Source organism: Triticum urartu, chromosome 3A, assembly GCF_056163025.1.
Source record: "Triticum urartu cultivar PI428250 chromosome 3A, HENAU_Tu73, whole genome shotgun sequence".
Lineage (NCBI taxonomy): Eukaryota > Viridiplantae > Streptophyta > Magnoliopsida > Poales > Poaceae > Triticum > Triticum urartu.
The window spans coordinates 75184664-75255877 of NC_141875.1; the positions used below are offsets into that span (position 1 = coordinate 75184664).

Consider the following 71214-nt stretch of genomic DNA (forward strand, 5'->3'; position numbering starts at 1 on the left):
GGTGCTGTCCGCCTCAAAGCAGAACTACCCGCACTACCAGAAGATGTGTTACGGCGTGTACTTCACCGCCAAGAAGCTGAAGCCCTACTTTCAAGAGCATCCCGTCACGGTCGTATGCACCGCCCCGCTGGCCGAGATCATAGGCAGCCGGGACGCATCCGGCCAGGTGGCGAAATGGGCCATCGAGCTGGCCCCTTACACAATCTTCTACCAGCCCCGCACCGCCATCAATTCCCAAGCACTGGCCGACTTCCTCGTCGACTGGGCCGAGACCCAGTACCTGCCGCCGGCTCCCGAGTCCAGCCATTGGCGCATGCACTTCGACGGGTCCAAGATGCGCACCGGCTTGGGAACCGGCGTCGTCCTTACCTCTCCTAAAGGCGACAAGCTCAGATACACGCTACAGATCCACTTTGCCGCCTCCAACAACGTGGCCGAGTACGAGGCGCTCATACACGGGCTCCGGCTTGCCAAAGAACTCGGCATTCGCCGGATCCTATGCTATGGCGACTCGGACTTGGTGGTCCAGCAATCATCCGACGACTGGGATGCCAAGGACGCAAACATGGCGAGCTACCGCTTCCTGGTTCAACAACTCAGCGGATACTTTGAAGGATGCGAGTTCCTCCACGTACCGCGAGCCGACAACGAGCCAGCCGATGCCCTGGCTCGAATAGGCTCCACTCGGCAAGCAATTCCAACCGGCGTCGCTCTACAACGCCTCCTCAAGCCGTCCATCAAGCCGTCTCCAGAGTCCGACTCCATCTTCATGCCGCCTGACCCCGATGCGGCCGAGTCCGGCTCGAAGAACCTAGCAGGCGACCCCGAGACTCCCGCAGCCGGCCCGGGGACTTCGGCAACCGGCTCGGGAACTGCCACACCCGGCTCGGGGACTGCGGTAGCCAGCCCGGGGACTGCACCAGCACAACAGCCGGCGACCGACTCCAGCATCTCACCACCCAGCCCGCCCACCCTGGTGGCGGTAGCCACTTTGGCAGTAGAAGAAGTCGCGGCTCCATCATGGGCTCAGTCTATCCTCAACTTCCTAGTAAACCAAGATCTGCCGGCTGGCGAAACAAAAGCAAGACAAGTCCAACGTCGAGCCGGAGCATACACAATCGTCAACAGAGAACTAGTCAAGCGCAGTGTCACCGGAATCCTCCAACGGTGCATCGAGCAAGAGAAGGGCATTGCAATCCTCAGAGACATTCACCAAGGAGAATGCGGCCACCATGCGGCCTCAAGATCACTTGTCGCCAAAGCCTTCCGCCATGGTTTCTTCTGGCCAACTGCTTTGGATGACGCCAAAGAATTAGTTAAACATTGCAAGGGGTGCCAACTCTTCAGCTCCAAGCAATACATGCCGGCTTCGGCACTCAAGACCATTCCCCTCACTTGGCCCTTAGCCGTTTGGGGACTGGACATGGTGGGCCCATTCAAGATGGCGCGTGGCGGCATGACGCATCTGCTCGTCGCCGTGGACAAATTCACCAAGTGGATTGAAGCAAAGCCGATCAAGAAGCTGAATGGGCCGACTGCCGTGACGTTCATTGCAGACATAACAACTCGGTATGGCGTGCCACACAGCATCATCACCGACAATGGCACGAATTTTGCCAAAGGAGCCTTGGCACGTTTCTGCGCAGCCCAAGGTATCCGGCTGGACTTAGCATCCGTCGCCCACCCGCAGTCAAACGGCCAGGTCGAGCGAGCCAACGGCCTCATCCTCTCCGGCATCAAGCCCCGACTGGTCATACCTCTGGAGCATTCAGCCGGCTGTTGGCTCGACGAGCTGCCGGCTGTCCTCTGGAGTCTGCGCACTACCCCAAACAAGTCAATCGGCTTCACCCCTTTCTTCCTTGTGTATGGTGCCGAGGCGGTCATCCCAACTGACATCGAGTTCGACTCGCCTCGAGTAACCATGTACACGGAAGCGGAGGCCAAGGAAGCACGAGAAGACGGCGTCGACCTGCTGGAAGAAAGCCGGCTGTTAGCCGTCAGCCGGTCTGCCATCTACCAGCAGGGTTTGCGCCGCTACCACAGCCGGAAGGTCAGGCCAAGATCTTTCCAAGAGGGCGATCTTGTGCTCCGGCTGATCCAGCGAACAGCTGGCCAGCACAAACTCTCGGCCCCTTGGGAAGGCCCCTTCGTCATCAGCAGAGCTCTAGGCAACGACTCCTACTACCTGATCGACGCACACAAGCCGAAGGCACGCAAGAGAGACGACTCCGGCAAGGAGTCGGAACGACCATGGAACGCCAACCTCCTTCGAAGATTTTACAGTTGAAACGCAGTATGTATCACACTAACTTTTGTATTAAGTACGAGACAATAGGCCCCCCGAGGAGGGCTCGGGGACTGCCATCCCTTATTTATGAATGAAAAGTATCATGCTTATGACCTTGTCATTTCATTTACTTGTTCCGTCCTGCACCGGGTTCGACTAGTCGGCTCGGGGACTGGCCGACTGGAGTTATATTAGAAGTCCTACCCGCAGTCAGACAAGTAGTGTGCCAGCTCCCAAGCCTTCTCTTGCCAAAAGTCGCAGTTCGAAGAACCGGCTGTCCGGCTGGCAAGAGTTAAAGGCAAGAACGGGCGCCCACACGAAAAACGGCTAGGGACTAACGGACTAATATAACAAAAGCCGGTTTTTTCTCCCACCGCCGACTGGCTACCAGAGTAGCCGGCCGGCCGGTTTCCATTCACTTCACTTCAATCCAAGAAAGCTCAAGTACTTGCCTCCCCAAAGAGGGAAGGCGGCAAAGGAAAAGGCCTAAGGATAAAAAGCATACGCGAACGGAAACCAAACATGCACATAACAATATTTACATAAAAGACCTCCGAGAGGCCAGCATTCAACATAGTTTGGATACACCCCCAGTGGGTGGAACTGCGAAAACTTAATGAAGATTGTTCAAAAGACAACAAGCAGGAAAGATAAAGACGGCAGGTCTAGCTGGCGGAGCGACCGACGAGCCGGACTGGTTGGCGGAGATGGTCGTGCCGGCTGAAGGAGCGGCCGGCTGGCGAACTTCGGCTTGGTCACCGCCTCCCGTAGAGGGCGCGCTTCCACGCGCCTCGTTGCTGGAGGCACGGTCAGCCTGAGGTCGGCCGGTTGTTCCACCAGCCGGCTTGACGTCTTCGCCGTCCTCCTCTTCGTCATCCTCGCCCTCGTCGCTGGAGGCAATCTCCTCCGCCGAGTCCTCGCCCACCGCCGGGTTCAGCCCGAACCACTCCTCCAGCTGAGCAACACCGTCATCATCGATTTCGGGTGCGAAAACGCTGATGTCGGTGCACTCGGCGATCGTCGAAGCTCGCTGGGCGATAGCCGGCCTCACCTCCTCCAGCTCCGCGTCGGCCTCCATCCGCCAAGTGTGCAGCTGGTCCAGGCTCAGCCCTGGGTACCAAGCCCGAACGAACTCCAACGCCCGCCTGGCTCCGAGGCGGGCCGCCGATGCCTTCCAAGCCTCAAAGCGACCGACTGCGACCTCTAGCCAGTCGGCAGTTCGGCTTGGGGTGCGGGGGATCGTCTCGCCGGGCCAGAGGGCGGCCAACACTTGCGCCCCGGCATGTTGGAGCCAGCGAAGCATCCGATCAGCCGGCTGCAACCGCGCCTGGACAGCCAAGAGCTGCTCCTCAAGCGTCCGGTTCGCATCCGGCGCGATGTTGGCCCCCGCCTGACGGCGTGCCTCGCGATGGGCCTCAATGCTTTGGGCGGCGAAGGCGGAATAGCCGGGGAAGTAGTCTGCACCAAAAAACAAGCAGCAACTCAAGTTAAGCCAAAACCCAGGCGGCAAGGGGCAGGAGAGGGGCGAGGAAGGCGGCTTACCGTCGATCAAATCCTCGATCCGGCCGAAGCCTTCATCCAGGGCTCGCCGGGTCTCAGCCCAGCTCGCCGCCTCGGTCTCATACTCTGCCTTCAGGGCGGCTTCGCTATCCTGCGCCACCTGCGGGGCCGCCTTGTGGCTCTTCTCCTGGTCGGCCAGCTTCTTGGCCAGGCGATCACGCTCCTGGACCAAGGCAGCGTACTCGGCATCCTTGGTATGAAGGGCGGCCTTCGCCTCGCCGAGCTCCTTCCTCAAGTCGGCGTTGGCCCCTGGAGACAAAGAAAAAGAAAAACCAATAAGGAAAGAGTCGTCAAGAAAGATCCGACCCGACTGCTCAGCAGTCGGCCCGAATCTCGGGGACTACACCCAGTGGGTGCGCTGACGCGCCCCCACAGGAGACAGACAAGATCGAGTGCTTACTTCGGCTGTCGGCCAGGTCGTCGGTCCTCCGGCTCAACTCCCGAGCCTGGGAGTTGAAGGCGGCAGCACGGAGGTTGTGATATTCCTGGAAATTCAGACAAGAGGCAAAAATAAGGTAGCCATCAAGAAAGATCCGACCCGACTGCGCAGCAGTCGGCCCGAATCTCGGGGACTACACCCAGTGGGTGCGCTGACGCGCCCCCACGGAAGAAATTAAGAGAGCAAAGCAGCCAAGAACGAAGGACTCACCCGGATGGTGGCTCGCGTCGACAAGAACTCCTGGGTGAACTGTTGCAGCAGGGCGGCCTGAGCTTGCAGCCGGCTCCGGACCCCTTGAGCTGCCACATTCAGCTCACCAGTCCCCCCGCTGGGAGTCCACTCGGACGTGGTAGTGCTGGCCGCCTCCAGATCTTCCGCCGACTGGCCTGCGCCCGCGACTCGGCGCAACTCCGGCGGAGCGGCGCCTCCCCCTGCGCGCTGGCCCGTCGCCGGCTGCACCTCGAGGCCGGCTCTGTTCTCCGGGTCACCCCCGGTCGGCTCCTCTGGTGCCGCTGACGATTGGCCGCCTTGGCCCGCTCCGGTTGGCGCTGCTGGCGGCACTTTCCTCGCAAAGGCCACGGGGTCCTCCCCCCTTTCCATCAGCGGCGGGTCTTGGACGATCTCCTCCGCCAAGGGCAATGGGGTGTCGGGGGCCATGGCTCGGAGGGGAATGGCGAGCAGCGGAGGCTGGTTGCGCGAACCCTCCACCTCCGGCTCCGCGGTCGCCGCCTCCGTCTGGGCCTTGGCTGCCGCGTCGGCCTGCTCCCTCGCCGCCTGGGCGGCCGCTTTCTCCGCCGCCTCGCGCTTCACGGGCGTTCCACTCTGTGGCCTCCCTGAGGTCGGCGCGGGGGTCCACGCGGTGGGAGCTTGAAGAACCTCCAGTCGGCCCAACTACGGAGCCGCCCGGACCACGCTCAAGGGAAAGCGGCGCCCTGCCCAGCAAGCGGAAGAAATTAAGAAGAATGCTCGAACAAGAAGAGAATGATGAAGAGCATGCGACAAGGCAATTGACGACTTACGCTGAGACCGCCTGAGGCTGCTTCACCGCCTTGTGGAAGCGGGCCGCTTTCGCGGCCGCCTCGTCTCGCTTGGTTGCCGCGGTGGAGGCTTTGGACTTCTTCGGCCGACTGCCGAAGAGGCCTGAAGCTGCCCGGCGCTTCTGTGCGCCACCACCGGCAGCCCGCGCGATGGACGAGCCCGCGCCCTGATGGTCGGCCGCCGGCTGACGACGCGGGGCGACTTCGGCTTCAACATCGTCCGGCCAGTCCTCGAAGCTCGCGGTGAGCCTTGAGCCCCCGGGCTCGGCGTCGTCCCCCACGACGGCGTCTTCCATGGCGGCTGCCCCCAAGTCCGGATCGTCGACGTCGTCCGCCGTGCGGTCGGGGGCATACTGGCGTTCTATCCCCGCTAACCCGGTCGTCGGCGGGAGAAGGGGGTTCTGCTAAGAACCGACTGATCAGAAGCCGGCCGTCATAAAGCCGGCTACCAACGAAAAGAAGGAAGAAAAGAAAACTTACCACGGGCGGAGGATTGGCGCGAGAATACGACGCCTTGCCGTATCGCCAGTCTTCGGCGAGCTTGCAATTTGAGATGTAATTTACCATATACGATACCTCCGCATGAGGCATCTCCCTGGTGCTCAGCCGGCTTGGGTCGAAGCGGCCGCTCATCTGGCACATCATGTGGGGCCGGCTTTGGAGAGGAGATATCCGGCGCTCCACGAAGGCGGCCTCCAAGTCGGCCCCGTTCAGGTTTTCCGACTGGATCATCACCCGAAGCCGGGAAACGGCGGCGTTCCCGGCCTGAGACAGTGACCGGGACCGAAAACTCCATGAGGGCTGCCTCCCAGCCGGCGGGCCGGCTACGTAAGCCGGCAGGTTGACGTGATCCCCTTGCTCGGCGACGTTCTTCACGTAGAAATATGATTTCTGCCAGATCTTCACGGACTGGATCAGGGGGATGGGCGGGAATGGGTTGTTCTCGCTCGCCCTCCTCATGGCGATGAAGGCCCCGCAGGGGGCGGGCACGCCTGCGACGACGGTGCCGAGCTTGCTCTGGAAGAACTCCCCCCAGAGCTCCAGCGTGGGGAGCAGCCCCAAGAAACCTTCGCAGAGGGAGACGAAGGCCGACAGCAGCATCACCGCATTGGGCGTGAGGTGATGCGGCTGAAGATTGTAGAACTCGAGGAAGGAGCGCAGAAATCCGCTCGCCGGAAGGCCGAAGCCGCGCAGGAAGTGCGAGCGGAAGACGACCCGCTCGCCCTCCTCCGGCGCCGGCGAAATCTCCGTCTTCGGCGCCAGGCGGACCCACACGAGGTTGGCGTCGGGCAGGCGCCAAGTCTGGCGGAGGAATTCAACGTGGTCCTCATGGACGTTGGAGCCGTCCCACGAGCTCGACAGCGCCATAGGAGCAAGACGATGTGGCGGCGCTGAGACGAGAGGCTGCGGCGGCGACGAGGGGAAGAAAGGAGGACGAGAGGGGGCGGAGCGAGTGGGAGCGTGCGAACCTCTGTCGCTCCCCCTCCTCCCCCTACTTATAGGCTCGCGTGGCGAAGCCGAGGAGGCGCGGCGTGGGGAAATGTGGGGATCGATCGTGCCCACTCCCCCACGTCCTGCGCTTGTTGCGCCCTAATGGCGAAATAAAATCGTCACGGGAAGGCAAGCGGTCCACCTGGGCCGCAGAAGATCAGCGTTCGGGTCGAGGCCTAGGAGTGGCGGGCTCGGGCCTGCAGCGGCGTCCCGTCGCGCGCGTGCGGCGGCAGGGTCTCGCTGCCACGTGGCCCGCGGTCAGCACGCGGGTCCACCAAGCTTTCCCGCCTGCAAGACGCAGGGCTCCCCGAAAACGGCATACATCAGCAAAGCCGGCTCTTCAGGATAGGAAGCTGACCAAGCTTCTCGTCCCTTTGTCCGCCTCGAAGCTCGATCAGCTTCGGGGACTACTGTCAGAGTAAATAGCCATGGGTAGCCTAGCCGGCTTCCCCTGGCCCTTCTAAAAAAAATCACGAGCCCGTCCGGCTCTCAAGAATCCAAGACATGGAGCCGCCTTCCCCCTTGCTGACTGCCACCCAGGCCGGCTTTCGGAAGGCAGTCCGACTTTAGCCCTCATGAAGGAAGCCACGGGAGGGCCGACTTCAGGAAGCCGGCCATGAGAAGGCCGACTCCAAGAAGCCGGCTCCCATAAAGCGGTCAAGACCGTACCCTCAAAGTTTGCACCCACCTAACGGCAGTGCGACGGGGCATGGCTACAGTGAAGCCTGCCACCCCCGTATCCCGGAGCACGCCTGGCACAGTGCGCCGTACGGAGTAGCCATGACCCGTCCGGCGCGGCACTTTTGCCATGTTGACCCTGATGTCACCCACGACGGGCCGCCAGTGCAGCCCACAAACGGTGGGCCCCTTCGGGCAGAGAGACGCCCGAAGGCGGCCACGCCTCCAACCAGTCGGCCCAAGACAGAGTCGGCTCCCCGCAGCCGGCTTGCCGCCTCCCTCGAAGGAGACGCCCCATTAAGGAGACAAGACGCGGTGAGGCTACAGCGATCGCTCGACGGGCGGCGGCACTGTAGCCGCGCCTACCATGACAAAGCCCACGTCATCAAGATGAAGCCACAGTAACCAGCCGCCGACCAGGCCTTGGACAGTGGGGCCTGCCTGTCGACCAAGGGGCCGGCAGCCGGCGGGACCCACCAGTCGGCGGGCCCCAGCAGCCGCCACGGAAGCCGGCGAGCGCGGTCACAGACGGCTGGGCCCCGCGCCCAGTCGGATTACCATTGTACCCCCGGGGGGTAGGCCTATATAAACCCCCCGAGGCACCCATGCAAAGGGTTGGACCCCCAGCTAGTCCTAGACACCACACAAGGAGAAGAAGCAGGCTAGCCGTGTCCTTCTTCCTCCTCCCACCAAACAGCTCAAGGAGCATTGTGTAGCTACTTGTTCATCTAGTGATCATGCGGAGACCCCGCAGAGCAGCAGTAGGGGTGTTATCTCCACGGAGAGCCCCGAAGCTGGGTAAGATCCGCCGGCGTGCATGTCTTCGCCTTATCCCGTTTCCAGGCACCGGCGATGTCTTACTGGCTCCCACAATGATAAGCCACCCGTTGGCATATGTCGCACCTACCACCCGACAAGGCTTAACGGCAGTCCAGCACTCGCCTAAGTTTGAAAGAATCCTACCGAGTGGAGAGCAATCCTCCCACTCGGGGGCTTAGCTGCAGTCGAGCACTCGCCTAAGTTCTCTCACTAAGAGGCTTAACGGCAGTCCAGCACTCGCCTAAGTTCGAAAAAATCCTACCGAGTGGAGAGCAATCCTCCCACTCGGGGGCTTAGCTGCATTCGAGCACTCGCCTAAGTTCTCTCACTAAGAGGCTTAACGGCAGTCCAGCACTCGCCTAAGTTTGAAAAAATCCTACCGAGTGGAGAGCAATCCTCCCACTCGGGGGCTTAGCTGCAGTCGAGCACGCGCCTAAGTTCTCTCACTAAGAGGCCTAACGGCGGTCCAGCACTTGCCTAAGTTTGAAAAAATCCTACCGAGTGGAGCAATCCTCCCACTCGGGGGCTTAGCTCCAGTCGAGCACTCGCCTAAGTTCTCTCACTAAGAAGCTTAACGGCAGTCCAGCACTCGCCTAAGTTTGAAAAAATCCTACCGAATGGAGAGCAATCCTCCCACTCGGGGGGCTTAGCTGCAGTCGAGCACTCGCCTAAGTTCTCTCACTAAGAAGCTTAACGGCAGTCCAGCACTCGCCTAAGTTTGAAAAAATCCTACCGAATGGAGAGCAATCCTCCCACTCGGGGGGCTTAACTGCAGTCGAGCACTCGCCTAAGTTCTCTCACTAAGAGGCTTAATGGCAGTCCAGCACTCGCCTAAGTTTGAAAAAATCCTATCGAGTGGAGAGCAGTCCTCCCACTCGGGGGCTTAGCTGCAGTCGAGCACTCGCCTAAGTTCTCTCACTAAGAGACTTAACGGCAGTCCAGCACTCGCCTAAGTTTGAAAAAACCCTACCGAGTGGAGAGCAGTCCTCCCACTCGGGGGCTTAGCTGCAGTCGAGCACTCGCCTAAGTTCTCTCACTAAGAGACTTAACGGCAGTCCAGCACTCGCCTAAGTTTGAAAAAACCCTACCGAGTGGAGAGCAGTCCTCCCACTCGGAAGCTTAGTTGCAGTCGAGCACTCGCCTAAGTTCTCTCACTAAGAGGCTTAACGGCAGTCCAGCACTCGCCTAAGTTTGGAAAAATCCTACCGAGTGGAGAGCAATCCTCCCACTTGGGGGCTTAGCTGCAGTCCAGTACTCGCCTAAGTTTGAGACCCATTCCTATCCGCAAGGACGACGAGGTGCAGGTCGACTGCAACCTTCTCCTTCGGAGCTGCGGCACAAATACAACGTCCTCTCCATCCCTATCCGCAAGGACGACGAGGTGCAGGTCGACTGCAACCTTCTCCTCGGAGCTGCGGCACAAATACAATGTCCGCTCCATCCCTATCCGCAAGGACGACGAGGTGCAGGTCGACTGCAACCTTCTCCTTCGGAGCTGCGGCACAAATACAATGTCCACTCCATCCTTATCCGCAAGGACGACGAGGTGCAGGTCGACTGCCACCTTCTCCTTCGGAGCTGCGGCACAAATACAACGTCCGCTCCATCCCTATCCGCAAGGACGAAGAGGTGCAGCAAGCAAAGTCCATCCGAAGGCAAACACAAGCACATTCGGAGATAAACCAAATTCAGATAAATACTAAAAGGTTCCAATCAGCGAATCAAAGGTACTCGGGCACCAAGCCCGAAGGAGTTTAACGGTTACAGAAACCACTCGGCATTTCGAGGCAAATTTAAAGCGTATCCAAGTTTCATAAGGTTGTTCACTCGGCCGGAGGAGGGCTGGCAGGCTCCATGAATGAGTCCAGATCGATCCCATCAGCGATCCGAGTGGCGGCAGCAATGAAAGTCTCCATGAAGGACTGGAAGTCGTGCTTTTTGGTGTTAGCGACTTTGATCGCAGCCAGCTTGTCTTCACGAGCCTCCTTGCAATGGACTTGCACCAGGGATAGCGCCACATCAGCACCACACCGGGCGGAGGATTTCTTCCATTCTTGCACTCGGTCAGGGATCTCGTTCAGTTGAGTCATCAGAGATTCCAGATCATTCTGAAGCATCGCCCCCGGCCAAAGCGTCGAGTCAATTCGAGAGACAACCTCCTTCAGGCGTGTGAGGTAGCTTGCGGCGCTGGCGATACGGGACTCCAGTCGGAGCACGTTCATCGCAGTTTCGTCGCAGACCGGGGAAGCGATAGGGTCCAGACCCGTCTCGACCCTTCCAGTTTCTTCGTCAAAGTCTTGACAGAGTTCTGCAGCCAAAAGTCAGTTCAATCAACCAAGCAAAATCCGATGGCAAGCATCAACACACTCGGATTAAAAGAAATACCTCCTAGCACGAGATAAAGCTTCTTGGCGAGGGTCCTCAGATAAGCTTTCGTGTCATTCCTCTTGCGGATCGCAGACTCCAACTTTTCGTTCAGGACGTTCTTCAGGCTGGTCACTTTGCGGTTAGCTTCATTAAGACAAGATGTCAGTCTAGTCACCTCTCCTTCAAGCGTTCCGACTGAAGCAAGCTTCTTGTCTGCGAGAACGGTTTTGTCTTGGGCTGCTTTTTGCGCGGCGGCGAGGTCCGAGTCCTTCTTGTCCAGAGCCAACTTCATTTTCTCTGCAAAAGAAATAATCGAATCAAAAAAGAGATCAAAGAGATATATTGAAGTTCAGTCAACAATCAGTTACCTTCCATACCAGCGGCCTCGTCTTGAGCTTTTTTCAGATTTTGCTGAGCCAATTCCAAGTCTAAGTTGAGTTGCCTTTGCTTCTCTTCGAGTTCGGCAAACTTGAAGATAAGAGTACAAGACTTCTGCAGGAGGCAAGAGACAGATCAATCGATAGGTTTGAAGGCAGTTCATTTCCGAGTGAATAAAACCTAAAGAAGTGGACAACAAGATGTTCAGACCCCAGTCGACTGCCGGCAGTCGACCGCGGTCTCGAGGACTACACCCAATGGGTGCACTTGGCGTGCCCCCACCGGTTCTGATCCCACTCGACCGGCCCGCCGGAGTCGAGTGCAAGGAGTAAAAAAGAGAGAGAAAGAACAATTGCGCCGTCAAGAAAGAAGAACTCACACCACAGTCGACTGCCAGCAGTCGACCGCGGTCTCGGGGACTACACCCAGTGGGTGCACTTGGCGTGCCCCCACCGGTTCTGATCCCACTCGCCCAGACCGAGTGGAAGAGCGAAACTACCAAAAACGACAGCAACACCCAGTGGGTGCTCTAATTCAACGCGAACAACAGGAGATTGTGCAGAAGAAGATTTTTCGAGAACAAAAACAGTCGGAAAGTCTACTCACCTGGACGTTGGCCCTAAGGGCGGTACTAGCGTCGTAGGCAGCCTGACTGCTCTCATGCACTATCTTCACCCGCTCCATCATCATATCAGCCTGTCGGATGGCTTCCGCAGCCGCTTCCGACTGGTTGTCTGGGACGAGGTAGCTGGTGAAAAAATGTGCAGACGACCCAGGTGCGGCTGCTTGAGGCTCCGTGGTGTGGAGTTGGATGGTTGAAGGAACCACAGGCGCGGTCGACCGCGTGGGATGCCCACTCAGCAAGGGTGCAGCGAACGTCACAGTAGCTCTGCCCGCGTCTTCAGCTTGACAGACGAGAGGCGTTGCAGTTGGTTCTTGCCGAGCCACCCTGCCAGCTGTTACCTTCTTGCTCTTCCTAGGCTTAGGAGCCACATCTTCGTCGTCGTCCTGAAGGTCAATGATGTTGGGTGGAGCTGCAAGACAGAACATTCGACCTCAAGTGAACCACTCGACCCTAAAAGGATCAAGAATCGAAATCGCAAGAGTTCATACCTGGGTTAGAGGTTACCGCATCCTCCATTTCCTCGTCCCGGTACTGGTATGAAGAGGTCCCTGACGTAGCAGCACCGCAAAGGCCCGCATTCAATCGGTTACACCCAGTTAATCGAATCCACATAAAGGACAAGTCGGATGGTTACCTGGAGATAGTAGGAACGGTCACTTTGATCCGAGGCAAAAGCTTTGGGCGATTTGGAAGAGATGGCTTTCGGCACTTTCGGCGCTGGAAGCGGCGCGACCTTGGATTGCTTTGGAGGCTTCTCAGTCGGTGTCGGGGAAGACGTCCTGGGGCGCTTCGAGGATTGCCCGATCGGCGCAGCCACCAAGTCCGGAGCACGTGCCGGGTCATGAGTGTGCTTGGACCTCCTCTCCCTGCGAGGAGGCGAGTCGACTTCTTCCTCATCGGTCGATTCATCGCTCTCCTCGTCCTCCTCGGCTTTTGAATGCTCCTCGCCGCTCTTGCCCCCGCTCCCTTCTTCTTCAGCGCCTGGGTCCTGCACTCCATTGGGCATCGAGTACATTTCAATGAGGGCCTGAAAGGGTAACAATCAAAAGACATTCAGTCGACCACAAATGGGACATCACGTGGTGAATCGGAAAGATACTTGATAAAACAGAAATATACCTGCTCCGGCTGGTGCGAGTTGTCGAATGGAATCACCCTCCTGGATCCCCGAGGGTTGTCTTTGTTGCCAGTGATTCCCCTCAACCAGTTCTCCAAGATATCCTCGCTAACCTCCTCCGAGTGGATCCGAGTGGTATCCTCAAGCCCAGAGTACATCCACATCGGATGATCGCGCGCCTGAAGAGGTTGGATGCGTCGACCGAGAAAGACCTCCAGCAGATCCATCCCGGTCACTCCGTCGCGGACAAGCTGGATGACCCGTTCAACCAGCTCCTTGACCTGCGCCATCTCTTCTGGAACTACCTTCAGGGGAGCAGGCTTCTCCACTCGAGCCAAGGAAAAAGGAGGAAGTCTAGTCGACTGGCCAGGGGTTGGCTGATCCTTGCAGTAAAACCAAGTCGACTGCCAGCCCCGGACCGAGTCAGGAAGGATCATCGCTGGGAAAGTACTCTTGCTCCTCATCTGGATCCCCAGACCACCGCACATCTGGATCACCCGCGCCCTCTCGTCACTCGACTTGGCCTTTTTGACCGACTGGGAACGACAAGTGAAGATGTGTTTGAAAAGCCCCTAGTGCGGTCGACAGCCCAAGAAGTTTTTGCACATGGACACGAAAGTGGCCAGATAGACTATGGTGTTCTGTGTGAAATGGTGGAGCTGGGCCCCAAAGAAGTTCAAAAAACCCCGGAAGAAAGGGTGGGGAGGCAGTGAGAATCCGCGATCTATGTGGGTTGCGAGGAGGACACACTCACCCTCTCTAGGCTGCGGCTCGGTTTCGTCCCCCGGGAGCCGAGCCGGCTTGTGAGGGATCAATCCCCCCTCCACCAGGTCGTCGAGGTCGTCCTGCGTGATTGCCGAGCGGATCCAGTCGCCCTGGATCCAGCCCACCGGCAGGCCGGACCTCGATGAGGATCTGCCCCGGCTGGTCCGCTTGCCCTTCGCCTTCGCGGTCGCCTTCTTCGCGCGTTCCAGCGCCGCTGTCTTATCCTTCCCCATGGTGGCGGATCGAGCTCGAGCAGAGGTCCGGCGACGAGGCGGAAGCGAGAGTTGCGGAGGGATCGGGAGAAAGAGAAGAGAGACTGGGAGCGTGTGGAGCAGAGGCCTGGCCCGAGACCTTTTATAAGGCCTTCCACCGAGTGGCTGACTGGTGGACCCAAGCGATCTAAACAAATTCCGCAACAGTCGCGCGCGCAGTACGTGGCGAAAAAGGTGGCGCAGGGATCGAGGAGACTTGCCTGATCCGTCCCGATAACCTCGGTTCCTCCCGTCTGGCGCACTTCCCAAAATTTGGATCCCGCGAGATCCGCAGAGAGCAGAACAACCTGTCAGACTGAAGACAAACACCCTCTACATCATCATTCGGAATTCTACCATGAAAGTTCACTCGACAACAACCAAGAATGGACCAAGGCGATTGAGAAAGGAGTCGACGTCGTCTCCTCAACTCATTGTTTCAGGACAAGGCATATTCATAGCGCAAAGAGTGGGTCGGAAGTGTTCTCAACCCCATCCTCACTCAAACCCTGATCCATTCGGGGGCTAATGACGAAGCTATGTACCTAGGGTAGGGTCATGGACCTGTCCAGCATACCCTCCCCAAGGACATCTTTACAAAGAATCAGAAGCAGTCGAAGAGAAATCATCATCCACTCGACCGTGGAGATGCGCTCACTCGACCACCTTGAAGACACTCGACCACCAGAAGATGAGGAACCCTCCACTCTGCAACGGTTAGGACTTAAACCATAGCATTATGAGCATTTATGACATTTTACTGTAGACGTTACCAGTAACGCCTTTCCTTTATGAGCATTGAACCCTGTGTAACGGAGGGGAGCTGGGGTCCTGGCGCACTCTATATAAGCCACCTCCCTCCTCTGGGATAAGGGTTAGCACTTTTGTAAACTCACACACACACACATATAATCCAGTCGACCGCCTCAGGGCACCGAGACGTAGGGCTGTTACTTCCTCCGAGAAGGGCCTGAACTCGTAAAACTCGTGTGTACAACTACTCCATAGCTAGGATCTTGCCTCCTCATACCTACCCTCCATTCTACTGTCAGTCTTGGATCCACGACACCGACATCTTCTCCTTTCTCCATGAGCATATCTTCGTGAGATCTCCCTCGCCTCGTGATGACTAACTAGTGAAGGCAGGCGTGATTGTTTCATCTCCCTTGGCCTAGCGACTAGGGCTTTCTTCTTCGTCCCAATCGAAGTGGCTGTGAACGTTCTCTTTGTCCCTCCGTCGGTTTCTATGATGGTCCGTTTTTCTCTCCCTCCCCGGCATGCCATCTGTGAGGTTTAGTTGGCAGAGATTACGGACGCATCGTCGTCAGCTATGAAACTATTATGCTGGAATTGTCGTGGTATGGCCAGCGCCAAGGCAGAGAGGGCACTCCTGGAGGTCCTGAAGCGGTGGGGGACAGACGTAGTCTTTCTGTCCGAGACTCACCTGAATAAAGCAAAGGCAAGAAAATTGAGAAAGAAGACCAAGGTAGATAGGGTGGAAGTGGTGGAGAGTGTTGGTGCTAGTGGGGGACTTCTACTCCTATGGCGCTACCCGATGTCAATTCAAGTACTGGACAAAAACAAAGAGTTTCATCGATGTGAAGGTGGGAGCAGCTAATGATGAACAATGGAGGTTTACGGGGTTCTATGGCGAGCCACCGTGGGAGGATAAGCATCTGTCGTGGGGATATTTATGTGGCTTAAGTCAGTAGCCAAGGCTCCTATGGATTGTAATGTGGGGTTTTAACGAGGTATTGTACTCCCATGAGAAGGAAGGAGTTCCGCACCCAATGAACATGATGCAACAGTTTCTAGGCGCACTAGTTGATTGCGAACTCAAAGACTTGGTTTCTCGGGAGACCAATTCAAATAGAGTAGGAGGCGTATGAGGGAAAGATTGGACAGAGACGTTTGCAGTGGGGATTTTCATGGGCTGTTTCCCAATGCAAAGATTATCAATGCCGCAGACACAAAATTGGACCATAGGCCAATAGTGTTGGACACAGAGGCGGACACTGATGATGATCGTCGGAGACGGCATGGTTTGAAACAGTTTGAGGCAAGACGGTTGAAGGAGGACAATGCTAGTGAGGTAGTTACAATTGCGTGGAGCAAACACCACCTTCGTCATCTCTCGCGGAGCGCACGACATCTGTGCAAAGTGATTGCATCTTTGTGACTGTAATACCTTGAGGGCGCCCTCATCGCTTGAAGGAACTGAAGGAGGAGTTGGAAAAAATGCGGTTGGGTCCACTCTCTAATGAGTCGGTAGATCGGCAACGTGAATTGCAAATACTGATCGAAGAGACTTTGGAAAAAGAGGAAATATATTGGGTGCAAAGAAGCAGGGCAAACTGGCTGAAATGCGGTGATCTGAACACAAGCTTTTCCAATAATTTCGTAAAGGCTATAAAGAAGAGAAATTACATCAAGAGGCTCATGAGTGAAAGTGGCTCGTGGGTGGAGGATAACGACGCCATGAAAAGCTTGATTAGTGAATTCTTTCAGAACTTGTTTGCTTCTGAAGTAGCGAACCCGAGTTGGGATAAAGTGAAATCTCGTGTTTCTTAGTAAATGAATGTGTTTTAACAGCATGCTAGCTGAATGGGTGCGTGAAAACCATGCCTCGGTTTGGTTTGAGTCACCTCCATACTTTATCATTAATTTCTTAATGAATGACGTAGCAGTGATTTGAGTATTAATAAAGCTAGCTATGATGACCTTCTTTTAAAAAACAGGTGTAAAGTGCTTCACGCCATCAAAGAAAAAACAATCAAAAGTGAAGATGAAATGCGAGCGATAAAATATGTATGAATATGTGTGTTCCAAATTTCAAGGGCCCAGCGAACCAACATGCGGTTGGATGGTTAGGAGGACAATGGTATCCCTAACAATTTAAATCCTGGTGCTCGCTTTATTCCTAGATTTAGTTTAGGATTTCCGACGATGCAGATTCAGTGGGAGGAGACGTTTCATCGACTACGAGACGACTCTGGTGACTTCGTCAATCTCAAGATGATATGCTGGCTCAGTCTCTCGAAGATGCCCATGGAGGTAGTGTCTGTGTGTGTGTTCATACGAATAAGTGTATGCGCGTATATATGAGCGCCTAAGTCTGTACTGTGTTTTTTTAGAAAAAAATTCAAGGGCCCACAACATTGATCAAAGTAACTGTACCCTTTGAAAATGGCAGCCATGGAACGAGATTCCTGGGTACCTTCAAGGCGCTCCAAACCTCTTTGCCCGGCAAATGCACGAGAGGTCACATGGAGTCTCCGTGCTCAGGGCCAATCGCGCCCATTGTGCAAGTAGATGAGCCACAGTTCTCCTGGATCATTCTTCTATTATTGGCTCCTAAACTGTAATTCCAACTGAAGTTAGATACAGTCCATTGCGAACAGAAATCTTGATAACATGTGTGATGTTGATGAATGACAGCTGCAATATTATCACTTTTTTATGTGGAGTATTCTACTGTAAGTAATACAGACCAACAAAAAGTTACAGGCACCACAAGTCCACAACACTAGACTTTTTTTGAAGAAAAGACAGCGTTTCATTGATGAAGGTAGAAGCGAATCAGAAGGAACAGAAACATTTGAAGCACAAATCTGTGCTAATAAGCAAAACTTACTTTTTCAAATATCTAAAGATGAAATGCACGACACTCACAGGTGTTTGACTTGTAGCAAAAGCAGACCGAATCCTACACACCACATTCCAGTTGGACCAAAAGACAGCTTCAGTAACACAAACAAATGCAAGAGTAAAATGGGTTGGGATCATCCAGGGCCTCCAGATTCCAGTAGAAGCAAGAAACCATACCCCACCATGTTTCCATTGGATTTCCCAAATTCAATTCTGGAGTCGGAGCATCAAATCCAGCTCGATGCATAGTTTAAGTACACCGAGTAGTTGGCAAGCGCCGATCACAATTAAATCTTCGGGACCGGAGAGTATTCCATTCCGTGCGGAAAGAAGCCTGTCCAAAACACAGTGAGGCTATCAATGCGACATCCTTACTCAAAGCTCCAGTGTTCCCAACCATCTACCAACAATATGAGGCAGCTAGCCAGAAATTCAGATGAAGAATTGGGTTAACACAGGCTCTACAATACTCACAGTGGGAGCTTGGTCGAGAGGGCGAGCAAATCACCGTCATGCCTGGCTAGCTGGACGAATCGAAGCCATTAATTGATAGCCAACTACTAACAGTGTGATGAGCATGCACAGGTCCATGCATGCAAATGCAATGGAATCAACGCAACTGTAGAGTGCCACTCGTGTATATATAGGCATCCAGAGACCTTTCAGTTCATCAACTAAAGCATCTCCACCACTTCAGTTCAGTTGCTTATTCTGTCTTGCCTGCACACACTGAGAGCAAGATGGGTGGCAAGGTTCTTCTGATCAGTGCCGTCTTGGTGGGGCTTGTTTCACTGAGCTCGTGCAGGAGCCTGGGAGAGTTGCATGAGCAGAAGACCCACTGTATGTTTTAACCCCATCCCTTCTGTGTAGCACTGTATTTATTAGTACTTCATAGAGTAGCACTGCACTGCACTGCATCTATTACAGCGATCCGTGGATAAGCAGATCACTGCATACTGCATCTACCTAGCTAATGCAAATATGAAATGAATTCGTGCTGAACATAAACAGCATCGTTTCTAGGCAATAAGGACTGAGAACAATGCAAAGCAACTTCATGCTATCTAGATTTCACGGTACTGATAGCTGCAATTCTGTATACCTTACCAGATGGGGGCTCACCAACTCCCACGCATGGGTCAGGAGGAGGCTACAATCCGACACCGACACCGACACCGACACCAACTTACGGCACTACACCGACGCCATCTTACGGCACTACACCGACGCCAACTTACGGCACTACACCGACGCCATCTTACGGCACTACACCGACGCCATCTTACGGCACTACACCGAGCACCCCAAGTACACCTTCCCATGATGTCCCTGCAAGTCCAAAGAAGCATGGGTTCATTGGATCCTGCGAGTAAGAGCTAGAATTAGTAGATATCAGAAGTATCAAACATCACAAAGCAACGGTTCTTAAATGGTTTTCTTTTGCTTGCAGCTACTGGAAGAATCACCCAGATGCTATAGTTGCAGCTATTGGGTCCCTTGGCAACATCGGCAAGACATTTGGTGCTGCATGCAGTATGATAGGTGGCAAGAAGCTAGGAAATATGCATGATGCACTCTCAAACACTAGAACTGATGGTATTGGCGCCCTGATACGTGAGGGGGCAGCTGCATACCTCAACTCCATTGTGAACAAGAAGTTCCCATTTACCACCCAGCAGGTGAAGGACTGCATCGTCGTGGCCGTGACCTCTGATGGTGCTGCTTCTGCCCAAGCTGGGGTCTTCAAGAAGGCAAATGAATTCCACTACTAATTTTAGTCATTGGTGTTTCTTGGCTAAATTTCTTCCTCCCACGCATTTTTCTTGATTGATGCTATCTTGTGGCTTGATATATTTCTTGTATTTTTGTTGTTTTATCATGTAATATCACTATCTATGACATTTTGAGTGCAATAAATCCATCCGTTTCCATTGTTTGATATCAATGTTATTATGCTGGATTAGCATAATGGAGCTGGATTAGTAACACATAGAAAAAACTATGTACTTCGAACACTACAAAAGAGCAATAATAAATCAAACACCAGACTAGTGCTACTCAGTTTACAACATAAGAAGTTTATAAATGTCAGCTGTTTAGAGCAGTTTGGTTGTATACTCTAAATATCACCACACCTACTTGTGGCCTTGTGGCAAAGTGTGGCAAGCAGACACTTCATGTTGCTAACAAACTGTTCGCCACACCATAGGCAAGTTTTGCAAAACATTGGGTCTACGACAGGTGTGCTACATAGCAAGAAACTATGGCATAACAAAACTGCAATGGAATGGCCAAACTTGCCTAGCAAAGGTTTGGCAAATTGACAAAGCAGTCTAGCAAATGCCACAAAGTTAGTTATTCTTCGATTGCATAGTTAAAGGACCTATGAACCTTGTTCTTGAATCCCAGAAAATCCTGTAACAAAACCATCTTTTCCCCTGATATCCTATATTTCATAGTTCAACCTTTTAATCTTACTGTTGAACCCCAAAAATCCTATGACGAAAGCACATGTTGCCAATGGTCAGAGAAACAAGTGTAATCATTCAGAAATTTGGATAACTCATCAAACAACTAGTCGGTACAACAAAACTTCACAATGTTCACATAAAACAAGGGATTGGTGTTTGATACCACATAAACCCAAAAACTTCCAAGATGAGTTGAAGCTTTCCCTTCAGTACTTCTCCAAAAGAGTCAATCTGGATGTGAAATGAAAGCTAAAGTGTTAATTTACTCTAGAAGAAAATTTATTCAAACCTCACTTGAAGTCAGCCAGCATTTTGGTGTTTTTTCATTAATTATGACTTATAAGCTCTAGTTCTGCATTGGATGTGCTATGTGCTATATGCATCATGTCTGATTCAGAATTGTTGAATGCCAAGCATAATCAAGTAAGAATATTGTCGAATCAGCAACATCATGTTAATCACAGTTGAGAACTACTATTTCTGATAAAATTACCTCCTGGAGGAAAAACTTCAGCCCTGCTTATTTTTCTTCACAGGATTTAACCTGTTGACGCTAGACATAGAACATGTACTATGTCAGTAACTCGACAGTATCATTGGCCGTTTTAATGGGAAAAGAAGTTAATCTGCATCTGTCGAAATTGCTAGCAAACACTAAAATGAATATGAATGCTAACAAAAAAACTCCATTGCATCACTAATCATCCTCACACTGGGATATTTTTCTAATTGACACATTTTCAGTGTTACAAAGCGGATTTCCCTGCAAAAGAGTAGCCCTCGTGTTAAAAAGATGGATGATCAGTTTCTCTTCTTTCACCGAAGCACCTTTCAATGCAAGCACTTATAACAACTGTAGGGGCAAAGACTACCTAAGAGGAATTGCTCTCGAATAGCTCAATCCACATCCTCTATCCCCATCCCAGTACACATGGAATCGTGCATAAGGAAAAATATCTTTTATTTTATTTTGCAAGATACATAAGGAAAAATATGTAACAATAAATATGATAAAAGGTGTGTAAAAATGAATTGGGAAGAAAATCAAGAGCTTCTGGAAGAAAAAAAGATCATTACTTGGGTCAAGGTAGGGTTGGATGAGAGGTAATTAATAATATCTGAATGTCCAGTTAAATGGACGAATTTAGTAATAGCTACTGATAAGTGATTTCAAACATTTTTTTGCAGATGTCGGTGCTCAACTGCTGACTGATTGTTTATCAATGAATTGATAATATCGACTTACATACAGGATAACACTGCAAGTAACAGAGTAATAACTATAGATATAAAAAAAGCTGCAATGATCATTTCTCCGGATGCACTACTTTGAACACCAAATAGTTGTAACAAAATTGACTATCAATTTTTCTAGTGACTGACTAATAGGTCCGTGTTAATCATTTCAGCATTAGCACAACTATTACAGCAACAGAGATTAGTACATACATCTTGGTCCAGCGCGGACAGACACCGAAACGGCAGGGACGTCCACCTGCGTCCCTACTGACTAAGCATGGCTTCTGTTTTAGTTATATTCTTACAAAAGAAAATGTTATCCTACTCAACACAAAAGAGATATACTGTCAGTTAGTCAGAACCTAACACTATGACAAGATATCCAAGTGGAGTCGGAAAAATGTGGCTGCACAAAAAAGGACTTGCTCAGAGAGGATAAATTTATCAAAAGTTGTACTATCGTTTTCTACAGCATTAACACATTTCTGTTGGACGAGTTACAACAGTAACAACAATGAGGGCAGTTCACCCATTTGCTTGTGACACCAATAAGGCAGTAACCACAATGGCAAAGGAAAACATGACGCTATGAGAAACCATATTCCATAAGTGTCTATGTTAAACTACAAGCTTTGAGGATAAACCTTACAGAATATTGTGCTTTCTTTCCACCTCCCATGAATCATAACGGTGCATCCTCTCAAAACCAGCAACACTCCATGAATCCGACATCAAGTTGGCCATCTACAAATGATGTGCCCTCAAATCTTGTGATCCATATGGGAATCGAACCATTTGAAGATCTCTTCATTCTCCAGGCTGGTAAATTCATGGTATGCATATGCAATATTCAACTCCTCCGTGACATGCCTCTCCAGCCGGAACCCCTCCGGCAGGATCTTGGCTTCCTCCGCCGCCTCCTTCCACGGTGTGCTCCTCCCATCGTTCTTCAGAAACCCCTTCTCATCCAAGAAGGACTTGTGGCGAAGCACGTCCACAAGGCCATCGGCGACGGTGGGAGTCAACCCCGGGATCCTCGCCGCCAAGAACTCGGCACTCACGGCAAAGGCGTCGCACTGGATCTCCCGCACATCAACGTGCTTTGACTTGAGCTTGTCTATGCTTGCCGCCACCATCTGCGCCCTGTCGGCGTCCCTGGGCATGTGCACGAACAGCGCCGGCGGGTAGCCGGGCGGGATTTCCTCCATGGCGGCAAACACGCCCTCGGCAATCACGATGGCGACGCTGTTGAACCTGACCCTCGCCGCCAGCGCGGAGACGAAGTACCCGCCCGACGACGCGCCGATGCCGACGAGCGGGAGGCCGCCGAGCTCGGGGTGCTGCTCCTTGACCCACCATTCGATGACGGAACCGACGGCGGCGAGCTCGCTGCCGTCGCCAGAGGCGGAGGCGGCGTCGAGGGACCAGCACTCGGCGCGGCTGGACACGGCGAGGACGGCGTAGCCTCGGCGGAGCGCCTCGCGCGTGAACCGGCGCTCCTCGGGGAGCCCCGCGCAGCGCGGGCAGCCGGGGGAGGCGTCGAAGAAGTCGGTGGCGCGGATGGTGCACCCGGGGGCGACGAACACGGCGGCGCGCGGCGGGCCCGGCGGCAGCTGCCACAGCACCTCGTTGCCGCTCCTGCGCGCGACCCGCGGGTCGAGGCGGACGGCCGGGGTCAGCGGCGGGACGGCGGGAGCGCGCGGGAGGAGGAGGGCGGTGGCGAGGAGGATCAGCGCGCAGGAGGCGATCAGGACGACGGGCCTGCGCCTGCGCGGCTGCGGGAGGGGGCTGTCCATCCTGCGCGCGGTTGACCTTCGCGCTAATGGAGATTTGAGACGGTTTGGGGCTTCGCGTTAGTGGAGAAAGTGACTGAGTTGACTTGCTCTCGAAAAAGGGGAACGAAACTCTGAACAACGCTGGGAGGAAGAAACGTCTGTTGGGTTGGGTGTAGAGGAGGCCCATTTGGGAAGTTGCCCGGAACGACGAGTTTTTTTTAAGAGTACGACCAATGACGTATCTTAGTTTTATACTAGTAAAACGCCCGTGCGTTGCTACAGGCTATACTGTATATAAATGAATCAGACAAATTATTGATATTGAAACTTATTTCTCTCTCGTACACCAACCTCAAAGTCGACGGCAGGTTCCCGCGATCTAGTGTAGCAACATAAAAACACCACCCCATGACACACCCTTATGTTTTCCTGTCGGGCCCTCCCCTTCCGCTCGGTTTTCGCCGTAGTGAGACATTTCTCGCTGGAGCCCTTTCCTTTAAAACGGGATGACGCCCACCTCACCTTCGCCATCGCGGCCTCTCTCCTTCACACCATACTTCCCCACGGAGGGATTGCATTTAGACGTCGAAAAAAAAATCGATGACGAGGGAGTCATGGAGGAGGGGTAGAGAACGAACCGGTGAAAGCCAAAAAAAACCGCGTACAATGTTTGCTTCACCTGGGTCATAGAGGAGTCCCCCTGGTAGAGGAGTTTGGGGAGAAGAGGACGGCGACGCGAGGACACGTCAGGAGGATCACAAGGAAGGCACGCTGGTAGAGGAGATCAGGGAGAAGAGGACGGCAGCGTGAGGACGTCAGGACTATCGCGAGGAGGCCAGGCGATGGGAGGATTGTGTTCACATACACGTTAATGGGCCAGCCCAATGCTGTGATGTGATGATGTCAAAGGTGGGCGAAAGATAGAAGTGGTGGGATGAGGTGGAGTGAGGCGAGACTACCAACTAAGACATTAGTAGTAGAGATTACTGAGAGTTGGTATAACATACATAATCATAATCCTTATGAAAAATGTTAGGCTGAATCTTTGAGTAAGTGAATCTATCTTGTAAACTCCATTGTAGACCATGCATACATATTATTCTTCAGAAGAACTGGTGCAGATTATTTGAAGGAGCTTGATATCCCATAGACCATAGTCCTCGTGTAGTCTTGCATTGAAAGATATAGGTATGTAAGACAGTTAGCTTGGAATGAAATAGATAATTAAATGGAAAAGAGAAGAACTGAAATGAGGTAGAACTTCCAGTAGGGTCACATTTCATTACTCAGACTAACCAAAAGTTTCAGAACCGAGTTCTTGGAGCTCTTTGTCTTTGAGGTCATCATTCTTTATAATCTAAAACGTGAACATTTGGTTGGTAAAGAACATTACGTGTTAAATATGACATGTTATAGCAAGCCTAATATCAGGACCATCTCTCATGGGCACAGTCAACTCCCTAAAGCCTCTTTTTTTATCAGATGCATAATGCACATCACTTATCGAGGAAGATTTTAGCCTCTTCAACATAACAATCGGCATCCTTTGTCAAAGCTCACACCAAAATAACTGCACATGTAATCATTCTACCCTTTGATTGATAGACTGAAAATAAGTACACAAAAGATAGGAGCTACTCACATTCAAACTTCTGCCGCAAGCTCGTTGATGGTCATGCCCCTTCAACATGTTCACACATAGTGCGTCAAAAAAATATTCCTCCAACCAGCCCATACAGAATGCCTCAAATTAGCATGATAAAACAAATCCAGATTGCATTATTCATTGAAATGATAAAAAATGAAAACATCTCAAACCAATATGTATGTAGAACCTGAAATTATATCTTATGTATCAAAACGACTATACAACCTTCCAAAAAGCGAAGGAGGACCATACATAATACAATACTCCTTTCCAGCGCTTTACGTCGCCCGCCTCCCAATGCATCCCTGGTCATCTCCATGGCCTACAGGAGGCGCTTCACCTACAGAAGAATTTCGAGATAGGAATCCCTTCTTCACCTACATCAAAATTTCGAGATCCCAACACTATCAGGCTAATACAAAGATCCATGAGAAGTGTGAACACACCAACGTCTCCGGGTATGCATGGACCGTACGGGTAACTGATTTGGGAAATGTAGGCGGCGATGCTGGCATGGCTGACGGCACATGATGCTTCTATAGTGAGACCGGCGGTGGCCAGCAGCACCGTGGCGGCCCAATTCGATAAGCCCGGCGGTCGAGTACCTGGAAGGCCAGTAGCCCACACCCACGACGTTGGCAAAGTAGCTCGGGATGGCAGCGGCAAATCTCTGGGTCACCCGTGTCAGTGACCTCGAGGGGCCGTTGGCGCGAAGGGGAGCATGTTTCCACTGTCGCAGATCTCCCATGCGACATCAATGGTCGACAACATCGGTCTCTCCCGATGGATCGGATCTTCCCTGTCGTGGTATTCGGGGGAGAGGGGGTAGGCAGTGCCAAACAGCGGAGGGAGAGGCTTGACCTGGCAGGTTCTTAAGCGGTTTGACAGTTCTTATTTTTCAAGGATATTTGAATGCCCTTGCGTTGCTATGGGACATCCAAGATATATATATTGATCAATAACCAGAAGGTTATTAATTCTACTTCACAAACTTCTGGCCACATGGCAATCTTTTCTTCTCTTCACAAACTTTCAGAAATCACACATTCACCTACATCCAAAATGAAGACTCCACCTGCCAAATGTCCCAAAGGCAGTATGTTAGGCAGCGGAATGGATGATCAAATCATAAAACACAATCTAGTATTTACCAGCGATTTAGTATTCTGCACGTCGGACTGGATCTCAGAGAGACTCTGCTTCATCTTGTCTGCTTAGATCTCATCATGTAAGACGAAACCAACAACAGCGAATAGAAATAGGCACGGGAAGAGAGGGTGGCGATCTTGGCGAAGACCTCGCAGACGCAGAGTCGCAGTACTGGCGCTCGAAGCCCTGGAACACCTCGCTGCTTATGATTGCTCCTCTTGATCGCCTTTCATGGCATGTATAAAAGATAAATGGTAGCTAACCAGACCTGGCCGCTGCCACCGCCGAGAGGAGGTTGAGTAGTCGGCCGTTTTCGTAGGTGAAAGCTGCTATGTACGTCCTTAATCCATTGCCCGCCGTCCAGGATCGACCCATGCACTTGAGACAAATACTGGGCGCGCATCGAAGCAGACTTCATGGCTATGTCCCGGATCCACCGCCCTCTGTCCTGCTTGACCCATCCACAGGAATCAACATCGGACGCACCGGCTCGTCGTCGATGCCGATGAGCTGTTTCATTGCGAGGTCAAGGGGGGCCGCGGAAGGGCCGCACTGGTGCCTGTGCTACGCGCTACTCGCTAGCGGCGTCAACTGGGAAGGGGCGGCTAGGGTTTGAACATGGAGGAGGAGACACGGCTTGCGTGGATTTTTCGTTGCTTGCGTGCGTGGGTATGATGGTTTTGCTGGTTCTTTCGCCGGATCGCATGGGAGTGGGACCACGTAATTAAGAAGAACAAATCACGTTTGGGGTGGAACGTACGCAGGGAAAACCAACAACGCACGGGAGGAAGGCTCGACGAAGGGTTCGACGACGTAAGACGGGAAACAGAACACTGCGTTTCTTTTAGGTATTATATTAATTATTAATTAATAATAATAATAATAATAATAATTAGAGAATTAGAGATTAGAGATAGAGATTAGAGATAGAAATTAGAGATTAGAGATTATTTCTTTCCTGAAAATCTATTATTTGTTTCCTAAAGCAATTGCATTAATGAGAGAGATCCGTTGATTTGGCTAAGGTAGGAAAGAATCTATTATTTGTTTCCTAAAGCAAATTGCATTAATGGAAGAGATCCATTGATTTGGCTAAGGTAGGAAAGAATCTATTATTTGTTTGCTAAAGCAAATTGCACTAATGGGAGAGATCCGTTGATTTGGCTAAGGTAGGAAATAATCTATTATTTGTTTCCTAAAGCAAATTGCATTAATGAGAGAGATTTGTTGATTTGGCTAAGATAGGAAATAACCTAATATTTGTTTGCTAAGGCAAATTCATTAATGGGAGAGACCCATTGATTTGGCTAAGGTAGGAAAGAATCTATTATTTGTTTCCTAAAGCAAATTGCATTAACGAGAAAGATTCGTTGATTTGGCTAAAGTAGGAAAGTTAGATTCGTGATCTTTTGTCATTAGGAAAGTGTTGAAAATAAACCGTACCGGACTACCAACTCTTCCATTAGGGTTTTTTTCGCTGGTTAATTTTCGTAGGTTTTTTTCGCCGGATTGTCTTGGGTGCGATCGGAGGTTAGGCCCTGGAATGCGTGAGGGCGGGTGGGGGCTTCGGTACGCGGTTTTTTCGGTTCGTGGCGGCTCAGTGTGAGGTGGGACGAGGTACCAAAAAAATCATAGGAGGTAGGACGAAAAAAACCTGGAAGCGAGACTACCAACTGCTCCAGTAGGAGTAAAGATTTAGAGATAGAAGGCAGCATAAAAATTTACAAGAAGAATCGACGAGTTTCAATGACAGTTTCTCTTTGCTTGTCAACGCTCATTCGGTGAGGCTTGTCGGATGTGAATTTTCCCCTTGAGACAAGATCTAAAAGTCATTGAAGCAGCATCGGCTGGAGCATCACTCTATACAAAACAGGTTTGCAATCCATCACCACAAGCACAAAGGGTTGAGAAACCGGATCAAGCCATAGAACAACACAAAAGAAGATGTCATGGTTGCTGTTGAAAATATGCCCTAGAGGCAATAATAAAATGGTTATTATTATATTCCTTATTCATGATAATTGTCTATTGTTCATGCTATAATTGTATTAACCAGAAACTGTAATATATGTGTGAATACATAGACCACAACATGTCCCTAGTAAGTCTCTGGTTGACTAACTCGTTGATCGATAGATGGTTATGGTTTCCTGACCATGAACATTGGATGTCGTTGATAACAGGATCACATCATTAGGAGAATGATGTGATGGACAAGACTCAATCCTAAACATAGCACAAGATCGTGTAGTTCGTTTGCTAGAGCTTTTCTAATATCAAATATCATTTACTTAGACCATGAGATTGTGCAACTTCCGGATACCGTAGAATGTTTTGAGTATATCGAACGTCACAACGTAACTGGGTGGCTATAAAGGTGCACTAGCACTACAGGTATCTCTGAAAGTGTTTGTTGGATTAGCACGAATCGAGATTGGGATTTGTCACTCCATATGACGGAGATGTATCTCTAGGCCCACTCGGTAATGCATCATCATAATGAGCTCGATGTGACTAAGGAGTTAGCCACGAGATCATACATTACGGAACGAGTAAAGAGACTTGCCGGTAACGAGATTGAACAAGGTACGGGGATACCGACGATCGAATCTCTGAATTCAAGATTAATAAAGTCATCACATGCGTCTTATAATCAACCAGAACATTTCCTCCCATAGAACAAACGTCGTCAAAAAAAATCTAAAATAAATTCAGAAAATACAAACATCAAGCAGTGTCAAATTTAGAGCTTGAATCCCAAAAACTGATTTCATCGCAAAGAACATAGCCTTAGCCATAACATAATCTCTGTCCTACCCTCACTTTCCTTGGTCAACACATTTCGGTCAGCTCACCTAGCTAGTCACGTATTGACAGCACAAAAGGCATGCCGTTAGAGCAACTTCAAAGGGGCAACCTATTTCGTCCGGCTGCGTCTGTTTGGATTGCCGCGGATAAAAACGATGGCCCAACACAGCGACCTATTTATATTTTGTGTCCGCTTTGTGTCCGCGCGGACCCATTTCCGTCTCAAATTTGAGTCCCATTTGGGTCGCGGACAGACACAAAGCGAGCGCTTTCTCTGTTCCTCTCGTCCGTCTGCATCCGGACCTGGCCCGCTTGTCACTCACCCATCCCTCTCTCTATGTATTTTTATTAGCTGGCCCACCCCACGCTCGACGCGCACTGCTCGATGCGCACTCCATCCCGCTCGCAGCCGAGCTTGACCGTCCCTGCTCCGCCCCGCTCGTCGCTCGCCTTCGCCGCGTCGCTCGCTCTCGCTCCGACGCGCCGCTCGCCGCTCGCCTTCGCCGCGTCGCTCGCTCTCGCTCCGACGCGTCGCTCGCTCTCGCTCCGCCGCGCCGCTCCCCGCTCGCCCTTGTCGTGTCGCTCGCTCTCGCTGCGCCGCGTCGCTCGCCCTCGCTAGGCCGCGCCGCGCGCCACTCTCTAGACGCTCGCCATGGCCGCGCCCTTGCTAGCTAGCTAGCTGCGCGTGTGCGTGCTTGCTAGCTAGCTAGCGCGCGTGCTAGCTGGCCGGTGGCCGCGTGGTAGCTGGCTAGCTCACGCGCCCGGCCGCCTCGCCGCTCGCGTGTTGGATCGGTGGAGCTCGCACGCCCGGCCACGCTATGATCGCTGCATCCACCTGCCATGCGTGTCGCCCCCGTCCTGCCGAGCCGCCATGGACACCACGCCGAACCGCCATGCTTGCCGTGCTCGCTGAGCCGCGCTCGCCTTGCCTCGTCTCGCGCCCCTGCCGCGCCGCCCTGCTTGTGCGTCTCCTCGCAGCTCGTCCTGACGTGCACAAAATGCTAGGACGGACATGCACAAAATGCATCCGTCTGCCGTTGGGCGCATTGGCTGACCCAATTAAAAAAGCGAATGCGGATACGCGGATAAGCAATCCATACAAACAAAAAAATGGACAAAATTGAGTCTGTCTGAATCGGCCGGTTGGAGTTGCTCTTATTCCTCACGCGGATCACGCGATGTCGACGAGCCCGGTCATCGGTAGGTGCGAAGCGCAAATCTTCGGGCACCATCGACGGCGACGCCTCCAAAGTCCAAACCCCACGCACTCGGCATTGCCGCCGGCACCACGATATCACCGCTCCGCCGGTGTCATGAGGCCTCTGCTCTCCCGCCTATTCGCCCCCAGTCACATCGCCATGGCCGCCCCCTCCGCATCGCCGTCCCGACGGCTCGCCCACCTCACACGCCACCTCCTCGCCTCTTCCTCGTCCTCCCCCTCCGGCGAGCTCTCCTCGTTGGGCGCCCCCGCCGCCGCCGCCTCCGGCCCAGCCCGCGCGGCCGCATCCAAGGCCTTCGCCGCCGTGCTGGTCTGCATCTTCGAGGACACACGCGGGGACCCCCGCGTCCTCCTCACCAAACGCGCCTCCACCCTCTCGTCCCATTCAGGTAGCCCAAGGCGGAACCTTCTTGGGATCCGTATCGCTCGATTCCGGCACTAGACTAAGTTAATTTCTTAACAAAAATATATTATAGGGGAGGTGTCGTTGCCGGGAGGCAAGGTGGATCAGGGGGATGTGGATGTTAAGGCCACGGCTCTGCGGGAGGCAGAGGAGGAGATTGGGCTGGACCCGGCGCTTGTATCTGTTGTGACAGTTCTTGAGCCCTTCTTGTCCAAGGTAAATAAATCTTGTGCTGGTATGATATGGAATTGTAATTCTAGGCACTTACTGTTGGCTTTTACCTATGAATTCTCTAGGTTTGCATATGCTTTGATCACACAATAGTCGAAGTCAGAGATGAAGCTATTTTCAATACTAGGAAGTCACTTAGTCGTTCTAGAGTAAATTAAGTTCAGATGAGCAATGCAGACTTATCTGAATCTTTTGTTCGTGTTATTCTTTTATGGTATATTTGGTTTGAGCCCAAAGCTTGCCGTACCAAATATTTGGCTAGTTAAAATGTTGGTTAAGGTTTAGCTTGCCGATGAATTAGTCAAAGGTAGGCAAGGAAAATGACTTGGTGTGAGCAAAGAGGCATTGACCTGCCAAAAATTTGGGACCCATCCAAACAAAGATCAATTTCTTGGTCATGGTCAAATAGCTGGGAGGAACTCTGCCTATGTTGTCTCAACATAGCCGGTCCCAAGCCCGGGTAAAGGAGGAGGGTTGTGATAGGCTTGGCGAGCCAACGTAAAAACTCAGCCACTCTTATGGAGATGAAACCCAAAAGATTTTCGTTGGGACGTAACCCTCTCAGCGACGCGCCACATCGGAACCCGGGTGTGGTGGAAAATGGGCAAGGGCCGGGCCGTCACCCCCCAAGTGGCGCGCCGTATCTTGATCCGGATACGGTGGCAAGTGAGCGAGGATCGGGTCGTCGCATCCTTAGTGGCGCGCTACATCGGCGCCCGGGTGTAGTGGAAAATGATCAAGGGTCTTCGCATTTGACTCGACGAGTGCGAAGGGTAAGGAAGCTAGCCGAGCCTAGGAGGATTCGCTTAGGTAGCTGGAACGTAGGGTCTCTGACAGGGAAGCTCCGGGAGCTAGTTGATGCAGCGGTGAGGAGAGGTGTTGATATCCTTTGCATCCAAGAAACCAAATGGAGAGGACAGAAGGCGAAGGAGGTGGAGGATACCGGCTTCAAGCTGTGGTACACGGGGACGGCTGCAAACAGAAATGGCGTAGGCGTCTTGATCAACAAGAGCCTCAAGTATGGAGTGGTAGACGTCAAGAGACGTGGGGACCGGATTATCCTAGTCAAGCTGGTAGTTGAGGACTTGGTTCTCAATGTTATCAGCGCGTATGCCCCGCAAGTAGGCCACAATGAGAACACCAAGAGGGAGTTCTGGGAAGGCCTGGAAGACATGGTTAGGAGTGTACCGATTGGTGAGAAGCTCTTCATAGGAGGAGACCTCAATGGCCACGTGGGTACATCTAACACAGGTTTTGAAGGGGCGCATGGGGGCTTTGGCTATGGCATCAGGAATCAAGAAGGAGAAGATGTCTTAAGCTTTGCTCTAGCCTACAACATGATTGTAGCTAACACCCTCTTTAGAAAGAGAGAATCACATCTGGTGACTTTTAGTAGTGGCCAACACTCTAGCCAGATTGATTTCATCCTCTCGAGAAGAGAAGATAGGCGTGCGTGCCTAGACTGTAAGGTGATACCTGGAGAGAGTGTTGTACCCAGCATAAGCTGGTGGTTGCTGACTTCCGCTTTCGGATTCGTGTCCAGCGGGATAAGCGTGCCAAAGTCGCTAGAACGAAGTGGTGGAAGCTCAAGGGGGAGGTAGCTCAGGTGTTCAAGGAGAGGGTCATTAAGGAGGGCCCTTGGGAGGAAGGAGGGGATGCGGACAATGTGTGGATGAAGATGGCAACTTGCATTCGTAAGGTGGCCTCGGAGGAGTTTGGAGTGTCCAGGGGAAGGAGAAGCGAAGATAAGGATACCTGGTGGTGGAATGATGACGTCCAGAAGGCGATTAAAGAGAAGAAAGATTGCTTCAGACGCCTATACCTGGATAGGAGTGCAGACAACATAGAGAAGTACAAGATGGCGAAGAAGGCCGCAAAGCGAGCTGTTGGTGAAGCAAGGGGTCGGGCATATGAGGACCTCTACCAACGGTTAGGCACGAAGGAAGGGAAAAGGGACATCTATAAGATGGCCAAGATCCGAGAGAGGAAGACGAGGGACATTGGCCAAGTCAAATGCATTAAGGACGGAGCAGGCCAACTCTTGGTGAAGGACGAGGAGATTAAGCATAGATGGCAGGAGTACTTCGACAAGCTGTTCAATGGGGAGAATGAGAGTTCTACCATTGAACTGGACGACTCCTTTGATGAGACCAGCATGCGTTTTGTGCGGCGAATCCAGGAGTCTGAGGTGAAGGAGGCTTTAAAAAGGATGAAAGGAGGCAAGGCGATGGGCCCTGATTGTATCCCCATTGAGGTGTGGAAAGGTCTCAGGGACATAGCGATAGTATGGCTAACCAAGCTTTTCAACCTCATTTTTCGGGCAAACAAGATGCCAGAAAAATGGAGACGGAGTATATTAATACCAATCTTCAAGAACAAGGGGGATGTTCAGAGTTGTACTAATTACCGTGGAATTAAGCCGATGAGCCATACAATGAAGCTATGGGAGAGAGTCATTGAGCACCGCTTAAGAAGAATGACAAGCGTGACCAAAAATCAGTTTGGTTTCATGCCTGGGAGGTCGACCATGGAAGCCATTTTCTTGGTACGACAACTTATGGAGAGATATAGGGAGCAAAAAAAGGACTTGCATATGGTGTTCATTGACTTGGAGAAGGCCTATGATAAGATACCGCGGAATGTCATGTGGTGGGCCTTGGAGAAACACAAAGTCCCAGCAAAGTACATTACCCTCATCAAGGACATGTACGATAATGTTGTGACAAGTGTTCGAACAAGTGATGTCGACACCGATGACTTCCCGATTAAGATAGGACTGCATCAGGGGTCAGCTTTGAGCCCTTATCTTTTTGCATTGGTGATGGATGAGGTCACAAGGGATATACAAGGAGATATCCCATGGTGTATGCTCTTTGCGGATGATGTGGTGCTAGTTGACGATAGTCGGACGAGGGTAAATAGGAAGTTAGAGTTATGGAGACAAACCTTGGAATCGAAAGGGTTTAGGCTTAGTAGAACTAAAACCGAGTACATGATGTGTGGTTTCAGTACTACTAGGTGTGAGGAGGAGGTTAGCCTTGATGGCCAGGTGGTACCTCGGAAGGACACCTTTCGGTATTTGGGGTCAATGTTGCAGGAGGATGGGGGTATTGATGAAGATGTGAACCATCGAATCAAAGCCGGATGGATGAAGTGGCGCCAAGCTTATGGCATTCTCTGTGACAAGAGAGTGCCACAAAAGCTAAAAGGCAAGTTCTACAGGACGGCGATTCAACCCGCAATGTTGTATGGCGCGGAGTGTTGACCGACTAAAAGGCGACATGTTCAACAGTTAGGTGTGGCGGAGATGCGTATGTTGAGATGGATGTGTGGCCACACGAGGAAGGATCGAGTCCGGAATGATGATATGCGAGATAGGTGTGACGCCCCCGATTTAATCGTACACTAATCATACACGCAAACGTGTACGATCAAGATCAGGGACTCACGGGAAGATATCACAGCACAACTCTACAAATAAAATAAGTCATACAAGCATCATATTACAAGCCAGGGGCCTCGAGGGCTCGAATACAAGAGCTCGATCATAGACGAGTCAGCGGAAGCAACAATATCTGAGTACAGACATAAGTTAAACAAGTTTGCCTTAAGAAGGCTAGCACAAACTGGGATACAGATCGAAAGAGGCGCAGGCCTCCTGCCTGGGATCCTCCTAACTACTCCTGGTCGTCGTCAGCGGGCATCACGTAGTAGTAGGCACCTCCGGTGTAGTAGGAGTCGTCGTCGACGGTGGCGTCTGGCTCCTGGACTCCAACATCTGGTTGCGACAACCAGGAAGAAGGGATAGGGGGAAAAAAGGGGAGAAAGCAACCGTGAGTACTCATCCAAAGTACTCGCAAGCAAGGAGCTACACTACATATGCATGGGTATCAAATGGAGTAAAGGTATCATATGTGGACTGAACTGCAGAGTGCCAGAATAAGAGGGGGATAACTAATCCTTTCGAAGACTACGCTTCTGGCAGCCTCCGTCTTGCAGCATGTAGAAGGAAGTAGACTGAAGTCCTCCAAGTATCATCGCATAGCAATAATCCTACCCGGCGATCCCCTCCTCGTATCGCTGAGAGAGAGCGACCACCGGTTGTATCTGGCACTTGGAAGGGTGTGTTTTATTAAGTATCCGGTTCTAATTGTCATAAGGTCAAGGTACAACTCCAAGTCGTCCTGTTACCGAAGATCACGGCTATTCGAATAGATTAACTTCCCTGCAGGGGTGCACCACATACCCCAACACGCTCGATCCCATTTGGCCGGACACACTTTCCTGGGTCATGCCCGGCCTCGGAAGATCAACACGTCGCAACCCCACCTAGGCCAACAGAGAGGTCAGCACGCCGGTCTAAACCTAAGCGCCCAGGGGTCTGGGCCCATCGCCCTTAGCACACCTGCACGTTGCGTGGGCGGCCGGAAGCAGACCTAGCCTAGTGGCGTTCCAGTCCAATCCAGCGCGCGCCGCTCCGTCGCTGACGTCAAGAAGGCTTCGGCTGATACCACGACGCCGGGATACCCATAACTACTCCCGCGTAGATGGTTAGTGCGTATAGACCAAATGGCCAAACTCAGATCAAATACCCAGATCTCGTTAAGCGTGTTAAGTATCCGCGAACGCCGACCAGGGCCAGGCCCACCTCTCTCCTAGGTGGTCGGAACCTGCCCTGTCGCTCCGCCTCAAAGATCCACACAGAGGGCCGTTGGGACAAAGGTCCTTTCAGCCCCCAATCCGTGAATCACTCGCGGGTGCTCCACAAGCCGACCCGTCTTTAGTCACCACATGTATCATGTATAAAGTAAATAGTATATACCCGTGATCACCTCCCGAGTGATCACGGCCCGATAGTATAGCACAGCAGACGGACAAGAATGTAGGGTCACAGATGGAAATACTAGCATCCTATACTAAGCATTAGGATTGCAGGTAAAGGTATCAACAGTAGTAGCAAGGACAGGCTATGCATCAGTATAGGATTAACGGGAAGCAGTAACATGCTACGCTACTCTAATGCAAGCAGTATAGAGAAGAGTAGGCAATATCTGGTGATCAAAGGGGGGGCTTGCCTGGTTGCTCTGGCAAGAGAGAGGGATCGTCAACTCCGTAGTCGTACTGGGTAGCAGCGGCGTCGGCCTCGGTGTCTATCGAGAGAAGAAGGGGGAGAAACAATAAATATATAAGCAAGCATATGCATAGTGATGCATGACATGACAAGTAACGACGTTAGAGGTGCCCTAACGCGGTAGTAGGTGATACCGGTGAAGGGGGATGACATCCGGGAAAGTATTCCCAGTGTTTTGCGTTTTCGGACAGACGAACCGGAGGGGGAAAGTTGCGTGTTCGCTATGCTAGGGACACGTGGCGGACGAACGGGCTGTGTATCCGAATTCGTCTCGTCGTTCTGAGCAACTTTCATGTATAAAACTTTTTCATCCGAGTTACGGATTAAAAGATATGATTTTCTAAAGACTTTATTAATTTCTGAGATTTAATTAATTATTTAATTAATTCAAAAATGATTTAATGACATCAGCATGATGTCATGCTGACATCAGCAGTCAACAGAGTTGACTTGGTCAACCTGACATGTGGGTCCAGGGGGGACCCACCTGTCATCCTCTAATTAGATTAATTAGGGTTTAGGTTAATCTAATTACAGTTTAATTAAACTTAACTAGTTAATTAAATTAATTAAACCGGATTAATTAACTTAATTAATTTCTCAATTAATTAATTAATAATTAATTTTATTAAATCATTTTTATTTTTATTAATTATATTTATTTTATTTTAATTTTTTTTAATTAATTTTAATTTTTTGGGGGGGGGCTGGTCCCGTTCGGTCAGTGGCCTAGGGCCATAGCGGGCGTGCGGTTACGGGCGCCCCGTGCGGGGTCGAGCCCGTCCGGGGGGGCGAGGCAACCAGGGCACGGCGGGGTGTCGCCGGCGAGCGGCGTGGCAGCGCGGTAGCAGGGGGCGGTCCGCGGGCGCGCGGCGCAGGGGAAGGCAGGGCGGCGAGGCCACGACGAGGCGGCGCCGGGGCCGGCCCAGCGCGAGCGCGGTCGGGCGAAGCCGGCGCGGCCAGGGCAGGAAGCGGGCGAGGGACGGCGAGCGGCTGTGGAGCAAGGCGAGGCGGAGCGATGGCGCGGCCGGTGGTGCCCGTGCACGTGGCCGAGGCGACCAGGGGGGGAAGGGCGCGGCGGCCGCGGCAGGGGAGCCGCATGGGAAGCGGGGAGGGGCCGGGGGCGGGACGGCCCGGCGCGGGCGACGGTGGCGCCGGAGCGCGTCGAGCGGCGACGGCCGAGGCGACCTAGGGGAAGAGGAGGGCGAGGGGGGGAGCTCACGGGGGGGAGTAGGGCAACGGGGCAGTGGGCTCGGGGGCGGTCGGGGAAGACCGCGGTGGAGGGGGACGGGGACGGCGTCGACGGGGAGGAGACGAGGCCGAGGCGGCGGCGTGCGTCGACGGCGTTGGCGACGAGGAGACGAGGACGACGGGGCGGCACCGTGGCGCTGGGGAGGCGGTTAGGCGACGGAGATCCGGGGCGGTGGCGTCGCGAGGTCGGGGGGGGGGGGAGCGGGCTCGTCCCCTCGATCCGATCTGGAACGGGGAGGAGGGGGGAGAGCGACTGGGGGAGGGGGCGAGTGGGGGCGGTCGTGGCGGTTAGGGTTTGGGTCGCGGGGGGATAAGGGGAAAGGGGGTGGCCGGCTGGGCCTTTGCCCAGTTGGGCCGGTTGGTGGCCTGGCCGGCTGGGCCGTCTGGCCCAGTGGGGGGGGGGTCCTTTTATTTTTTTTGTTTGTTTTCTGTTTTTGTATTTTCTTTTCTTTATTTATTTTCTTTTCTGTTTTAATTCATTTTAAGTATCTAGGTCTTTTATAAAGGCATGGATCCCACACCATAAATTTCTAGGCATTTATTTGCACACCCTGAACATTTTTGTTTTAAATTTTGAAAAGTTTTTATCCCCTGGTTGATTTTGAATTTGAATTTGAATCAGTTTCGAACTAGCACGAGACTAGGAACAGTAATCGAGGTGACGTGGCATCATTAGCAGAGGTTCACTGTAGCTTAATTACCCGGGCGTTACAAAACTCCTCCACTACAAGAAATCTCGTCCCGAGATTTTAGGAGATAGAAGGAAACAGTACGGGGTATTCGTCACGCAGGCGCCCGCGTTCCCAAGTGGCTTCGTCTTCAGAGTGATTCGACCACTGGACTTTAAGGAATTTGATCGCCTTCTGACGTGTGCGGCGTTCAGCTTGGTCAAGAATGCGGACCGGATGCTCTTTATAAGAGAGGTCCTGTTGCAATTCGAGCACTTCATGGTCCACTGCTCGGATTGGGTCCTTGAAGCAGCGTCGGAGTTGTGACACGTGGAACACATCGTGAACCTGAGAAAGGTTCGGCGGAAGCTCCAGTTGATATGCCACCTTTCCACGCCTTTCGAGAATAGTGAAGGGACCGATATAACGGGGAGCTAACTTTCCTTTGATCCCGAAGCGGTGTGCACCCTTCATTGGTGTAACTCGAAGATAAGCCTTTTCGCCAGGTTGATAGACCATGTCTTGGTGATGACGGTCATACTGACTTTTCTGACGTGACTGAGCAGTCTTGAGATTCTCGCGAATAATGCGAACTTGTTCTTCGGCCTGTTGGATAATATCCGGACCAAAGAGTGGATGCTCCCCAGTTTCTGACCAGTTCAGAGGGGTTCGACACTTTCGTCCATATAGCACTTCGAAGGGGGACATCTTCAGACTAGCTTGATAGCTATTATTATAAGAGAACTCGGCATATGGAAGAGATTCCTCCCATTTCTTGCCGAATGAGATTACACAAGCTCGAAGCATGTCTTCGAGAACTTGGTTGACACGTTCAACTTGCCATTGTGACTGCGGATGAAACGTAGTACTGAAAGATAAGTGAGTCCCCATAGCTTCTTGGAAACTTGCCCAGAATCTTGAAGTGAATAAGCTGCCACGGTCTGAACTGATAACCAGTGGAATTCCGTGAAGTGAAACAATTCTGGCCATGTAGAGAGTAGCAAGCTGACTAGCAGTGATTGTCTCTTTGACCGCCAGAAAATGGGCAACTTTGGAAAGTCGGTCAATGACGACAAGAATAGCATCATTACCTTTCTGTGATTTGGGAAATCCAGTGACGAAGTCCATTTCAACATGGTCCCATTTCCATTCAGGAATAGAGATAGGTTGCAGAGTTCCGGCAGGCCTTTGATGCTCTGCTTTGATTCGGCGACAAACGTCACACTCAGCAACATAACGAGCAATGTCCTGCTTCATATTAGACCACCAGAATCTTTGACGAATATCCTGGTACATCTTTGTACTACCAGGATGGATGGACAGAGGCGTATCATGGGCTTCTTGCATAACCCTTTTAGTCTTATCCAGGTTTTTCTTCGAACATGGTACCACTAAGCGGCCTTTGAAATACAAGGCGCCATCGTCGGCGATCGTGAAGAATGAGGGCTTTCCCCTTTTGAGGTCGCGCTTAATCTTGAGGACTTCATCGTCACACTTCTGTATCCATTTGATGGTGTCCACAAGATCTGGTTTCGCAACCAGGGTATTGAGAGAACCCTTGGAAACAACATGGAGGTTCTGTTTGGGGAAACCTTCGGGAGGGGGAGCGAGTGATCCCGGGGGAACAATATGGAGGTTCAGCCTTCTAAACTCTTCGGTAAGCGAGGGCTGAACTTTGTGGACCTGGAGGTGGTTGCAGTAAGACTTGCGGCTCAAGGCATCAGCCATTACATTAGCCTTGCCGGGGGTATAGGATATACCCACGTCAAAGTCTGCAACAGTCTCCATCCATCTTTGCTGGCGTAGGTTCAAATCTGGCTGAGTAAACAGATACTTCAGACTTTGATGGTCGGTGAAGATCTCGCAACGATTTCCGAGAAGGTAATGTCGCCACTGCTTCAGTGCATGAATGACAGCAGCAAGCTCGAGGTCGTGAACTGGGTAGTTTTCTTCATGAGGGCGCAATTGACGAGAGGCATAAGCAATCACTCTGCGCTCTTGCATTAGGACACAGCCTAATCCTTGACGGGAAGCGTCGCAGTAAATGACGAAGTCCTTCTTAGTATCAGGTGGAGCAAGTACGGGGGCAGAAGTCAACTTGTCTTTAAGCGCCTGGAAACTTTCCTGACACTTGTCTGTCCAGTCGAACTTGACACCCTTATGCAACAAATTAGTCAGAGGCCTGGCAATCTTGGAGAAGTTCTCGACGAATCGACGGCAATAGCTGGCGAGACCGAGAAAACTTCGGACTTGCTTCACATTCTTCGGGAGTCCAATCGAGTATAGCCTGAACTCGTTCAGGGTTGACGGCAATACCATCCTTGGAGATGACATGCCCAAGATAGGTTACTTCGGGAAGCCAGAATTCACACTTGGAATACTTAGCATACAGCTGATGCTCCCGAAGCTTTTCCAGCACAAGACGAAGATGTTCAGTATGTTCCTCCTTGTTCTTGGAAAATACAAGGATATCGTCCAAATAAACCACGACGAACTTGTCGAGGTAATCCATGAATATATAATTCATCAGACGAGAGAAGGTGGCTGGAGCATTCGTTAAGCCGAATGACATGACGGTGTACTCGTATGATCCATACCGAGTCACGAAGGCGGTTTTTGGGATGTCCTCTTCACGAACACGGATCTGGTGGTAACCCAACCTCAAGTCGAGTTTGGAGAACACTGATGAACCAGCCAGTTGATCATAAAGATCATTGATCCGAGGAAGAGGGTATTTATTCTGAATGGTAGCTTGGTTTATAGGACGGTAGTCTTGGACCAATCGGTTTGTCCCATCCTTCTTCCTAACAAAGAGAGAAGGTGCTCCCCAAGGAGAGCAACTTGGGCGAATGAAACCTTTGACAAGAGATTTGTCGATTTCCTCCTTAAGCTCAAGGAGTTCATGCGGCGGCATCTTGTAGGGTCGTTTAGCTATAGGGGTAGTGCCGGGTTTCAAGTCGATGATGAATTCGACAGCTCTAGCAGGGGGAATCCCTGGAAGTTCTTCTGGGAATACATCTTGGAATTCACGAACGACGGGAACGTTTTCAATGCCCTCGAGTGGTGCAGCGTTCAACGCATTCAAGGCATAAAGTCGTGCCTCGGCGTTCTGAACTAGATGAGCTTGGTAAGCTATTATTTCATCAGAAGGGTGTAGCAGATGGACGACCTTAGTGGCGCAAACTATAGAAGCAGTATGCGCTTTTAACCAATTCATTCCCAGAATGAGATCAATGCTACAGGACTTCAGTACGATGGGAGAGACAAGGAATTCCAGTCCTTCGATTTCTACAGGGACGTCGTTGCAAATCATGGAGGTTCGACATTGGCCCGCAGGGGTGTGTACTAATAGTGAAGCATCCATGTTCTCACATTTAATGTCGTGCAAGCATGCAAAACCTTCTGACATGAATGAATGCGATGCACCTGTATCAAATAAAACGGATGCTGGTACTGAATTTACGAGGAGGGTACCCATCACAGTAGCAGGCTGGTCTTGAGCTTCGCTTAGATCAACGTGGTTGGCATGAACACGACCATAAGACTTGGCACTGTTGTTGCGAGGCTGGTTGCTTCCACGGCCAATTGCTGGAAGGGCCAGTTGATTCTGTTTCTGGTTGCATTCCCTAGCACGGTGCCCTGGTTGTCCACACCTGAAGCACAAACCATTCTCGGGAGTAGGAACAGGAGCTTGGGGTGGTGGAGCTGGAAGCCTTGGCTGCCTAGTTGGAGCCGTAGGCGGACGAGGTGCAGCATAGGACTGCCTTGGGGCAGGTGCATTCGGCTGGTACATGCTGTTGGGAATCCATATCTTGCGCTTCTGTAAGGACGGGCCCGAAGATGAGCCTGTGTCACGGCTGCGCTTGTGAGAGCTCTGGTATTCCTGCAGACCAGTTTCGACATTGATGGCTTTGTTCACCAGAGTGGCGAAATCAGCAAAGTCATGCACTAGAAGTGCGAGCTTGATGTCAGCTTGAAGGCCATCCCGGAACTTCTCCTGTCTGCGATCAGTTGCAATGTCCTCTTCAGCATAGCGGGACAAGTCCAGAAACTCCCGCTGATAAGCTTCCACAGTTCTGTTGCCTTGGGTGAGGTTGCGGAACTCACGCTTCTTCCGGTCCATAACTCCCTGAGGAATGAAGCGAGCACGGAAGGCAGCTTGGAAGTCTGGCCAGGTGATGATTGTTCCAGCTGGCAGAGTACGCCTGTGGCTGTCCCACCATTGAGCCGCGGGTCCTTTCAGGAAGAAGGAAGCAAAGGTGACATAGCTGGCAGGGGCTACATCAGCAGACTCCATCTCATAGGTGATGTCACGGAGCCAGTCATCAGCATCTAGAGGCTGAGTTGAGCTGCGGTACACAGTTAGGTTCAGGCGCATGAAATCCTGCAGAGTCACTGGGGTTGGCTGCTGGTTCATATTGGGGCGAGGAAACTGAGCCATCATATTCTCCATGAACTGGCGATTCATCTCAAGCTGTTGGATCATACCAGCCATGTACTCAGGCGATGGTGGGGCGTTGCCACCACGACCACGACCACCTGGTCTAACCATCCTGCTAATATTTAACAGGGGTAGTTCAACATTGAGGAATTGCAAAAAAAACAAGAATCATTCATGATGAAACATGCACAATAAACGTAGCACGATAGATACTACATAGTAGTCGGCATATCTTACAAAAGAGATCAGCATAGAGTTCGTTACACAGAGTTCGGTACATAGGCTAAGACATCATAGGCGGCACACAGGCTCGCGGCGAATGCATCTAACACTAATAAGCAAGTCTACGTCAGTCCCATGCGGTACTGCGGAGGTAGGTGTAGCCCGACAGCTGGTAGTGACGCGAAGGGAAGACCTCCACGCGAGTAGCCTGGAGTCCGCGGATACTCTGGTGCGGAACCCGATGCGCAGGTGGCAGGAGAGGGCCCAATGCAGGAGAGTAGCCTCCCACATCTGGCCAGCCGACGCCCTGGGGCATCACGGTCCGGGCAGGGTAGATCGCAGAACGTGACAGATCACCAGAGCGGACAGAAGGGTGCAACAGTGTCAGAGCACGGTAGAGGTGCTGACGAGTGGTGTACAACTCGTGGCGAAGAGCTCGGTTAGCGCGATCCAGCCCATCAGCATGCAGAACCAGGTTCTGATGGTAGAAGGGCTCTCGGGTGACAGTGGAGTAGGCAGCAGTGTAGTATCCCTCCGCACCAACATCGGATGCGATAGCAATGTGCCTGAAGGGGGAGGTGTCCAACTCCTGATACTCGCCACGGAGACGTGTCAGAGCAGCATAAGCAGCATCGTGGACCGCCATATCGATAGTCACTCCAACACCATGAGCAGTGTGCAGCACGGTAGTGGAGTCATACTCTCGAGAGTAGAGGTGGACGATGGCACGGTACTGTTCCTGGTTGAAGTCCTGGTACTCCTCATAGACGGTTTACTCAGGGTGCCAGCGATAACCCAGATAGGTCATCATCTCAACCAACACAGCAGGTGATCCTGAGGCACCAATGGCCGTCGTGTGGCGCACGACCTGCCTCGTGGGTTCCATCTGAAAACACAGATGTTTTCACAGGAGTCAAATGACAATGTGGATAATGTTCAAATACAATTCTAAAGAATAACTAGGGCTTATCCAACTTTGGGGTGAATGTCGTAACGGGATCCTAGTGTCAGAGTTAGTAAATTCGTTTAACCCGAGTAGAAGAGAGTTCAGAGTCCCAGAGTAAAGGTCGAGGAGTAAAAGATCCTAGTACCACCCGATGGCGACGTGGGCCCGTAAGGCACACAGCCAAGTTAGTAAAAGTTTTTGCAATGTCTAGACTTGACTTCGGCCAAGGAGTGTGGAAGGGGAGTTCCTACAGGCAGTCGGCTCCGATACCAACTTGTGACGCCCCCGATTTAATCGTACACTAATCATACACGCAAACGTGTACGATCAAGATCAGGGACTCACGGGAAGATATCACAACACAACTCTACAAATAAAATAAGTCATACAAGCATCATATTACAAGCCAGGGGCCTCGAGGGCTCGAATACAAGAGCTCGATCATAGACGAGTCAGCGGAAGCAACAATATCTGAGTACAGACATAAGTTAAACAAGTTTGCCTTAAGAAGGCTAGCACAAACTGGGATACAGATCGAAAGAGGCGCAGGCCTCCTGCCTGGGATCCTCCTAACTACTCCTGGTCGTCGTCAGCGGGCATCACGTAGTAGTAGGCACCTCCGGTGTAGTAGGAGTCGTTGTCGACGGTGGCGTCTGGCTCCTGGGCTCCAACATCTGGTTGCGACAACCAGGAAGAAGGGATAGGGGAAAAAAAGGGGAGAAAGCATCCGTGAGTACTCATCCAAAGTACTCGCAAGCAAGGAGCTACACTACATATGCATGGGTATCAAATGGAGTAAAGGTATCATATGTGGACTGAACTGCAGAGTGCCAGAATAAGAGGGGGATAACTAATCCTTTCGAAGACTATGCTTCTGGCAGCCTCCGTCTTGCAGCATGTAGAAGGAAGTAGACTGAAGTCCTCCAAGTATCATCGCATAGCAATAATCCTACCCGGCGATCCCCTCCTCGTATCCCTGAGAGAGAGCGACCACCGGTTGTATCTGGCACTTGGAAGGGTGTGTTTTATTAAGTATCCGGTTCTAGTTGTCATAAGGTCAAGGTACAACTCCAAGTCGTCCTGTTACCGAAGATCACGGCTATTCGAATAGATTAACTTCCCTGCAGGGGTGCACCACATACCCCAACACGCTCGATCCCATTTGGCCGGACACACTTTCCTGGGTCATGCCCGGCCTCGAAAGATCAACACGTCGCAGCCCCACCTAGGCCAACAGAGAGGTCAGCACGCCGGTCTAAACCTAAGCGCCCAGGGGTCTGGGCCCATCGCCCTTAGCACACCTGCACGTTGCGTGGGCGGCCGGAAGCAGACCTAGCCTAGTGGCGTTCCAGTCCAATCCAGCGCGCGCCGCTCCGTCGCTGACGTCAAGAAGGCTTCGGCTGATACCACGACGCCAGGATACCCATAACTACTCCCGCGTAGATGGTTAGTGCGTATAGACCAAATGGCCAAACTCAGATCAAATACCCAGATCTCGTTAAGCGTGTTAAGTATCCGCGAACGCCGACCAGGGCCAGGCCCACCTCTCTCCTAGGTGGTCGGAACCTGCCCTGTCGCTCCGCCTCAAAGATCCACACAGAGGGCCGTTGGGACAAAGGTCCTTTCAGCCCCCAATCCGTGAATCACTCGCGGGTGCTCCACAAGCCGACCCGTCTTTAGTCACCACATGTATCATGTATAAAGTAAATAGTATATACCCGTGATCACCTCCCGAGTGATCACGGCCCGATAGTATAGCACAGCAGACGGACAAGAATGTAGGGTCACAGATGGAAATACTAGCATCCTATACTAAGCATTAGGATTGCACGTAAAGGTATCAACAGTAGTAGCAAGGACAGGCTATGCATCAGTATAGGATTAACGGGAAGCAGTAACATGCTACGCTACTCTAATGCAAGCAGTATAGAGAAGAGTAGGCGATATCTGGTGATCAAAGGGGGGGCTTGCCTGGTTGCTCTGGCAAGAGAGAGGGATCGTCAACTCCGTAGTCGTACTGGGTAGCAGCGGCGTCGGCCTCGGTGTCTATCGAGAGAAGAGGGGGGAGAAACAATAAATATATAAGCAAGCATATGCATAGTGATGCATGACATGACAAGTAACGACGTTAGAGGTGCCCTAACGTGGTAGTAGGTGATACCGGTGAAGGGGGATGACATCCGGGAAAGTATTCCCAGTGCTTTGCGTTTTCGGACAGACGAACCGGAGGGGGAAAGTTGCGTGTTCGCTATGCTAGGGACACGTGGCGGACGAACGGGCTGCGTATCCGAATTCGTCTCGTCGTTCTGAGCAACTTTCATGTATAAAACTTTTTCATCCGAGTTACGGATTAAAAGATATGATTTTTTAAAGACTTTATTAATTTCTGAGATTTAATTAATTATTTAATTAATTCAAAAATGATTTAATGACATCAGCATGATGTCATGCTGACATCAGCAGTCAACAGAGTTGACTTGGTCAACCTGACATGTGGGTCCAGGGGGGACCCACCTGTCATCCTCTAATTAGATTAATTAGGGTTTAGGTTAATCTAATTACAGTTTAATTAAACTTAACTAGTTAATTAAATTAATTAAACCGGATTAATTAACTTAATTAATTTTTCAATTAATTAATTAATTAATAATTAATTTTATTAAATCATTTTTATTTTTATTAATTATATTTATTTTAATTTAATTTTTTTTAATTAATTTTAATTTATTTTTGGGGGGGGGGGCTGGGCCCGTTCGGTCAGTGGCCTAGGGCCATAGCGGGCGTGCGGTTACGGGCGCCCCGTGCGGGGTCGAGCCCGTCCGGGGGGGGCGAGGCAACCAGGGCACGGCGGGGGGTCGCCGGCGAGCGGCGTGGCAGCGCGGTAGCAGGGGGCGGTCCGCGGGCGCGCGGCGCAGGGGAAGGCAGGGCGGCGAGGCCACGACGAGGCGGCGCCGGGGCCGGCCCAGCGCGAGCGCGGTCGGGCGAAGCCGGCGCGGCCAGGGCAGGAAGCGGGCGAGGGACGACGAGCGGCTCTGGCGCGAGGTGAGGCGGGGCGATGGCGCGGCCGGTGGTGCCCGTGCACGTGGCCGAGGCGACCAGGGGGGGAAGGGCGCGGCGACCGCGGCAGGGGAGCCGCATGGGAAGCGGGGAGGGGCCGGGGGCGGGACGGCCCGGCGCGGGCGACGGTGGTGCCGGAGCGCGTCGAGCGGCGACGGCCGAGGCGACCTAGGGGAAGAGGAGGGCGAGGGGGGGAGCTCACGGGGGGGGGGGGGAGTAGGGCAACGGGGCAGTGGGCTCGGGGGCGGTCGGGGAAGACCGCGGTGGAGGGGGACGGGGACGGCGTCGACGGGGAGGAGACGAGGCCGAGGCGGCGGCGTGCGTCGACGGCGTTGGCGACGAGGAGACGAGGACGACGGGGCGGCACCGTGGCGCTGGGGAGGCGGTTAGGCGACGGAGATCCGGGGCGGTGGCGTCGCGAGGTGGGGGGGGGGAGCCGGCTCGTCCCCTCGATCCGATCTGGATTGGGGAGGAGGGGGGGAGAGCGACTGGGGGAGGGGGCGAGTGGGGGCGGTCGTGGGGGTTAGGGTTTGGGTCGCAGGGGGATAAGGGGAAAGGGGGTGGCCGGCTGGGCCTTTGCCCAGTTGGGCCGGTTGGTGGCCTGGCCGGCTGGGCCGTCTGGCCCAGTGGGGGGGTCCTTTTATTTTATTTTTTGTTTTCTGTTTTTGTATTTTCTTTTCTTTATTTATTTTCTTTTCTGTTTTAATTCATTTTAAGTATCTAGGTCTTTTATAAAGGCATGGATCCCACACCATAAATTCCTAGGCATTTATTTGCACACCCCGAACATTTTTGTTTTAAATTTTGAAAAGTTTTTATCCCCTGGTTGATTTTGAATTTGAATTTGAATCAGTTTCGAACTAGCACGAGACTAGGAACAGTAATCGAGGTGACGTGGCATCATTAGCAGAGGTTCACTGTAGCTTAATTACCCGGGCGTTACAATAGGGTTGGGGTAGCACCAATTGAGGAGAAGCTTGTCCAACATCGTCTGAGATGGTTTGGGCATATTCAGTGTAGGCCTCCAGAAGCTCCAGCGCATAGCGGGCGGCTAAAGCGTGCGGAGAATGTCAAGAGAGGGCGGGGTAGACCGAATTTGACATGGGAGGAGTCCGTTAAGAGAGACCTGAAGGATTGGAGTATCACCAAAGAGCTAGCTATGGACAGGGGTGCGTGGAAGCTTGCTATCCATGTGCCAGAGCCATGAGTTGGTTGCGAGATCTTATGGGTTTCACCTTTAGCCTACCCCAACTTGTTTGGGACTAAAGGCTTTGTTGTTGTTGTTGTTGTTGTTGGTCAAATAGCTGGGAGGGTACATTTTGGCCACCATCTAAATATTATCCGTATTTATCATATTGAATGGTTAGTTGGATGGATTTAGTATATCACTTCTGACAGAGCTTTAAAGACAGGATTGCTTGTTGGATGTAATTAGTGGGATGGATATTCATCTTAGATAATACTCTATCTAAATTGGTGAATGAGTCACTGACAGACAGCATGCGGTGTTCTTATTTTGTCTATAGCAGCATCTGTCTTTTGTATGTTAGAAGGCAGTATGGCGTGCATGTGTGAATGCTCGATTTGGTGTATTAAGGGACATGACCTGAACAAAGAGTCAAAGAGATAAACAGTAATCTGCTTGTTAATAAATTGCTTTTCCCACCGTTTCAGTATCTTCCGGTGCATGTATTGCAAATCTGTTGTAGTGACATTGTTCATCCAAAGCGCATGCTGCATAATCATTTCATGAGAAGTTTAGAACTGCTTTAGCTGTTGGCCATCTCCAATTTTCTCATAACTATGCCCTTTCCTGTACTAATAATGCTGGTTTCTTAAAAATAGATACTCATATTGATCAGTTAAATGCACGAGTATGCATAGGTCCATCCAATTACTTTTAATCTAATGCATAATTTGAAGAAATGAGCACATGCTTTTGCACTCATTCAATAGAACCGCAGACCAGCCAGGGCTCATGCTGTAGTCTTCGTTTTGCAGAATGGCCTTGATGTTACTCCTGTAATTGGCATTCTTTCGGATAGAGCTCTATTCAATCCTGTCTTGAATAAAGCTGAAGTGCAAGACATCTTTGACGCCCCTCTGGAGATGTTTCTGAAGGTGCAACCGTGATTTCTTTATTTTCCCTTTGCTCAGCTTCTTATGTTGTCAAATACAGTTGGATATTTGCATCAGTTAATTCTCACATCTATCAAAATCTCTAGGATGATAACCGGACAACAAGACAAAGGGACTGGATGGGGAAGACTATTCCGGTCCAGTTCTTTGACTACGAGGCAGAGGGCAAAAAATATGTCATTTGGGGCTTAACCGCACACATTCTGACCCGTGCTGCATCAGTCGTTCTACAGAGACAGCCATCATTCTCTGAACTTCCGAATAGACCAGAAACTATTCCCACCAGCAAGCACTGATGGGCTGAAAACTCGGGCAGCAATATTTACACCCTATGTACTGGTACAAGAGGTTATCAGAAGTCTAAAACTAAACAGTTAATGTATATCTGTAGAGATGTAATTTGCATTGCATGTATAGCCCAGGAAGTAGTATCCTGGAACATTTTGTGAGATCCTCTTTTGAGTTCAGAGTCAAGACAATGAACGCTCTGTGGAATGTGAAGCTCCTTGTGCGCTGCCAAAGAATGTAGGGCGTGTTTGGTTGCCCGCATGCAGCCCAACCAGGCCCGCGCGGGATGTGCGCGGCCTGTTTGGCTGCCTGGGCTGCATGTGGTTTGTGGCCCGCACGGACCTTAAAGCAGCCCGCAGCCTGGCCCGGCGGAAACTGCCGAATCGGCAGTTTCTTGCGAGCCTGACTGGGCGCGGTCACACATGCGAGGCAGTTGCATGCCTCGGGCAGCGCGGGAGACGGAGGGGGCGTCTCATAACTCGCCCCCCACTCTTCTGTCACCGTTCAGTCGCACTGTTTCTATCGCTCCCTCTCTCCCTCACCGCCCCTCCCTCTCCTCTCTTTCGATGGCTCCGCCTCGCCCACCGCCGCGCCGCCCTCTGACCCCTGTCGACCAGCGCATCGCCAGCATCCAGGAGCGCTGACTGGCCGGGCTCCAGAACTTAGAGCGAGACCTGGCGTCGGCGCTGCGAGCGTCGTCCCCCATTTGTTGCCGGCCAATGCGGTGTCGGCCGTTCCTGCGTCGCGGATTCCGGGACCCCATTGGGCAGGGGTTTTTTCTTGACCCCCGTCCAAGGGTTTTCTCCTGTCGGCAGGCCGTCCTCCTCGACCTCCGGCGTGGCGATGAGCACGGGGCCGATGCCGCAGGCCGTCGCCAGGGTCGGCTCCTCCTCTACTCCGCCACCTCTCTCCTTCCCACCGGGGTTTTCACCCCGGCCTCGGTTCGCTACGACTTCACGTGCTCCGGTGAGTCAAACCCCCTCAATGCTTGCTCGTAGATGTAGATTAGGGGTTTAATTCTTAGGCATGTGCTAGTAGTTAGTGGATTCGATATGATTAGATGGGATTGGAGTAGATCCGATTGGACGATGTGATCCCAATCGAATCCAATCAGACCAATATGTTCTTGTTTCGTATAGTGTGTGTCCTAGGATAATTTTCTTCTGCTACTGCTAGTGTGTCCTAGGATCTGTGTTCATGCTAGAATCCCAATGGTAGTGTGCTTTGCTAGGATCTGTGTTCATTGTAGGGATCTTGTTAGGATGTGTGTTCATGCAATGGCATGTTCATGTTCAAGCTAGGATCATGTTCATGTTGTTGTTCATGTTGCTAACATACATATTCAAGCTAGGGTTTGTGTTGATTGTTATACGTGTATGTAGTAGGACCATTTTAGGATGCTGCCAAATGTGCATGGCTGCACATGGGTGCTATTGGCACTTGTTGTTGCTATTTTTAGATATTTCCATGATTAGGATAGTGCACTGATGAGTGGCAGTTGTAGAAAAGCAGATGCCACTGATCATTGGCACTTGCTAATGGGCAAGTCCACTGATCAGTGCCACTGATCAGTGGCATTTGCCTAGCAACAAGCGGGATTGATAAGTGGCATTTGCTTAAAGAGTTTGTGCACTGATCAGTGTCATTTGCTCTTGGATAAATTGTAAGTGCATCTAGTGCCACCCCTAGTTGGTTTTGGAGTATTGATGACAAACCTAGTTGAGGGACTAATGTGTTTGTGAGAATTGCAGGATAACACAGGTAGAAGTCCCTCATTGATTCGGTTTTCCTACCAGAGATGACCCCTAAAAATGTATGAAGACATTGAAGTCAAAGGTGGTATATGAAGATATTCACATTGAAGACTATGACAAGAGAAGACATCACATGAAGCCTATGGAGCTCGAAGACTTAGATCTTTCATAGTTCTCTTTCTTCTTTATTGAGTCATAGGAACCACCGTACTGTTAAGTGGGGTCCAAGAGAACCAGTCAGAATGACTGAAGTGATGCCTAACCAAAACCTATGTCTTCGAGTGAAGACTATGAGAGCGAATCTTGTCCAGAGTCGGACAAGTCAGCTTTGCTTGTAGCCCAAGTAAAGTTGCCGTGTGAGTTTGAAATCTGACCGTTGGAACACGTGTCAGTTCCTTAGTGACCCAGGGTCATTTCGGACAAATCAGGTCGGGTTGCCTAGTGGCTATAAATAGCCCACCCCCTACAACCATAAACGGTTGGCTGCTCAGAGTTAGTGTACGGCTTTTGTCGTTTGAGAGCAACCCACCTCGAAGCATTTGAGAGAGAATTCCTAGCGAGGATAAAGCCCTAACCACCCAGAGCCAAAGAGAATTAGGCATCACTTAAGTCTTCTTGTCTGTGTGATCTGAAGACTTATTACACTTGAGGACCGTGAATCCTCCAGCCGGTTAGGCGTCGCGTTCTGAGCATCCAAGAGACATTGTGAATTGCCGGTGAACGAAGTCTGTGAAGGTTTGGGAGTCTACCTTGAAGACTTACCAGAGTGATTGGGCAAGGTCTGTGTGACCTTAGCTCAAGGGGAATACAGTGAGGTCTGTGTGACCTGAGCTGCGTGTTCAGGACTGGGTGTCCGGGACAGTGTGTCGTCAGGTTTAAATACCTAGCCGCCCTAACCAGACGTACAGTTGTCACAGCAACTAGAACTGGTCCAACACATCATTGTCTTCAACGAGTCACTGGTTTCATCCTTCCTTCTCTTTACGTACTGTTACTCCTTGTGAAGTCATTGTATGATTGCACTATCTTTTATCTTCACTGAGTGACTGCGTGTTCTGTTTGGCTTCATAATATCTTCCTACCTGATCCTTACTACATTACTGCTATTAGTCATTGTGCTGTCACTCTATTGAATACTTGACTATGGCTTGCCTAGTGTAGTCTACCTTCCGCTGCAGAGGGTAATAGGTTTATTTCTATCGTTTGTCTTCATAACTTCCATGTTTTGAAGACTTTCATAAAAATTGCCTATTCACCCCCCCTCTAGTCGATATAACGCATTTTCAATTGGTATCAGAGCAAGGTACTCCCTTGTTCTGTGTGATTCGGTTTAACCACCTGGAGTTTTAGCTATGTCGACTGCAGGGATAATTAAAGTCTTTGTTGCGTGCCCCGTCTTCGATGGAACTGAATATCCCTACTGGAAGAATAAGATGCGCATGCATCTTGAAGCCATTGACGTCGACCTATGGTATGTCGTCAAGAACGGCGTTCCCAAGGCTGGAGAAGGTGTCACTGCTGCTGACGTCAAGAAGTTCGTTCAACTGGACTCTACTGCCAAGAATATCATCTGTGGTCATCTGACCAAAGGACAGTATGGTCGCGTGAGTGCTTTGGAAACATCTAAGCTAGTCTGGGACTGGCTCTCCAAGGTCAACGAAGGCGTCTCAACCCAGAGAGATCAGAGAATCAGTGTCCTCCGCAACCTCTTCAACCGCTTCAAGAGAAATGACAATGAGAATGTCCAGCTCACATTTGATCAACTCACTGACATCACGAATGAGCTTCAAGCCCTTAGCGCTACTGAGATCACCAAGCATGAAGTCGTCAAGACACTACTGAGATCACTTGACAGTTCGTTTGACACCCTAGCCCTGATGATTCAAGAACGTCCTGATTTCAAGACACTCGATCCGTCCGACATACTTGAGAGGCTCAACACACATGAGTTTCAGCTTTCTGAGAAGAGAGATATCTACGGTCCAAACTATGGGCGAACTCGTGCCTTGAAGGCAAAAGCTGTCTCCTCATCTGAAGAAGAATCTGACAGCAGTTCTGATGATCCTGAAGACATTGGAAGGGAACTTTCTATGCTTGTGAAGAAGTTCCAAAAATTCACCAAGAAGAAAGGCTTCAGAAAGTCTTCCCGATCAAGCTCAAGGAATGATGAAGTTTCTGCTCATGACTACAAGAAGAAAACATGTCACAAGTGCAAGAAACCTAGCCACTTCATCTCCGAGTGTCCGCAATGGGACAATGAGAACAAAAAAAGAAGAAGAGCAAGGAATATGACTCTGACGACAACAAGAAGAAGAAATACTCAAAGTCTTCTTCCAAGTCTTCTTCAAAGTCTTCATCACACAAGAAGAGCTCATTTGGCAAGGCACGTGCGTTTGTTGGCAAGGAAATTGATTCAGAGGAGGAGTCCGCTTCTGAGGAGGCTGAGGTGGAGTCTGAGGAGGAGTCCGATTCTGGCGTCGCAAGTCTGGCTACAACATACGTTGCCAAGTCCATCTTCAACACTGAAGAGAATGACCTCATCACCGACACCAATGCAAACGACAAGGACTACTCCGCTCCTACCTACTACTTCATGGCACGCGGTGCCAAGGTAAACACACGCACTACTCACTATCAAACATCTAGTGACGATGACTCTGATTGTGGTTCAAAACCCAGCAATAAAACACTTGCTAAAATTGCAACTGAACAACAGAAAGCCATGGAACATATTCAAAAACTGTTAGACAAAAGCGATGATCTGTTAGGCGCTGAAATGACTCGATCTGAGTCCTTAATTAAAGACATAAAAAATCTTCACGTTAAGTATGATGAACTTGAAAGTCGTCATGAAACGCTCTCAACGACTCATGAAAAGCTTTCCTATGATTATCTTCAAAGGAAGCAAGATCTTGAGAAATTGAGAGCGGCTCATGAAGATCTTCAAAAGGAAAACGAGTCACTTCGCGCCGAACAGATCAGCTCCACTCAGGAAGGATTTGAACCACCATGTCTTAAGTGCATTGAGCGTGATAATGCTACTACTGTTGCTGAATGTTCTACTGCTGCTACTGTTGCAATATCTTCAACTGTTGATGTGGGAACTAACCCCTCTGCTGAGGATTCCACTGCTATTGCTGATGAGAATGCTAGGTTGAAGACATTGCTTGAAACAGGGATGTACAAAAGTCTTAAAGGGCATCAGACACTATGTGATGTCCTCAAAAAGAAGATCTTGAACCGAAACCCGAGGAAAGAGGGTGTTGGGTTCGTAAGGAAAATGAATGCTGATGGCTCTTACTGGAAACCTGAGTAGTACCCCAAAACCACATGGGTTGCTGCAAAGGAATCTTCAGCAGATCTATCCAATCTATCTGGCTTCTCTTGTGCAAATCCCATTGTCATTGATGAATCCTTTGATGCAAACTATAAACTGTTTAAGAATCAGAATGATGAAGTGTTTGCCAGGTACATTGGTACTAACTCCAGGAATGGACCGCCTATGAAGAAGATCTGGGTTCCGAAAAAGTGTCTGGAGAATCTTCCTGTGAATGTCATCATGACACCACACGTGAAGAAGACAAACCTCAGACCACAGGCTTCATACGGTCCAAAGGCTTCATACAGACAGAGGACTCACCCGAGTCGCACTAACGCAAATGTTTTGCAGGGAAACCATACTCAGGCCTATGAATATGAGCGCGGTTCATCAAACCGCCATGTTCATAAGACCAAGAACTATTCTGCTTATTCTTATGAGTACTATTGTCCGCCTGCAAGACTTTTTGCTAGGGCTCCAAAGCCAAAGTTCTCAGACGCTGCACTTAGACTTATTGCTTCTAAGCCACCCTTGTGTAGGGGAACGTAGCATAAATTCAAAATATTCCTACGTGTCACCAAGATCTATCTATGGAGTCATCTAGCAACGAGGGAGGAGTGGATCTACATACCCTTGTAGATCGCGCGCGGAAGCGTTCAAGAGAACGGGGTTGATGGAGTCGTACTCGTCGTGATCCAAATCACCGATGATCCTAGCGCCGAACGGACGGCACCTCCGCGTTCAACACACGTACGGAGCAGCGACATCTCCTCCTTCTTGATCCAGCAAGGGGGAAGGAGAGGTTGATGGAGATCCAGCAGCACGACGGCGTGGTGGTGGAAGTAGCGGGATTCCAACAGGGCTTCGCCAAGCGCTGCGGGAGGAGGGAGATGTGTCATGGAGGGAGAGGGAGGTGCCAGGGCTCAGGTCGGTGCTGCCCTCCCTTCCCCCCACTATATATAGGGACAAGGGAGAGGGGGGGCATCCTTGGCCCTTCCTCCAAGGAAGGGTGCGGCCAGGGAGGAGTCCCTCCTCCCCAAGGCACCTCGGAGGTGCCTTCCCCTTTTAGGACTCTTCCTTTTCCTCTTCTCTTGGCGCATGGGCCTCTTGGGGCTGGTGCCCTTGGCCCATATAGGCCAAGGCGCACCCCCTACAGCCCATGTGGCCCCCCGAGGCAGGTGGCCCCACCCGGTGGACCCCCGGGACCCTTCCGGTGGTCCCGGTACAATACCGGTGACCCCGAAACTTGTCCCGATGGCCGAAATAGCACTTCCTATATATAATTCTTTACCTCCGGACCATTCCGTAACTCCTCGTGACGTCCGGGATCTCATCCGGGACTCCGAACAACTTTCGGGTTACCGCATACTAATATCTCTATAACCCTAGCGTCACCGAACCTTAAGTGTGTAGACCCTACGGGTTCGGGAGACATGCAGACATGGCCGAGATGACTCTCCGGTCAATAACCAACAGCGGGATCTGGATACCCATGTTGGCTCCCACATGTTCCACGATGATCTCATCGGATGAACCACGATGTCAAGGACTTAATCAATCCCGTATACAATTCCCTTTGTCTAGCGGTACGATACTTGCCCGAGATTCGATCGTCGGTATCCCGATACCTTGTTCAATCTCGTTACCGGCAAGTCTCTTTACTCGTTTCGTAACACATCATCCCGTGATAAACTCCTTGATCACATTGTGCACATTATGATGATGTCCTACCGAGTGGGCCCAGAGATACCTCTCCGTTTACACGGAGTGACAAATCCCAGTCTCGATTCGTGCCAACCCAACAGACACTTTTGGAGATACCTGTAGTGTACCTTTATAGCCACCCAGTTACGTTGTGACGTTTGGCACACCCAAAGCACTCCTACGGTATCCGGGAGTTGCACAATCTCATGGTCTAAGGAAATGATACTTGACATTAGAAAAGCTTTAGCATACGAACTACATGATCTTGTGCTAGGCTTAGGATTGGGTCTTTGTCCATCACATCATTCTCCTAATGATGTGATCCCGTTATCAATGACATCCAATGTCCATGGTCAGGAAACCGTAACCATCTATTGATCAACGAGCTAGTCAACTAGAGGCTTACTAGGGACATGGTGTTGTCTATGTATCCACACATGTATCCGAGTTTCCTATCAATACAATTCTAGCATGGATAATAAACGATTATCATGAACAAGGAAATATAATAATAACTAATTTATTATTGCCTCTAGGGCATATTTCCAACAGTCTCCCACTTGCACTAGAGTCAATAATCCAGTTCACATCAATATGTGATTAACACTCAAGGTCACATCCCCATGTGACTAACACCCAAAGAGTTTACTAGAGTCAATAATCTAGTTCACATTACCATGTGATTAACACTCGATGAGTTCTGGGTTTGATCATGTTATGCTTGTGAGAGATGTTATAGTCAACGGGTCTGAATCTTTCAGATCCGTGTGTGCTTTACAAATCTCTATGTCATCTCCTAGATGCAGCTACCACGTTCTATTTGGAACTATTCCAAATTACTGTTCTACTATACGAATCCAGTTTACTACTCAGAATAATCTGGATTAGTGTCAAAGTTTGCATCGGCGTAACCCTTTACGACGAACTCTTTTACCACCTCCATAATCGAGAAAATTCCTTAGTCCACTAGTTACTAAGGATAACTTTGACCGCTGTCCTGTGATCCATTCTTGGATCACTCTCGTACCCCTTGACTGACTCATGGCAAGGCACACTTCAGGTGCGGCACACAGCATAGCATACTGTAGAGAGCCTATGACAAAAGCATAGGGGACGACCTTCGTCCTTCCTCTTTCTTCTGCCGTGGTCGAGCTTTAAGTCTTAATTTCATACCTTACAACTCAGGCAAGAACTCCTTCTTTGACTGGTCCATCTTGAACACCTTCAAGATCATGTCAAGGTATGTGCTCATTTGAAAGTACCATTAAGAATTTTGATCTATCCTTATAGATCTTGATGCTCAATGTTCAAGTAGCTTAATCCAGGCTTTCCATTGAAAAATACTTTCCAAATAACCCTATATGCTTTCCAGAAATTCTACGTCATTTCTGATCAACAATATGTCAACAACATATATTCATCAGAAATTCTATAGTGCTCCCACTCACTTCTTTGGAAATACAAGTTTCTCATAAACTTTGTATACACCCAAAACTTTGATCATCTTATCAAAGCATACATTCCAACTCCGAGATGCTTACTCCAGTCCTTAGAAGGATTGCTGGAGCTTTGCATACTTATTAGCATCTTTCAGGATTGACAAAATCTTCCGGTTTGTATCACATACAACCTTTCCTCAAAAAACGTCGAGGAAACAATGTTTTGACATCCTATCTGCAAGATTTCATAAATAATGCAGTAATCGCTAATATAATTCCAACAGACTCTTAGCATCGCTACAAGTGAGAAAGTCTCATCGTAGTCAACTCCTTGAACTTGTCGGAAAACATCTTAACGACAAGTCGGGCTTTCTTAATGGTGACATTTACCATCATTGTCCGTCTTCCTTTTAAAATCCATCTGCACTCAACAGCCTTACGACCATCGAGTTGTTCTGCCAAAGTCTACACTTTGTTTTCATACATGGATCCTTTCTCGGATTTTATGGCCTCGAGCCATTTATCGGAATCCGGGCCCACCATCGCTTCTCCATAGCTCGTAGGTTCATTGTTGTCTAGCAACATGACTTCCAAGACAGGATTACGTACCACTCTGAAGTAGTACGCATCCTTGTCATCCTACAAGGTTTGGTAGTGACTTGATCTGAAGTTTCATGATCACTATCATAAGCTTCCACTTCAATTGGTGTAGGTGCCACAGGAACAACTTCCTGTGCCCTGCCACACACTAGTTGAAGAGACGGTTCAATAACCTCATCAAGTCTCCACCATCCTCCCACTCAATTCTTTCGAGAGAAACTTTTCCTCGAGAAAGGACCCGATTCCAGAAACAATCCCTTATTCCTTTCGGATCTGAGACAGGAGGTATACCCAATTGTTTTGGGTGTCCTATGAAGATGCATTTATCCGCTTTGGGTTCGAGCCTATCAGCCTGAAACTTTTTCACATAAGCGTCGCAACCCCAAACTTTTAAGAAATGACAGCTTAGGTTTCTCTAAACCATAGTTCATATGGTGTCATCTCATCGGAATTACATGTTGCCCTATTTAAAGTGAATGTGGTTGTCTCTAATGCCTAACCCATAAACTATCGTGGTAATTCGATAAGAGACATCATGGTATGCATCATATCCAATAGGGTGCAGTTATGATGTTCGGACACACCATCACACTACGGTGTTCCAGGCTGTATTAGTTGTGAAACAATTTCCACAATGTCTTAATTCTGTGCCAAACTCGTAATTCAGATATTCATCTCTATGATCATATCATAGATATTTTATCCTCTTGTCATGACGATGTTTCAACTTCACCTTGAAATTACTTGAACCTTTCAATAATTCAGACTCGTGATTCATCAAGTAAATATACTCAACATCTACTCAAATCATCTGTGAAGTAAGAACATAACGATATCCACTACATGCCTCAGCACTCATTGGATTGCACACATCAAAATGTATTACTTCCAACAAGTTGCTTTCTAGTTCCATTTTACTGAAAACGAGGCTTTCAGTCATCTTGCCCATGTGGTATGATTTGCATGTCTCAAGTGATTCAAAATCAAGTGAGTCCAAACGGGCCATTTGCATGGAGTTTCTTCATGCATATACGCCAATAGACATGGTTCGCATGTCTCAAACCTTTCAAAACAAGTGAGCCCAAAGATCCATCAACATGGAGCTTCTTCATGCGTTTTATACCGATATGACTTAAGTGGCAGTGCCACAAGTAGGTGGTACTATCATTACTATCTTATATCTTTTTGGCATGAACATGTGTATCACTATGATCGAGATTCAATGAACCATTCATTTTAGGTGCAAGACCATTGAAGGTTTTATTCAAATAAACAGAGTAACCGTTATTCTCCTTAAATGAATAACCGTATTGCGATAGACATAATCCAATCATGTCTATGCTCAACGCAAACACCAATCTCGATGGTAGAGGGAGCGTGCGATGCTTGATCATATCAACGTTGGAAACACTTCCAACACATATCGTCAGCTCACCTTTAGCTAGTCTCCGTTTATTCTGTAGCTTTTATTTCGAGTTACTAACACTTAGCAACCGAACCGGTATCTAATACCCTGGTGCTACTAGGAGTACTAGTAAAGTACACATCAACACAATGTATATCCAATATACTTCTATCGACCTTGCCAGCCTTCTCATCTACCAAGTATCCAGGGTAATTCTGCTCCAGTGGCTGTTCCCCTTATTACAGAAGCACTTAGTCTCGGGTTTGGGTTCAACCTTGGGTTTCTTCACTAGAGCAACAGCTGAATTGCCGTTTCATGAAGTATCCCTTCATGCCCTTGCCATTCTTGAAACTAGTGGTTTCACCAACCATCAACAATTGATGCTCCTTCTTGATTTCTACTTTTGTGGTGTCAAACATCGCGAATATCTCAAGGATCATCACATATGTCCCTGATATATTATAGTTCATCACGAAGCTCTAGCAGCTTGGTGGTAATGACTTCGGAGAAACATCACTTTCTCATCTGGAAGATCAACTCCCACTCGATTCAAATGATTGTTGTACTCAGACAATCTGAGCACAAGCTCAACAATTGAGCTTTTCTCCCTTAGTTTGTGGGCTAAGAAAATCGTCGGAGGTCTTATACCTCTTGACGTGGGCACGAGACTGAAATCCGAATTTCAGCCCTCGAAACATCTCATATGTTTCGCGACGTTTCAAAACCGTCTTCGGTGCCTCAATTCTAAGCCGTTTAACTGAACTATCACGTAGTTATCAAAATGTGTATGTCAGATGTTCGCAACATCCATAAGACAACGTTCGAGGTTCAGCACACTGAGCGGTGCATTAAGGACATAAGCCTTCTATGAAGCAATGAGGACAATCCTCAGTTTACGGACCTAGTCCGCATAATTGCTACTATCAACTTTCAACTAAATTTCTCTAGGAACATAACTAAACAGTAGAACTAAAGCACGAGCTATGACATAATTTGCAAAATCCTTTTGACTATGTTCAGGATAATTAAGTTCATCTTATGAACTCCCACTCAGATAGACATCCCTCTAGTCATCTAAGTGATTACATGATCCGAGTCAACTAGGCCGTGTCCGATCATCACGTGAGACGGACTAGTCAACATCGGTGAACATCTTCATGTTGATCGTATCTACCATACGACTCATGCTCGACCTTTCGGTCTCTTGTGTTCCGAGGCCATGTCTGTACATGCTAGGCTCGTCAAGTCAACCTAAGTGTTTTGCGTGTGTAAATCTGTCTTACACCCGTTGTATGTGAACGTAAGAATCTATCACACCCGATCATCACGTGGTGCTTCGAAACGACGAACTTTCACAATGGTGCACAGTTAGGGGGAACACTTTCTTGAAATTTTAATGAGGGATCATCTTATTTACTACCGTAGTTCTAAGCAAATAAGATGTATAAACATGATAAACATCACATGCAATCAAATAGTGACATGATATGGCCAATATCATATTGCTCCTTTTGATCTCCATCTTCGGGGCTCCATGATCATCATCGTCACCGGCATGACACCATGATCTCCATCATCGTGTCTTCATGAAGTTGTCTCGCCAACTATTACTTCTACTTCTATGGCTACCGGTTAGCAATAAAGTAAAGTAATTACATGACGTTTATGTTGACACCTAGGTCATAAATAAAGACAACTCCTATGGCTCCTGCCGGTTGTCATACTCATCGACATGCAAGTCGTGATTCCTATTACAAGAACATGATCAATCTCATACATCACATATATCATTCATCACATCCTTTGGCCATATCACATCACATAGCATACCCTACAAAAACAAGTTAGACGTCCTCTAATTGTTGTTTGCATGTTTTACGTGGCTGCTATGGGTTTCTAGCAAGAACGTTTCTTAGCTACGCAAAAACCACAACGTGATATGCCAATTGCTATTTACCCTTCATAAGGACCCTTTTCATCGAATCCGATCCGACTAAAGTGGGAGAGACAGACACCCGCTAGCCACCTTATGCAACTAGTGCATGTCAGTCGGTGGAACCAGTCTCACGTAAGAGTACGTGTAAGGTCGGTCCGGTCCGCTTCATCCCACAATGCCGCCGAATCAAGATTGGACTAGTAACGGTAAGCATATTGAACAACATCAACGCCCACAACTACTTTGTGTTCTACTCGTGCATAGAAACTACGCATAGACCTAGCTCATGATGCCACTGTAGGGGAACGTAGCATAAATTCAAAATTTTCCTACGTGTCACCAAGATCTATCTATGGAGTCATCTAGCAACGAGGGAGGAGTGGATCTACATACCCTTGTAGATCGCGCGCGGAAGCGTTCAAGAGAACGAGGTTGATGGAGTCGTACTCATCGTGATCCAAATCACCGATGATCCTAGCGCCGAACGGACGGCACCTCCGCGTTCAACACACGTACGGAGCAGCGACGTCTCCTACTTCTTGATCCAGCAAGGGGGAAGGAGAGGTTGATGGAGATCCAGCAGCACGACGGCGTGGTGGTGGAAGTAGCGGGATTCCAACAGGGCTTCGCCAAGCGCTGCGGGAGGAGGGAGATGTGTCATGGGAGGGAGAGGGAGGCGCCAGGGCTCAGGTTGGTGCTGCCCTCCCTTCCCCCCCACTATATATAGGGCCAAGGGAGAGGGGGGGGCGCAGCCTTGGCCCTTCCTCCAAGGAAGGGTGCGGCCAGGGAGGAGTCCCTCCTCCCCAAGGCACCTCGGAGGTGCCTTCCCCTTTTAGGACTCTTCCTTTTCCTCTTCTCTTGGCGCATGGGCCTCTTGGGGCTGGTGCCCTTGGCCCATATAGGCCAAGGTGCACCCCCTACAGCCCATGTGGCCCCCGGGGCAGGTGGCCCCACCCGGTGGACCCCGGGACCCTTCCGGTGGTCCCGGTACAATACTGGTGACCCCGAAACTTGTCCCGATGGCCGAAATAGCACTTCCTATATATAATTCTTTACCTCCGGACCATTCCGGAACTCCTCATGACGTCCGGGATCTCATCCGGGACTCCGAACAACTTGCGGGTTACCGCATACTAATATCTCTATAACCCTAGCGTCACCGAACCTTAAGTGTGTAGACCCTACGGGTTCGGGAGACATGCAGACATGACCGAGATGACTCTCCGGTCAATAACCAACAGCGGGATCTGGATACCCATGTTGGCTCCCACATGTTCCACGATGATCTCATCGGATGAACCACGATGTCAAGGACTTAATCAATCCCGTATACAATTCCCTTTGTCTAGCGGTACGATACTTGCCCGAGATTCGATCGTCGGTATCCCGATACCTTGTTCAATCTCGTTACCGGCAAGTCTCTTTACTCGTTTCGTAACACATCATCCCGTGATAAACTCCTTGATCACATTGTGCACATTATGATGATGTCCTACCGAGTGGGCCCAGAGATACCTCTCCGTTTACACGGAGTGACAAATCCCAGTCTCGATTCGTGCCAACCCAACAGACACTTTCGGAGATACCTGTAGTGCACCTTTATAGTCACCCAGTTACGTTGTGACGTTTGGTACACCCAAAGCATTCCTACGGTATCCGGGAGTTGCACAATCTCATGGTCTAAGGAAATGATACTTGACATTAGAAAAGCTTTAGCATACGAACTACACGATCTTTGAGCTAAGCTTAGGATTGGGTCTTGTCCATCACATCATTCTCCTAATGATGTGATCCCGTTATCAACGACATCCAATGTCCATGGTTAGGAAACCATAACCATCTATTGATCAACGAGCTAGTCAACTAGAGGCTCACTAGGGACATGGTGTTGTCTATGTATCCACACATGTATCTGAGTTTCCTATCAATACAATTATAGCATGGATAATAAACGATTATCATGAACAAGGAAATATAATAATAACTAATTTATTATTGCCTCTAGGGCATACTTCCAACACCTTGAAGATGTGGGTGGCTAAGAAAGCTTAACTCTCTTTTGCACGGAAAGGTCTCCAGCAGAAAACCAAAATCGTCTGACGCTATTGCTGGGGACCTTAAACATCTTGTAGGGCGCAAGATCAAATGCTCAAATGGTCTTACTATGTACTTCGTTCCTGAATCGCTTGCTACTCTCCCTATCAGTCCTAATCTGGATCTAAGCTTTCATAACCCACTGGTTCGTCAAATGTTTTTGCTTCACAATTCTCTTCATGAAGCCTATCCCCCTAACTGCACTGTAGGGTACGACACCAGCGTCTTCAAAATGGATTATTGATAGTGGGTGTACCAACCACATGACTGGCAAAGCCTTCTTATGGACTCAACCTTACGTCCATCCGACAAGAGTCACATCACATTTGCTGATACTGGTAAAAGTAAGGTATTGGGTCTAGGTAGAGTTGCAATCTCAAAGGATCAACACATGGATAAAGTCATGCTTGTTGAATCCCTTGGCTTCAACTTAATGTCTGTCTCAATGCTTTGCGATTTGAACATGATCGTAATATTTGGAAAATATCGCTGCCTTGTACTAATAGAATCTGACAAGTCTCTAGTGTTTGAAGGGTATCGGAAAGATGATTTGTACGTGGTAGATTTTTCGGCAGGACCACAGCTTGCCGTATGTCTTCTAGCAAAGGCTTCAGAATGCTGGCTCTGGCATCGGAGGCTAGGGCATGCTGGCATGAGGAACCTCCACACCCTTGCAAAGAAGAAGCATGTCATAGGCATCGAGGGCGTCAAGTTCAAGAAAGATCACTTATGCGGTGCCTGTGAAGCAGGGAAGATGACGAGGGCCAAACATCCCTCGAAGACAATCATGACAACCACTCGACCCTTCGAGCTGCTCCACATGGATCTTTTCGGCCCCACTCATTACTCAACTCTTACTACTACTGCTTACCTCTATGGCTTTGTTATTGTTGATGATTATTCTAGATATACTTGGGTGCACATAATCCTCTACAAGACTGAAGTACAGGATGTCTTCAGACGCTTCGTCAATCGAGCAATGAACAACTATGGCGCCAAGATAAAGCACATCAGAAGTGACAATGGCACTGAATTCAAGAATACTGGCCTTGATACATATCTTGATACCTTGGGCATCACACATGAATTGTCAGCCCCATACACGCCACAGCAGAATGGCGTCGTCGAACGCAAGAACAGAACACTCATTGAGATGGCCCGAATGATGCTTGATGAATACAAGACTCCAAGAAAATTCTGGCCTGAAGCCATTGACACTGCATGCCATACAATCAATCGTGTTTATCTTCACAAGCTGCTGAACAAGACATCTTATGAGCTCCTTACTGGCAAGAAGCCAAATGTCAGTTACTTTAGAGTATTTGGTGCCAGGTGCTGGATCAAGGATCCACATCACACTTCAAAATTTGCACCAAAAGCACATGAGGGTTTTATGCTTGGATATGGAAAGGATTCGCACTCCTACAGAGTCTTCAATCTCTTTCATTATAAAGTGGTTGAAACAGTGGATGTGCGGTTTGATGAGACTAACGGTTCACAAAGAGAGCACCTCCCAAATATGCTAGATGAAGTTCCATCCAGCGAATCAATCAAGCTTATGGGAACCGGAGAAATCATACCCTCTGAAGCTCAACCTGAAGATGAACTTATCATCTCCGCACCTAATCAACCTGAAGACAATGCTCAGCCTGAAGACAATCCCACTAACAATGACAATGATCAGCAAGAGCAAAACCTTCGCCTTGTACATCCTCGTGTTGCCAATGAAGTGCAGATTGAGAGAATAATTGACAGCATCAATGCACCCGGTCCGCTCACTCGATCAAGGGCAACTCAGCTGGCAAACTTCTGTGGGCACTTCGCATTCGTCTCAATAATAGAACCCAAGAAAGTGGAAGAAGCCTTCATGGAACCTGAATGGATTCAAGCTATGCAAGAAGAGCTTCAACAATTTGAGCTGAATAATGTATGGGAACTGGTTAAGCGTCCTGATCCTCGGAAGCACAACATAATAGGCACCAAATGGATATACCGCAACAAACAAGATGAGAATGGTCAAGTTGTCAGAAACAAAGCTCGTCTCGTTGCTCAAGGATATACTCAAGTGGAAGGCATTGACTTCGATGAAACATTTGCTCCTGTGGCTCGACTTGAAGCCATACGCATACTGCTGGCCTATGCAAATCATCATAACATACTTCTATATCAAATGGATGTGAAGAGTGCTTTTCTCAATGGCAAGATTGAAGAAGAAGTGTATGTTGCACAACCGCCTGGCTTTGAAGATCCAAAACATCCTGACATGGTATACAAGCTCAACAAGGCACTGTATGGTCTCAAACAAGCCCCTCGGGCCTGGTATGACACACTCAAATACTTCCTGAAGAGCAAAGGCTTCATACCTGGTTCCCTAGACCCCACTCTCTTCACGAAGACATATGATGGTGAACTGTTTGTGTGCCAAATATATGTGGATGACATCATCTTCGGCTGCACCAATCAGAAGTACAGTGAAGAGTTTGGATATATGATGCAAGAGCAATATCAGATGTCCATGATGGGAGAGCTGAAGTTCTTCCTCGATCTCCAAATATGACAGCAACGCAACGGCATCTTCATATCTCAAGAGAAGTATCTCAAAGATTGTCTGAAGAAGTTCGGTATGCAAGACTGCAAAGGCTTCACGACGCCAATGCCAGCCAAGCATCATCTGGGTCCTGACGACAATGGTAAAGAGTTCGATCAAAAGGTATACCGCTCCATGATTGGTTCTTTGCTTTATCCATGTGCATCTAGGCCAGATATTATGCTTGGTGTTTGCATGTGTGCTCGATTCCAAGCGGCACCAAAGGAGTCGCATCACTTAGCTGTGAAGCGAATTCTTCGATATTTGGCTCACACCCCAACTCTAGGATTATGGTATCCAAAGGGCTCAGAGTTTGATCTGGTTGGATTCTCGGATGCTGATTATGCTGGTGACAAGGTGGATCGCAAGTCTACATCAGGCACATGTCATTTTCTGGGACGATCACTTGTATGTTGGTCTTCAAAGAAGCAGAACTGTGTATCTCTCTCCACTGCTGAATCTGAATACATTGTTGCTGGATCTTGCTGCGCTCAGCTTCTGTGGATGAAGCAAACACTCAAGGACTATGGCATTCATCTGAAGCAAGTGCCACTCTACTGCGACAACGAAAGCGCCATCAAGATTGCCAACAACCCAGTTCAGCACTCGAAGACAAAGCACATTGAGATTCGTCATCACTTTCTCAGAGATCATGTTGTGAAGGAAGATATTGATATCATACATGTCAACACTGAAGAGCAATTGACAGATATCTTCACCAAGCCCTTGGATGAGAAGAGATTTTGCAAGTTACGGTGTGAGCTAAATATCTTGGAATCCTCAAATGTCCTGTGATCAGGCACACATCCTAACACTTATGCATATTGATGACTTAGATGTGCAACACACGAAGTAAAGTATATTTTCAATCAATGAAGACATACATTCTAAATGTGAATACATTAATGTGGAATTTGACTTCGGAGCGCCACGATAATTGTGCGCCGTGTCTGGGTCTAATACTTCCTATACGGTGGGTAACGCCATCACCAAATGTTCTGTTTGAAGTGTTTCACTCATGGCGTTACATTTGCTATGTCTTCACATTTGGTTTGGCTTCAATCTCAACATGTCTTCATGATTATCTTCATTATGTCGAATATATATATATATATATATATATATATATATGTACTAGTGTTCTGTCCTCTACAGCATTCACTTATAGCTATGTCTTCATTGTTGAATCTTTTGAACTAAGTGAATGTGATCGGACCCTAACCTCTCTATGCTTTCTATCTCAAACTCTATCTCTCCAAATCATATGCATTCTATTGAAACTGTCGAATGTCTTCTCCGCGTCCTTGTCAGCAGAAGATACAGAGACAAACATTAAGTCCGTTTTTAATGCTCATTCCTCCACCTGAAACCCGGAGAAGTGGGAACGACCACCCGACAATCCAGGCGTGTGTGGGACGTGGAACAAACCCCAATATGCTGTATGATGGCCACGTGTTCCTCAAATGTGAATCGCCAGGGGCACCTGTGTAATAACGCAGTGCAGCCCCTGTACCTATAAATACACACCTCACAAAAGTCATTATCTCTTCTTCCACTCTCGCACGAACCCTAGCGCCATCGCTAGCCCTCGACGACGCTGGTGACGAAGCGCTTCGCTGACGCAACCTCTCCGACACCGTCTTCACGCCGATCGCGGACATCGTCTTCTCTGCCGTCGCCGTAGGTGTCCTCCGTTGCCATGTTAGGGCACAGACGATCGAACTGCTCGGCCTCCTCTTCCACTCCGTCTAGCAGTTCTTCGTGTGGTAAATAAAACCTCCTTTTTACGGCCTCTTTGATCCTATAGCTTTATCACTTTCTACCACAAGCAGTTTCTGTTCACACAAGTTGGATCTCTTTCATACTGCATCTCATAACATGCCTAGTATATTCACTTATGCTTCACAAAGTAGTTAGATTCCTCACTTGTACTGATCCGTGGATTCGTACAAATCTGGAACCAACTCCTTGTCTATGAGTGAATGTCTTCGCACGATGAGGTCAATGTCTTCTAAACTGATTTATCTTCAAAATCTTCTGAGAATGCATATGACCTCTTCCCCTTCCCTCGCACCTTAATGCTGTCACAGGTACATGTCCGTGGGAGAATCCCTTGGTTCTCATAGTCTGCATTCATTTGCAGAATTCTTACAACATCACATAAATTCTCCCGAAGCCAGTTCCTGTTTGTCCAGCAAGCGAAAACCTTTGAAGCCTCTGAACGTATTGAAGCCTTTCAGTTTAAAGTTCATGGCTTCAGAGAAATCAGCAAGGAAGGGTGGCAAAAAGCGTCGTGGAGAAACATCAAGAGATCTGCCCAATGACCTCTCAGAGCTGTACAAGACAGATCCTGAAGAGGATTACAATCAGCGTAAGACGTGAATCCAATGGATTCGACGCTATTGGGCAGAACAGTGGTTCAAGTACAGATTTGTGACCAAGGAATATGCTGAAAAGAATGCCATCAAGCGACCATGGGGAGACATCCTCTACAAAAATCTTCAACCTAGGACCAAAGATGAAGCCATTGAACAAGGCTTCTATCCCTGCATGGTCCGTGGACCACAGCCTGCGGATGCTGACCCATCGTCCCTGCTATGGTGTCGTGACGACATTCTGTTCAAGCGCAACTTCCAGTTTGCCCAGAACTCAGCAAAGCAGAACAAGAAGACATTGGGACTAGACTTCAACCCTGGTCCTTTTGCTCCAAGGGCTGACGGCACACGTGATGCAGAACCCAATGTCGTCGGTCCTTTCTACAACCTTGAAGGTCTCATCACCCATATCTTGGTTCAAGGGACAGCCGTGGATGAGCCTGCAGATGACGCTGAATCAGATGAAGCGCCTGCAGCGCCGAAGCCAAAGAAGCAGCCTAAAGCTTCAAAGCCTGCTTCTGCTCCAAAAATCTCACGGGCGAAGCCACTGGCAACTGCACTTCCTGAAGACAGTGTGCAGTCTGAAGATTTGTCACGCATCTCCAAGCCCCAGACGGTCAAGATGCCTCTGCCACACACCGGCCAAGAGCTAACAGCTGCTGCCATTCTGCGCAATGATGTCATTGATCTGTCAAGTGATGAAGATCTTGCAGATGACGCTCTTGAGCAACTCATCAAGAGCAAAGAAGAAGTAGAAATCTTCAATGATCTGCCTCTCTTTGACGTGACAATCATCCACAACTTCATTGATGAGTGGTTTGACACGCCAAACATCAGTTTCAAAGATCTGCAGCTACCCATTGGCCTCAGTGTCGCCTTCCATGGCGCCATTGCTTCAGAGCTAGCTCTCGCTCAGCGCATCGTCGAACTGAAGCAAAAGATTGACTATGAAAAGGCTCAGTTCAAGAAGCATATGGCCAAGCTCATCGTGCAAGAGGTGAAGAACTTCAAGATTATGCTGCACGAGCTCAAGGAAGCCTTTCTCAAGAAACGTGCAGAAGCTCAGGGTTCTCGTGAGCGCATGAAGGTTCTGGCTGACAGATGTGTGCAAGCCTACAATGAGGCTGAGAAGCGCAAGGCCCTTGGGCGTCCTGGCATCGACCCTAGGATGGCTGCAAAGAAGAAGAAGAAGCCCTCTACGGCTGAACCCGACGCACCAAGGCAGGAAGCAGATCCCATTGTCTTCCCAACTAGAATGACTGGCTCGAAGCCAAAAAGCCGGTCAACTGCTTCAGAGCTGAAGAAGACGAGGACTGCTGAGGCTGAAGCCCGGAAGAGGAAATATCCTGAAGCCTCTCCTACTGCCCCCTCCAAGAAGAAGAGGAAGACCAAGAAAGAACGGGCTGCTCCAACAGAGCCCTTGATTGTTGAACCCATTTCCATGGTTCGTCCTGACGCTGAACGCCAACTGACAATCCATGAGCCTGCTTTCACAGAGGCTCATGAAGCTGAAGACTTTCCAGCAGCTGACCCCATCGCTGCTGAAGACATTGGTCACCATGACCATGTAAAAGATGGTGCAGTCCTTCCTCAGCTCGAGCACAGCGAACTCATCAGCATTGGTCGTCCTCTGACGCCAATTGCTCATGATGCTTCATGGGCTGATCGCCCACAAGAGGAAGAAGACTTTGAGGCCCAACCAACTCCAACTACACAGGCGTCGCCTGCGTTGCGCAGGCTTCGCAAAGGACCAAGGCCTCCAGTCTCTGCGTCTGAAGCTGAAACTGCTGAAGACATTCCGGCTGCATCAGCCGATGAAGAAGAAGTCCCACAAGCTGCTATTCCCCTGTCCCACCAAGAAGCGGTTCTCGAGGAGAACGTGATTGTGACCGACCCTCCACCTCGTCCAGTGGAGGTTGAAAATCTTGAGGCTGCCACCACCAACACCAATGAAGCCACTGACGCTGTCATGGCTGAAGCTAATGTGGAGCCCTCCCCAACAAAAGCATCAGAAGTCAGCGAAGCCACTGATCCCACTGCTTCTATTCCTGTGCCTGCTGCCGGTCCTCAGTTCGACTATCATGTTGAGCACATGCCTCAGGTACAGAAGCCAATCCCAAGATTGCCCAGGTTCCCAGGTCCTGCATCAGCACCTGGATCCTTCAATATCAATGGCTTCAGAGCAGACAACACATTCTTCAATAGCTCCAGGAACCCCTACTCAAGGGAAAGAATATCATCTGATCGGTTCTGGAGCTATCCGCAGCGAAGCTATTACTCTTGCATTCTCTACAATCAAGGTCGCATCTTCCCACACAAGCGTCTTGACATTGAAGTAATAGCTGGTCTGCCCTGTCTGGAAGAAGCTCTGGATTGCTTCAAGGAGGTTGGATTGCTGCCATTCGTCACTGACCAAGAGCATTGGAATGAAGAGTTGCTGCTCCAATTCTATGCCACACTTCACATCCGCGGGTATAACAGAGATCCGAAGACTTGGGTCCTGGAGTGGATGACAGGAAACGTTTATCACGAAGCCAAAGCCTTTGACATCATTGAGCTCACTGGTCTACCCACTCCCGGCGATCTCTACGAATCTGGCTGTCAACTTCACAGTGAAGCTGTGGAGAGCATCTTTCAGAAGCCTGAACCTAACATGAGTCAGATGCTCAGTATGATGAAGCCATTACCCCAAGATGCTGCATATCCCAAAGAGTTCTTTGTTGAAGACCTAGAGTATCTGCCAAGGACTATTTATCACATCATCAGGCGAACTCTCTGGCCCATCAAAGGGCACTCTCCACATGCCAAGATGGAAGGTGCAATGAAGACTTTGGTCTTCTATATTCTTCATGGAAAATGCTTCAATGCACAGGACTTCTTCATTCGCCAACTTGCTGCATCAGGCTCTGATCTGTTTGGCTTGAAGTTCTACGCCCCATGGGTAATGCGGCTGATCAAACTTCACTCCGCTATCTCATATCAGCCATCTGCTCGCAATCATCGGATTTTTCTGCCTGATGTGGATATGTCTATTGAAGCCATCTATCCTGAGCCTGCCAAGGAACCTCTAAGTCTTCAGAATGCAGAGCATCAAAGTTTTTCTCAGAACATTGAAGGAGTTGAAGCAGTCACTCGTGTGTATCCTTTGGCTGACACTACACGTGCACCGCATCCTGCTCTCACTGAAGCCACTGACAGTACAACTGCCCCACGACCCAAGAAGCGCACTCGTGTTCTCAATGACCGAGAGCTTCTTGTGGCTCTTCATCAGAAACAGGATAGGCATCATGACTGGCTGAAGCGTCAAATGCAAAGCCTCTTGGTGGATGTTAATCACATTCGCAATCTTGCCACCAAGAATGCCTTTGTTGCCCATGAAACCTCTCGCTGCACATGGAAAGGGCTGACACTGATGTGTTCTGAAGATGATCTTCAAGAGGATGGTTTCCCTGA

The 71214-nt window shown here is 50.0% G+C and overlaps 3 protein-coding genes and 1 long non-coding RNA gene across 5 annotated transcripts; 2 read left to right on the forward strand and 2 right to left on the reverse strand.

Annotated features, from left to right (window-relative positions):
* Positions 1 to 17242: 17242 nt before the first annotated feature.
* On the reverse strand, positions 17243 to 18074 carry LOC125542931 (uncharacterized). The gene is made up of 2 exons (XR_007298186.2): positions 17937 to 18074; positions 17243 to 17796 (listed from the first exon to the last, which is right to left on the reverse strand). It is a non-coding gene; the product is annotated as an uncharacterized LOC125542931 (long non-coding RNA).
* On the forward strand, positions 18057 to 19401 carry LOC125542930 (protodermal factor 1). 2 transcript variants are annotated; one of them, XM_087546420.1, is made up of 4 exons: positions 18057 to 18302; positions 18573 to 18631; positions 18692 to 18831; positions 18913 to 19401. In XM_087546420.1, the coding sequence occupies exons 1-4, from the start codon at positions 18203 to 18205 to the stop codon at positions 19232 to 19234; spliced, it is 621 nt and encodes a 206-aa protein (XP_087402546.1). In that variant the 5' UTR covers positions 18057 to 18202; the 3' UTR covers positions 19235 to 19401. The 2 variants fall into 2 exon arrangements, with proteins under 2 accessions (XP_087402546.1, XP_048562110.2); XM_048706153.2 differs by having other exon boundaries at positions 18573 to 18831.
* Positions 19402 to 21594: 2193 nt separating this feature from the next.
* On the reverse strand, positions 21595 to 23102 carry LOC125542929 (uncharacterized). The gene has a single exon (XM_048706152.2). It carries the CDS (start codon positions 22966 to 22968, stop codon positions 21934 to 21936), a length of 1035 nt encoding a protein of 344 aa, XP_048562109.1. The 5' UTR covers positions 22969 to 23102; the 3' UTR covers positions 21595 to 21933.
* Positions 23103 to 29714: 6612 nt separating this feature from the next.
* On the forward strand, positions 29715 to 48761 carry LOC125542932 (nudix hydrolase 11-like). Its single transcript, XM_048706154.2, has 4 exons — positions 29715 to 30160; positions 30248 to 30390; positions 48123 to 48242; positions 48347 to 48761. The coding sequence occupies exons 1-4, from the start codon at positions 29731 to 29733 to the stop codon at positions 48554 to 48556; spliced, it is 903 nt and encodes a 300-aa protein (XP_048562111.2). The 5' UTR covers positions 29715 to 29730; the 3' UTR covers positions 48557 to 48761.
* The last annotated feature ends 22453 nt before the right edge of the window (positions 48762 to 71214 follow it).

Excerpts from the sequence above, each read along its gene's own strand:
- LOC125542930 (XM_048706153.2), top strand. The coding sequence starts at position 18,203 with ATGGGTGGCAAGGTTCTTCTGATCAGTGCCGTCTTGGTGGGGCTTGTT. Across the intron at positions 18,303-18,572 it reads GCATGAGCAGAAGACCCACT|ATGGGGGCTCACCAACTCCC; the intron begins GTATGTTTTAAC and ends ATACCTTACCAG. Across the intron at positions 18,832-18,912 it reads GGGTTCATTGGATCCTGCGA|CTACTGGAAGAATCACCCAG; the intron begins GTAAGAGCTAGA and ends TTTTGCTTGCAG.
- LOC125542929 (XM_048706152.2), bottom strand. The coding sequence starts at position 22,968 with ATGGACAGCCCCCTCCCGCAGCCGCGCAGGCGCAGGCCCGTCGTCCTG.
- LOC125542932 (XM_048706154.2), top strand. The coding sequence starts at position 29,731 with ATGTCGACGAGCCCGGTCATCGGTAGGTGCGAAGCGCAAATCTTCGGG. Across the intron at positions 30,391-48,122 it reads TTGAGCCCTTCTTGTCCAAG|AATGGCCTTGATGTTACTCC; the intron begins GTAAATAAATCT and ends TTCGTTTTGCAG. Across the intron at positions 48,243-48,346 it reads CTCTGGAGATGTTTCTGAAG|GATGATAACCGGACAACAAG; the intron begins GTGCAACCGTGA and ends CAAAATCTCTAG.